The 72,089-nt window shown below is 35.0% G+C and overlaps 1 protein-coding gene across 2 annotated transcripts; it reads left to right on the forward strand.

Annotated features, from left to right (window-relative positions):
- Positions 1-6,114: 6,114 nt before the first annotated feature.
- Positions 6,115-32,793, forward strand: LOC124636932. Of its 2 annotated transcripts, XM_047173217.1 has the most exons (8): positions 6,115-6,271; positions 24,518-24,622; positions 26,898-27,068; positions 27,935-28,104; positions 29,300-29,513; positions 30,470-30,905; positions 30,987-31,090; positions 31,423-32,793. In XM_047173217.1, exons 2-8 carry the CDS (start codon positions 24,562-24,564, stop codon positions 31,536-31,538), a joined length of 1,272 nt encoding a protein of 423 aa, XP_047029173.1. In that variant the 5' UTR covers positions 6,115-6,271; positions 24,518-24,561; the 3' UTR covers positions 31,539-32,793. The 2 variants fall into 2 exon arrangements, with proteins under 2 accessions (XP_047029173.1, XP_047029174.1); XM_047173218.1 differs by lacking the exon at positions 26,898-27,068 and having other exon boundaries at positions 6,124-6,271.
- Positions 32,794-72,089: the final 39,296 nt, after the last annotated feature.

The following is a 72,089-nucleotide window of genomic DNA, read 5'->3' on the forward strand; positions in this document are numbered from 1 at the left end:
TAATCTGTCAATCTCGGACGACAACTTATATTTGCATAGACCGTCAACAATCTTCTCTGTTAAGATTTATTGCGGATATTGAAAATCGGTCTTATAAAAAGATTATTGTTAAGCAGTTTTTGCTACGACTATACATAGTTTGAAAAATATTTTCGTTTATTTTTGTAAGTGGTTAAATATGTCTGAATTACTTTTTCGTGATCGGTGACCTATTTGTTACGAGTTTAAAACTTATTTTGTTTTTTTATTTTTTTATGTTACTTTCATTTTAACTGTCCTACATAAGCGACGACTCTCTTCATCTTAACATTAATAGGTACATATACAACAAGTAACGTAATTAACGCACACCCTCAAACACCCCAATTAGAATATTATGTTATAATCATAATACACACACTAAATTTTTAATTTAACATGTATATGCATTGTTATTTACTAAATTGGTTATACCAATTCTTGAAGAACTTTTTGGTCATACTACTACGCACGCAAATATCGCGCCGCGCGCCGCTCGACTCGACACAACATAACGAAACTACGGAAAAAGCCGACAATACACGAAGTCTTATTACTTTGAGTTACGGTCGATTTGAATTTGTTTTGACTGTACAGGGTTAATATCACAATAATTTCCGTAGTTTTAATTATTTTTGGGATAAAAAATTACCTATATTAAAAATGATATAAATCGATTCAGTAAACGATTCTGAACAAACTAATTTCAGGATGTGCGTTAATTAAGTTACATGTTGTATATGTAGTTATCAGTTTACTATTTTTCTGTACAGAACACTTGTACCATATCGCATTATGTGTTATAGAACCACAAACGCTTGGGCTATTAATAATGCGTTTTGTGGTATTGCGGAAAGTAACAGCAGCTTTAAATAATATCGATGTTTCATATAAATATTATGAGTGCAAGTTCTTTTATTGAAATCGAATCTTTCATTGAGAATTGGGCATAAATTCATAACAGCCATGCCTTTGGATATTGTTATCACCTCAATTGTGAAAAATTGTAACAACGATAACAACAATACATAGTAGTTATTGTAGAAAGTCTAAGTTTCATTTTTTTTGTAAATTCCAAGAATAGAATCTATACAGTTGCAGTGATAAATATTATTAGTTTGTGCAATGGAGATTAAGTAATAGCGATAAGGTATTAATCAATTAATTTGAGTGGACACTAATTAGGTACTTAGTTTAATTGCTTGTTTGAATTCAGATCACCGAATCATCCATTACCTATAATTATTCTATTACACCTTTCCTTCTAATTATGAACAGTAGGACATCTGTTACCAAATAAATAATATTTTGGTGGTGTCATTACGTAGAAGAAAAGTACTTATTTCCACTGCAAAATAATAAAACTTTTATTTATATAAAAAAAACATATGTATTATCTTACATGAATAGTTCCTCTAAGCGTCAATTGAGCATAGTTCAGGTTGTATTTTGTTTTAGATCAAGCGCTTACAGTTAAGATATATGATAGTTTCACAAAGCTAAACATAACTTATTCCATCAGTTCAAATACAAAGAGTGCGACATAATTTTATACATAACACTTTCCATTACATATTTGAAACAAGCATAACTTATCCCTACACTAAAACAGCGCATGCATACACAAATAACCAAATAATGAAATGCTTAGCCATGAGTTGGGGCATTATTCTCGAAAATTCCACAATTCCTTTGAGGATCAGCTATGGTAGCAAACGCGAACTACGGAGCGATAACAATGGAGGTGTCCTCAGAAAAGTTAAGCTGTCTTCAAGCCGGGAAGTGAAAATGAAAAATGGGAAGCTTAGGCAAAGAATCTACCAAAGGAATGGGAATTGTAGGGAAGATGTGATGCTCACTACGCTTCCGTAGTTAAATATATTCCTTGTTGTTGGTACAGTTAATAGGAACTTCGACATTTTGATACACGAATTTAAAAAAAATACGAAAGAACTATGTAGCCGTTAATTAAGTACTAAAAGCCGACTTTTGCCAAAGAAACCATAAAATTTTATGTGAATACTTGTTCGTAAGTATATAACCACCAGTGCTTCAAAATTCTACCTTATAGCTAAACCAAAACACCTCCATAATGTCACGTTTCAAAGGGTATAGCTATTTACAACAAAATGTGAAGGTGTAAGTTTCCTATGTAAATGATATATCATTAAACACAGGATTCTAATACCTGGCAAACCAAAACTTCAGATTTATCAAAATCAAAGAATAATGAACAAAAGTTAAAATAAAAGATCCCATGTAAATTAACGGCTAAAACAATTGCTATAACAAATAAACACGAACCTTTTATCCATCCATCACTCACCAAACCCCTATACACTCGAGCCTCTGTCGGTACCTCCAAATAAATTCCCATACGAACCTTTTTCCCTTAAGACATATAGTTTCCCCTTGTTTTACACTGCACGGTTAGCATTCGCGTGAATCGCACTTATGGTCAGTTGTTCTGTAACAAAGACAAACGTTTATAGCTTTTTTATTGTTGCTAAACTGGTATTGTAGGGGACGGAAACTGCTCAGATTCTTAATTCTATTGCTTTTGATGCTTCTGATTAAAACAATGTGGATTTTTAAGTGATTTGCAATTTGAGGTTCGACTTCAAGTTACGTTTCCGTAGTTGAGATAACAATGCTACTCGTAACTATGGGTTATTTCAATTATATTATGGTTATAATTTTTGGTTCTTTTGACGAGTTAAAATAACAAAACTTTAATAGGTACTTTATTGGTATATTCGTATATTTCTTAGAAACAAGATTTACAAAGAGAATATAATTTCGATTCTAAGTTATGATTACCTCAATTAAAAGGCTTGTCTAATTAGAGGAACTTGTTAAAGTATTAAAGGAAATATTATTTCAATTTGTTTGCCATACCTATAATTAAGGACAAAATTATAAATTGGAGATTGAATTGTACACCACAAGCAATAGTAAATATTTTATGAAAGTCTCCACAGATAGCTATTTTTGTTTATTATTAGTCGTATGGTGCATAAAAACTGTTTGATTAGAAAAAGGTTGCTCTTATTTTATGTCTTCTCATTAAAATAAGTTGTGATTAAAAAGTCCCAGAAGGTGAGAGTTTAAAAGCGAGCGAGCGGGAAAATCAACGGTATATCCTTTAGGTCAGTGATGGGTCACGCAAAATTAATTTTACATGCTCAACTTAATCAAAATGGCCGATGCTTCAAGTATTACTAAAGTACCCTTCGTCCCATGTTTGCTTAAAAGCGTTCTCCAGACAATTGTTTTAATTACAGCCTGTCTAAGGGCGGTATAATTTGCTAACTTATGTTAACAATTATTTCATGAATAGACGTGTGTTTTATTAATGTTGTTATAATAATATGTCATGATAATAGTCTGCCTCAGAGTTGTTGTTTGGGACGTGAATTGACAACGTCGGTACTTAGGTTTCCTAATTTGCTAAATAAACATTTTATTGTATAATAGAACTTTGAAATATGGAGTGTTATTTTAATAAAAGTATTTTCTTGAAATTAATATTGTTTACATTTTGCATTACAAAAACATACACAGAGTTTTGTCTATTAAAACTCTCAAATGAAAACTTTGTAGATCAAAAGATAATTGCAAGAAAAATACGAAGACTTCAAAAGAAAATAATATCATTGACATGTCACTGCAGTATGTAAGTTGTGTCTATAAAACTGAATTTCATACACTGTAGAAGCTTTAGATAGCACTGAGCGTTAGTCATTTTAGACGCCTGAACAGACATAGAGGAGAGCTCACTAAATTGCTTTTACGATCATTACTGTTCCTTCAGTTGTCTGCACAAAGCGACCGTTTTTACTTACATGTAAACCACTAGCGTCTCTTTTATTGCTTTTGCACTTTGTTTGTGTCAAGGCAAAATAAAATTGTATAAAGGACAACGAAGAAAAAGGGTGAAAGAATTAAAATGTGTAATTTCCTGGTCTTCTTCATTCACTTGAATTTTTTTCGCTTCGGGCCTTTTTAATAATTCCGTCAAAGGGATTTTATTATAGAAATAAATGCAAAATTTTGTGCGAGGTTGTTTTTATAAAAGCGCGGAATAATTCAGTTATTTCTTAGATAGGTACGACTGACCCATAAAGTTTTCGAGATAGAAAATAATTCTGAGTCGAAAGTTGTGATTGGAAATATCGGACGTACCTCTTTGATTTACAGATTTTACGACCGCTTTGGAAGTAAGTTTAAACTACACACAAAGATTGTAACCGTGTGTATAAATCTGCTGACGATGAGATTTCATTTTAAAATAAAAACTCCATAACCGTATCTTTCTCGTTGTCTTCACTGCGAAAATATTGTTGGAATGCACAAGACCTAAATGGATTTAGAGAACAATAAAGTAATATAAACATAAATCTAAAACATAATGTTCACAGCCACAAGCTAGCAATTCTGCAGAGCTTACTTGCAGCATTGTCTTAATAAAACAAAATGCTGAAAGCAAAATTGTGACTGTTTTCACAAAAATACCTACCTACAGTTGTACTTTCCTCCCCGGCTTACCTAGCTACAAAGATAAGCGGCCACATACATAGAAATGTCTTTGTTCGCCGAAGCTCTTTCTTTTTAAGGAAAATTATCTCTGGTTAATTACATAAGAGGTAAATGTGACGAGCGAGTAAAAGGAAGGGAGCGTGACCTGTGCAAATATACTGAAGTTTATGCGGCCCAAACATTATGCTAAATTTAGTACATCACAGTTTTGAGGACTGATGTATATTACGCAATTTTGAGTACCTTCCTACTATTATTAGACATTTAAACCACAACGCTCTTAGCTGTAAATTAGCTTCAGAAAATCAGAGTAAGGAGGAACTGTGAGAAAATTTGTGGACGTTATCATGACTTACACAATCCACATACTTGATTTAATGTAAGTACATCAATAAAAATAAAAGGTCTGATGGGAAAATGTTATGAAAATATGTAAATTGTTTCAGAATTAAGACAATCATCTTTATCTTAAAATAGCCTGAATTTCTTCCCACTCATACAGTGCGGATATAAAAACAGAAAATCCTTCTTTCAGCCAACGTAGGAGGTAAATAGGTTGTCCATTTAATAATAAGTATTTTGTTTCTCGTTTCGGGAATAAGTAAAAATAGTTTTGGTGACGACTGAATTGGGTTACAAGGCCAAATCTAAAACGACGAAATAAGGATATTATTAGCTTAAAAATTGCTCTCTAAAATATTGCAATTTGTGTTACAAAATTAGTTTACCTACACAAGACGGTCGTAAAAGAAACCAACTGCAACCTATGGTGATACCCGTAGCATAGAAAAACATCAACCAGGAAACAAAAACACTTGTTTAAAAAAAATCATGCAAAATTAAACAGTTTCTAGTAAAACATCTTGCTAAAACTCTTGCCGAACCGACATAAAACATAAGCAATAAAGAACATTTTAATTTCAACAAAAAATACTCTTATCTAAGAATCTTCCATTGCGAATTCAAATGACGTCGCGGTCGTCACTAAAACGGCACATGCATTCAATTTTCGACAACGTTCATTGCGTTTCACACTCAAGATGGATACGCTGTACCCCATACTACAAACGCAATGTATGACCCATAGTATATCGCTTGTGAACTCCAAAGGATTATGTCTGGGCTTATAGCGCTCAACTTCACTTCACCAAAGACGATTATATAGTTACCTACCTGCTTGTTATTCATATCAGCATAAGTAAGGTGACGCCTTAGGTACAGAACCTTTAAAATATGTAATGATAACTATGTCTTATTTTATTTCAATGTCAGAAAATGTTCACGTCGTTAAAATATCTCACGCAGAAATTGAATATGTCGTCGTGTTTTCAATTTTCTATATTATCCTAATGATATTGAAATAATAATGACATCTCAAAAAGTCTAAGATCTATCAATACTCCGTTCAAAGCTTAAGGATTTTAGTAAGAGGCTTCTACTGTTACCAATTACAAGTTTTAGTTGTACGCAGTGTATGGCACCCGCGGACCAAAGTGACGTATACGTCAGTGCGCTCCCGTTCGGTCCTTATTCAGTACCACGCAGCCTCTCGGTGAGGTAACATCGTTTCGCGGTAGATACACACCCCCTATTATAATTCGCCTCGTTCGACCGAACATTGTCGTGTGGAGTGCAGTGAATATACGTGGTAGTGCTCTTCCAATGTTATGGTCGCCTGGTACCATGTCGGACTTAATGTTTTTAAATGAAAAATGTAAGTACTGATTTTTCATTTTAATGAGATAGAAAAATTGTGACGTTAAATAAATATTTTTTATGACAATAATTATGAGTATCGTAAAGAATAAACTTCTATAACAATCTTAAATTTTGCGAGCCAGTTATTAAAGTATTAAGGTATTCCTAATAGGCCTAATTACAGACGCCACTTATTTTAAAGAGCTATCGTTATTTCATTTACAGCAGCTCTTTTACCTACGGTAGAAAATTATATATTTTGCAATATAATCTTTCATTGCCTAATTATAATGTCGTCATATTTTAAGTGCTAATTGAATAATATTTTTTTGAAAGTTACGATCTGAAAACGCCCTGTCCACAAGTAATAAAACTATGATTAAAATAATTTAACCGTGGAAACCTCCAAAAAGCATTAAAATAGTCTACATACATATATCACTAGAAATTTAAAACACCCACTCGTGCTTGGAATAGTTTAGATACCATACATACTCTCTCTTTTACGCCCAAATATGAATCGTAGGAAAACTATGAAAAACTGAAAATCTGCTGATATGAGGTAATAGCTCATAACCATCAAAGTCATATAAAACGCGAGTACCAAAGTGAAATAGCGCTCTTTCTGCACGAAAATCATTTTTCCCCTTTCATGGAAAAGCTTTGGCCGTAAAAAGAATCTGTTGGCCAATACGAAATTGAAGCAGATTTGGAAATCGAATTCATTTCTTGAAGCAATTTTATGGTGAAATACATTTGAACCTAAATCATTTAGCTGCAGATAATTTTAGAAACGCGGACATACGAAATATTAAATGCGTCCAAGTTTATTCCTTCATTCTACAAGCATAAAAGATAAAAAAATCCAAAGTTCTTCAAAGTCATGTAAAATTCATGAATGCATACTTAATTTGTAATTATGTTAGAAATTAAGCAGTGCCGCGTGACCTTGACTAAACGTGGTAGGTACAAGAATAAAGTGATGTACAGTACATAAATATATTGACTAACGAATATCGTGTATTATTTATAAGTTATGCTTTATTATAACACAAATAATATTATAAATCATGATAATTCCGACAATAGGTCAAGTATTATTAGCATTTACAATGAAATTTTCACACCTATTAATGTTGAAATGCATATAACATGAAAAGTGTAATTATTAAATACCTAATTATTTTAACTTGGCTTATATTCATTTACCTGGAACATTGTACGAATTTAAAAAGCATATTCTTTTTAGAAAGAAAATAAAATTCGATGTTATGGTTTACAATACAATTGGCTTTGACATTTATCAGAGCTTTGGCATTTAATTAAGAATTTCACTAATGATATTATCTCTATTTTTAGATTTTCACGACAGTTTTAAGTCTCTGAAATATTGATAAATACCGCGATATGCCACGCTGTAACATACATTGTTCGGTTTCCAGGAAGGAAAAAAAAACATGTCTCAAAAAATAACAATAACGCGGAAAACCATCATTAGAAATGTCTTGCACGTGTTCACGAAACAAAAGCAATTTAAACCAAATACAAAACAGCGTAAAGAACAGATTCAAATTCGTACAAAAAAATATTGTAACAGTGTTGTTACCAACGCTTTTCCGGGAAGATCCGCTTTCACCAGCGCGGCAGACAGACAAGACTTCTGTGGATTTTAACTTGTTACAAAAACCGTTAACGCCCCTCAAGCCTTTTTTGTCACCTAAAATGTATATTTATTTTATGGAGCGACATTCACAAAACAAGTATTACAAAGATTTTTTTGAAGTTCGTGTTTGTATTTTATATACTCTCTTCCAAATAGAAGGGAAAGCTTTTATGTTTTACGGTAACACCTTTTGTTTCCAGCTTTTGTAAGGATGTTTTAAAAATATTAGTAGAAAGTTATTTATACTATCCAAGTATCTATTTTACTGTCACTTTATACATTTAGTTCTCTTTTAAAACAAGAACCTAACTAATCTAATTTGTCAAACATAGTAATAATTTTCTTTTTCACAAAGTTAACCTGGTGCTATATGTTAACGTTCAAAATGATCTTTGCCTGAGTTTTAGGCTCCTTGTTCGCCCTTATCATAGACTGTGTTTTCATAACCGAGAATCACTAACTATTTATGAGTATGTTAGTGTACCTATAAATAAATTAATAGTCACCCATGCAAGTGTTGACCCTGGAAAGCTGTATTTGAACTTGCAAATTAATTTATCAGCGCAGCTGTCATTAAGTATTAACCTATGCCATGGATGACCTTTTCGACTTTCTATGTATTCATATTTATAGTGATGTATAAAGGCACGACTTGAAGGTTTTTTTTCAACTTATAAGATAGATAGATAGATTTTTCCTACAAAACTAAAATCTAATACCAAAGTTTTCCTAAATAGTTTCGAAACTGTATTCGTCCATAAGTGTTCCCTTTTATTCAAGATCTACTTTCGCACTAGTTCCTACAACTTATGCGTCAGTGCCTACAGACTTTTGTACTTAACACTTGAGTTAATCCCTTATACTCCTGGTATTGAAGAGCTGCCACTGTTTCTGGCTTTGACATATTTCAAACAAATTGGCTATTATATAGCCAATTTGTTTGAAATATGTCAGATTTAGCTCTCTGATAATGTCGTTCTAGACTTCGATCGCAGTATTCTTAGTATCTATCGATTTATAAAGCTATATTCGCGTTGAAAATTGGGCATAGTGGCAGTTTTACATTTTGAGCATACCGACTTGTTATACTTATATTTCGGTTGGAAATTGAGACCATCATTATCGTTCAACCGTGATACAGATAGCAGTAATTACCTACAATTTATCGCATGATATATCCTATGTTGTAATACCGCACTCAAATTTAAACCTACTTAATTACTACTAGAAATCTCAACAGATAAACTGCCGGTTGAGAGCAGACTTTGGTATCTTATTCAACCGTCGGCCAACATCGTCGAGGTCGACTTAAAGTGTGTATCTTGATAGATCGTGACCACTGGTCAGTTTCTGGTTAAACAAAGCCCACATTAAGATTCTACGTCGTACTTTCAGACTTCTAGGGCAAGAATCTTTGACTGCGACTGAAAAAGTTTCTGTAATACTCACTACTCACTATTAATCAGTATCAGATGCTGTGTTGAGCTTCTATAAATATGTTAGTGTCCAAATATGGTTGAATTGTATAAGGTAATTGTAGAAGCACTGAGAAAGAAAAATCTGATAATGTTATTTTGGGAACCACAATATAGCGTTGAGATTGTGTTAAATAATATTACACAACCCTAATTTCAGGCCGCAAGGCCAGATTCCGTCTTCACATAGCAAATATTCCATTTCTACGTACAAAACAGTTTGCCTTATCATTCATTAGAGGACCGCTCGCAAAGGGAATTGGTTGCGGCTAGATTCTAGAATTATTTTCAAGGCGTGGTGAATAGGCATCTTTGAGATAAGCGCTAAGGCCTTATTTTTGCTACTTTTGCTTGTTTTTTTTTTTTCCATAAATTGTGCAGTTAATTTTGGCTTATACATTATATCAGACTACAACGAGTCATTGAACTGTAACATAGTCAGATACAGACAGAGGTTATTGCCATTTATTTAGAGAAATTGCCAATTTTGTCCCATGCTGCTGACGACAATTTCCTTAAGGAAAAGCTCTACAATAAAACTTCGCTCGGCAAGTTTCAGGAAGGCTTATCGCCTAACTGAAACGTTTATGACCATTTACACTAGACTACGCAAATTAACCTGCAAGTAAATATATTTTCTACCTTTACTTAAAACAATTTTGTAGGTACATTACCGCTATAATTTTCTTCAATAAAGGATTCTTCCAATATCAAGAAATGAGTTCTAAATATGACTGATTTCGTGGCCTAGTAATTTAATAACAATTTATATATCAAGTAGTATTGGACAATCGAATATAATAACGGAATCGATACAAACGGTCATGATTGACATAAGTGATGATAGTGATTGAATGGATTGAAGGGTCTATTAATCTAGAAATCCTATTTAGCTTCGTGTACCTTCAGATGTTTATTTATCAATCACGCCTGAATGCCCAAGTGAATTGGGATGATATTTCACATCTAAGAAAACCATGACTCGGATCGGGATATCGACTTTTTGATGCAGAAAATAATGTATAGGTACTGTTCCCAGGGGAATAAGGATGAAATTGCAAAGAGTAACCAGAAAAAACATAACTTTGATCCCATTGGGTATGAAAAATCAAACGTAAAAAATTAAGAATGAAAATTCTCTGTCATTCTGTGAAGCATACCTGAAGAAACTTTGTCGGACCATTCCGCGATTTATTTAACTTTTTATAACAGATTGTGCAGCTTTCTAGCACTTTTCCGCGGTTGTTCAGTCTGTTTGAAACCTCGAGTTTGGTAAAATAGCAGTCGAGGTTGTAGTACTTTTGTTCCCGAAAACATCGAAGTACTATCGAGTTAATAGGCCTTGACAGTTAAAGAGGCTTCATGCCCTGGACGCGTCATCATAGGATAGTTTTGACTTTTAACCTGAGATCTGTTGTGACGTGATTTTTTATTGTTTCAATGATAAACATTAAAGACGTGTTTAGCTTTGACTATAGCCTACATACGTCATTAAAATTATTATCACTAAGATTATAGGGAAGCGTGATAAAGTAATAAATAAAGACAGTTATACAAACAAAAACATCATTAAAACAAAAAATAATAATATTGCGTTTTCCTCACATAAAGTTCTTGCAGAATTTACATAAATAATTACATCACTATTTACGCTTCGGAAAACTTTTATTAATTTATAATAATCCAGTGAATTAAATACGGGCCGAAAACAAAGAGAAAAAGACTAAAATGGAGTACATTTGCTGCACAAACATATTTAACTCGACGTGAAGCCGCTCTCGCAAGTATTAATGTGTTTTAATCCTATTATATTTATACAGCCAGCGTGTTTTTAATTTCGAACGCAACAACCGCATCAAAGTAACGGATAAGCTAGCCGACCCAGTATTTTCTATACATTTTTGCCAAGTCTGGTGGCAGATAACCACGTCTTGCTTATTACGTAGCTTTAAGTAGATGTACTTTTTGTGAACTAGTTCCTGACCCACTTCAGCTTCCGTGACGTAAATCGAAAATGAAATTTTATTCACGATGCTGGGATGTTATGAAATTATGCTACAAACACCTATTTGATAGGCTGACGTTTATTGGGAACCTTTTCACTTTACTCTGAACAAAACACTAGTTGTTTCATCATCACATCGTTTTTGTTCCCGAAAATGTTTTGCCTATGTTCCCGAAATTACAACGTAACCTTTGCAAATTTTAGCTGTAGTATCAAAGATATCGGGTATATTAGGCGTGATCTACAAAACCCCCTATTATTTACATCTACATAACCGGAAAATTGTATAACTGATATGAAAATCTAGTAATAAACATTAAATATTCAGACCACAACCAGTGGCAATGTTCCAAAAATTACATACCTATTTGAGAGGATAGTCATTATTTCCAGCGAACAAATAAACTGATACGATTCATGCATGCAACGCGAGTTACGACAATAGCTATATTATTACGAATTGTACTGCATTTTACTATACTTTACTACGAATAATTTAGCATACTTATAACATAATATTACGAATGTTTTAACCCCAAAGTTAAGCTTAATTATCCACTTCAGATATTTTTTTTTCCATGTAATAAGGTGAAGCTTATGACGGACATAAATATGAACTTAGGTTAGGCTTAGATACCTTAATAATTCTGGGTCATTTCTTATTGGCCTCTGAATGCCTTAAGGCACTAAGGGACTTGCAAGCTCGTTACCAGTCTTTTAAATAAATCTACGCTCTTTTCTCAAAGGTTTATGTATATGTTGTATTGGTGCGGAAATACTGCAGAGGATATTGTACAAGGCAAAAAGTTTCTTGACAGGATGCGCTACTGTTAACTGCAAATTGTCTTTGAATGATGAACTGCTGTCGTATAGAGCGGTAGTAGTATGAACGAATATTGTACCAAGTTGAAAAAACATTACGCAGTAAAATACGTTTGAAATAAATTATTGGTCGTCCGTTACTTTTTTTTTCTACAAACCGTACCATTATCAGAGCTTCAAAAGTTCCAAGGGAGACTTTAAAAAATCGCCAGCATTAATCTCTATCAATCTTGTTAAAATCCTTTTGGTAATTGCCATTCATTGAATTTCCTAGCAGCTTTTCTAAACTTTTCTACGTAGGCAGGCCCGTTAAAGGTTGTTCTAGTTCAGTCCATTAGATTAATTAATTAGTAGATGTTTTATTCTTTTGTCTGGCGCGGTTAATTTTTAATTTATTTCGCACAATGCTTGAAACATTTTAGAAGTATTTATGGCTAGAAATGTTGAGTGTGCTCGTGTTGCTGGCTAGCTCATGTATAACTTATTTTTGAAACCATAATGGTTTGACTAAAGCGTTTTCTTTTTTTATTTTAATGTAACATTCACAAATGTAACAGTATTTAAGTCGACATTTTGTGATTTACGATGGTAACACGTGTTATGTTCACTTTTTTTTACTTACGCAAAAGTCAAAATTTAAGTCACAAAATCTATTCGAGCAAAATCCGAAATGTAAATATTTATAGCGTTTTAAATACCTAAGTAAATAAATAAACTTGTAACTGTTAAATTAAAATATATCTTTTACACATTTTTTATTGTGTGTCCAAATCAAAAATACCTCTCGTTGCCCTCTAGGGGGTGATTAGTTCCACTCCAGTACATTCGTACTCCCACAGATAATTTATTAGGAAAAACAAATTAGTATTAAAGGACCAGGCTTTAATCCTAATTTGTTTTTCCTGATAAATAACGTGAAAAAAGAAAAGTTCGCAGCGTTTTAGCTACGAAAACCGTAGCAAACATTTTTGATTGTATAAACTTTGTGAGAGAAAATTTGGGAAATTCTTTGTCCTGGTGTTTACCTGACTTATTTTATTTATACTGAAAATTCGGAACTCGTATTTAAGTGGATAATAAATGTGTTAACTTTCTGTATTTAAGTACATTATCATAATGATATAAATTACTTTATATCAAGCACAAATTATTAAACAGATGATACTCATACCAATTACAGTTTTTATCACTTCATTGAATTTTACGACTGCGAAAATAACGGACGGCTAAACTTATTTAACGTTCATTCCTTACAACGTAAACTTGAAAAAACTACTTTAGCGGTACCTATTCCAATAGCCATAAAACCTTAACTTCATTACCCCGACATCGTAAAACTTTAAGTACATAATTCTTGCTTACATACTGTTAACGTGAGACATGACAAGCTAGCAAGTCAAAGCTTTATCCAGACAAAATTGGATTGTCTATCTACAACAAAAATGGTAAATATTATTTTTTTTGTACCTACGTGTAGCTATCTGTACTAATATAATGAAGAGGAATTATTTTTTGTATTTTGTTTGTACCTTTAATACTCCGAGACTACTGGACCAATTTTAAAAATTCTTTCAGAAACCGACAATCTTTCCAATTAACATAGGCTATGTTTTATCCCGGTACGGGCAGTAGTACCCATTTGACGCGAGTTAAAACGCGAGAAATCGACTAGTTTAAAATATCCCACTACACTGAAGAAGTTTATGATCTTTTAAGCAAAAGTGAAAGTCTTCAGTGTATTATATTCTGGAATTTTCAGGCATGCTAACCAAAGTCATGGCCTCTTACAGGACGATGTATGAGGGCCAGTAAAAATGATATATTCTCCGTAATATAAAGTTTGTGAAGCAGTATAATGTAACCCTACGAAGGCTATGCTGTAAGTTTTGATCCATTAGGGGTTTTATTTGAGTGTACCTAGTATAAACTCATAATTCAGTTTTTTTTTCTACGTAGCAATGGGTTTTATAATGTAAGAAACATGTGTAAGAAGTGTGCTTGTAATTTTAAAGAATATTTTTAATACTTATACTAAAAGATTCACCTCATAATAGCCTTCCATTAATCACCATTGAATAGCATTCCAGAACCATCGATTCTACCTTGAATACTTGGCAAGTACACTTGGCAACTACTTTAAACGATGACATAATAAATCTCAGTACTTAAATATACATAATAGATGCCGTAAAAACCGAGGAGATTCCATACTTGTATGTAATATCGATGAATGTACATCTATCTGATGACAACATATCATTTATTTCATAAAGGCAGCGATTGATCGAAAATAATTCTATCGTCTAGTGATTTTCCTGACATAGACAAGTATTGCAACTCTTTTATCTTCGTCGAAGTGATCAATTGAAAGCTCGCTCCAATTTACATAAGTTATACAAAGAACGTCTGGCAATATAATAATAAATATTACAAAGTTTCATTGAAGTATCGTTCAGCAATTTCCCCTTCAGTTGAGTTCCACAGAAGTTAACGGCTTTTTATTTACTTAGTTTATTTCTGAACAAATATGTTTAACGAAATAGGTCGCGCCGATATTATTTGGAAATAAGTTCAAACAGTTTTTGGTCTCGAAGTTTCTCTCTCGAAACGAAAATTTATATTTAGACTATTTTTTGTCTGTCTGACATTTTCTCAATTACAGAAAAGTACCTTCAATTTTATTCAGACGAGTTCTCACCCAATAATAGAATTTTACGTGGAAAAAATGGTTGATCACATTATAATTTGGAAAGTTCAAGAGCTCTTTGGTATTATGGGTAGATACTGTCTTACTACAATAATATGCGTTGCAAAATATTAGAGGGTATATAGTTGCCTCAAATAATGAACAATGCGATCCGTAAGCGAGAATAGCTCGACAATTGCTGCTTCGAGTGGGTCAAGTACTCAGCTATTTTATATCAGCGAAAACTCAAGTTCCAATTCTTCATCCTTTATTCAGTAATAGATTTTACTGAATACAGAAAGATTTCGTTTGAAAATAAACTGAATACCCACTGGTATTTGCAAGTATCTCTATTGAATAATGCCGATATAGATATGTCGAGGTTTGGCTGAGGACAACAATAGGACAACTGAACAAAGACCGGTATTCCCAAAATACCTTCTTATTGTGGTCATCCAGCAATCTTTTATGATCTGAGATTTCAGCTCCAAATTGCGACGAAGCAAAGCACCGTTGAAGGAGCCTAAATATAATATCACAGGAATGTTGACTTTAAACGGAGATGAATCTCCTTTTGTAAGTGACAAGAGAATTAATAACAGTAATTGATCAATTGTCCCTGTTCCATCTCAATTTATTTTAATTTAATTACGGCCTTAAAAATACGTTTCGTGTTTGAATCATTATTTAGTCCAGTCTGTGCACTTAAACGTCAATCTTTTTAATTAAAAGAGAAAACAAATGTCAATCCGATTAGAATACATACATTTTTAATTTCTCGAATTGGGTAAGGCGGCGTAATGGTATTTTTACATTAAACAGTAGGGAAGTTGCTTTTTTGAATACTAATTAAAATAACCAGCTTTTTGAAATTACTTTAAAGAGGGAATCTCTAAATTTTTTATACTGCGTGGTTCTTTGTTCATAGCTTTTTAATTAATTGTACTGAACACACCTATAATATAATTGTAACCTATACTCCACAGAGAGAACTTTAGTAAGAATACCTTTTTTATTTTACGGTAAGAATTATTAATTTAGTCAATTAACATAAAAAAAAATAATAAGTACGAACCAAGACTTAAAACAAACTATTTCTGGCTTGTTAACTACAAACTGGTGCCAAGGTGTCACTTAATAAGATAAACACTACAAGTCATTGGAATTATACGGTTTTGGCAGAAAACTGCCGAGAAAATGGGGTAAACTGCCAGTAGTGGATTATGGATTAAGATTTGGAAATTTTTAAGTGTTAAAATATTTAAACTTGACACTTTGGGGCTATTGGTCTAGTAAAATGGGATTTTAGAATCTATTTGAAGTTATTTTTATTGCATTGCATTGCAACAAAATACATATGGTTCTTTTTCAAAATATAACAAGGTAATAGCCATAATTTACTTTAAATCTTAGGTATCATGATTGTAACCGAGAATAATAATGAGCAAAATTCGATTTCAAAAATTAACCGTCTCAAGTTACCGCGTACTAATTTGTAACTAGTTGGCTAAATGTAATTTTGAACGATACAGTCAACAAGTCAGCTTGTTGGCGTATAGAGAATTATCGGACAGTGAGCCCTTTGACTAAACATCAAAGAGCCAGCTGTTTGATTGAACGACTACTTCAAGCAGTTTTGATGGTGATAGGCACTATTACTCATTGATCTCGCTTCAGAAATTGTCTTTGTTGGGGATTGTATGTAGCCAATCAAACAAAGCATCGCTTCGGCTTTTGACTACTTAAATCTCTTTTGTGTAGAACATACCTGTAACTCTTCAACAATTCAAAGTGTGACGAACGCAAATTAAACCAATACTCCGATCCTGCAGATCCTAGTACTTACTATATCTTCCTAATTACTTTTAAAAACCACATTGAAAATACTACGTCTGTATTTTTTTTACCATCTCAATTATAATGATATTTTCAATACGTTTCAATACACTATGTATGTTGACGTTTCTTTTAATCACGGAAAATATGTCTTTAAATAGTTAGGTCAAGCTTTTACCGACTTAAAAAAGCCGTGCTTAAGTAAGAAATAGGTTCTCAATTAATCACCATGAAACATTAAATCAAGTTGTTAGCTTAGTTGTATTGATTTGACATCAATATAACAACGTATAAATAAGTAATGTCTACTCTATTCTATGTTACAAACGTTTATTTTAAACCCAAAGCAGACGACAAAATGAGGGTCAAATTATTTATACAAGAGTTTCTCTAAGTTGTTATTTTAATAGTTTATGTTGCTTTTAACGATTCGGTGTGAACACATAAAACATTAACGCTTAGTGCTCAAATGTTTATTTTGATTGTAATGGTAAACGAACTCTAGAGCTAGAAATAGTATATAACTGCTAAGACCTCGACTGGCCTAACAATTTTCAAGCTAGAATGTTGAATTTTATGGCAGTATAATTTGTTTGCACTACCCATTAAAATTTAATCGTTTTCAACTGTGAACAATAAAATTATCAACAGTAATATTTTGTACTGTTAAGTATTAAGTATTTGTGTTACATATTTTGCTCTTCTTTCTGAGTAACTGTACACTTTAGCAAGAGACAAAAGCTTTCAGTTATTTAATTTTCACAGCTACAAAAATATATTGCCAAGGGTTTTTTATTCAGTAGTTCTGATGATATTATTACAGAAAGGTCAAAGTAGTAGCTATTATTTCAAAGAAAATTCAGCTTGTGAACGTCAAATAAAATCAAATTACATATTCGGAAGGAGGCCACATGGTGCCCTTACCCCCATCTTACCCTTGTTCTAGTCTATGTCCACTGACATCTATGTCAATTTATAAGTGACTACAGAAATTGTACAAGGAGACACTTTTAATGATTACAAAATCAAGGAAGAATTACCATATAAAAATATATAATTTATATTAAATTTAATTTATGTTGCTTTATATTTCTCTAAGAAGATTATGTCAAGGTTGTCATATTAATCCTCAAAAATATCCACAATATTTCGATATCGCATACAATTTTCGATATCAGCAAAATATTATGAAATAACAGGAATTCGATTAAAATACTTCTTTGTCGTACTTTGGTTCAGAGAGTTTTTGTTCTGTATTACGTTTTTCGTGAATAAATAATGTTATTAAAGTGACCTTTTCGTCTTCAAGGACCGGAAAGGGGGAGGTTAATGTATCATACTTTACCACATCATAATGCGTAGTTACGGGGTTAAGTCGCTATTTTAGGAGCCGTGTGGTCCTTTCGACCCTTCAATGGGCTATGATGAACTGCGGGTTATTTTTTTAAGTTTTATGGTTATTTATTTAAGTTCATGGATGTTATTGTTTTCGTATCTACAAAATGTATGACGCATTTCTCCGAGCGAGTTTAGTGCTGATTGACAGATAGATATACATGTTTAAAATATATTTTTCTGCTGTCATAAAAATCGCAAATAAACGATCAAAAAAACAAAACAGACTAAAACCCACGCAAATGTCAATGCCACAATGTAACTACAGGTTTATTTTCACAACTCAACGTATAATTGACAAAGAAGCCATTTTATTGTATAAATGTTGATACCACTAAAACATTTACTTACGAGAGCACTCAAAGCTCTCCCTAATATACCTTTTGCCGACGGTAAGTTCTATAAGCCCACTTGAAAGGGATTTTAACGACACTCCCTAAAACCATTTTTGGAAGTGTACTCTTTATGATCAAAGATTCAACGGCACGCGTTATTTGATCTACAATTTTTTCTATCCCCTTTTCATATTTGTTCTCACCTCTGTCAACGAGACTTTTTTATTTACATTTAAGCCGCACTTATACGTGTAAAAGAAAAAATCAGGATAGCACCAAGTGAAACAAACAATCTTATTTTTTTGAGTAAATCTTATAATTTCCGAAAATCTCTGTTGTTCGTCTATGTCTCACGTTTCGTTGGAGAAAAATGAAAATGTACATATCTTATGAACTACTCGCATAACACATTCGTTACATTATTCTGTAGATATTCTTCAAATACTACTTCTATTACATCAAAAAGTTTTCCAGTAATATTTTAGCAGTTTGTCGGCACAGGTTTCGAGTGCATCAAATAATTTATCGATTTTAACACAGCGTTAGAATTATTGACAATTGCGATGGTTTAGAATTTACCATCACTTTACTACGCCGAGTTATTTGAACCTATTTTGAGTGTAAAACTAATTGAAAAGTAATTTCAGCAAATCTGTAAAAAAACTGTGTCTGTACATTGAATATATTAAAAAAATAGGTTTAGAAACAGCAATGGAGCACAAATCCAAAAAAAAATTATGTCTGTATGTCTGTATGTCTGTTTGTTTGTACACGCTAATCTTCCGAACTATTGAACGGATTTCAATGATTTTTTCTTTGTTGTGTCAGTATTAAGCCTGGTCAACATATAGGCTATAATTTATCTTCGAAACTTGAAGACCTGATGCAGAACACCAACAGACCAACAAAACTATAAGAGATACAAAAATGGTGTCATGGCAAAAATTGTTTCATGTGATGAGCATTTTCAGCTGAGATAATAAATTTGAAGATCTGGAACACCTGATGTGGAACCCCAAGAGCCCAGCTTCTCTGTACCATATACAAGTATGCCGTTTTAGCAAAAGTTGTTCAATTTGATAAGCACTTTCTATTGACTTATACAAATTGAAGATCTAAAACACCTGATGTGGAACTCCAGGGGCCCAGCTAGACTATAGCATATAGAGGTATGACGTTTTAGCAAAAGTGGTTCAATCTGATAAGCACTCTCTGTTTTGACGTATAAACATCGAAGATCTGGAACACCTGATGTGGAACTTCAAGAGCAATACTACACTTGAAATGTATAGAAATGAATGTTATGAAATAGGTATGGTGAATCAAAAAAAGTAATTAGTCCGTCTTTTAGATAACCCTAAAATAATGGACACGTATTTTTTCTTTTCTCCTTCTCACAAACAAATAATAACGAAGATATAACACGCTTGAATTTTGTGTTAAGTCACTGCTTAGTACAAATTTTACATACCTAGACGTGGCGTCACGAGCCTCCACTCTCCGAATTTTTTGCGTTATATATATCTCATTATTATTTTGTTTGTCTCTTCCAGACTTCGGGACTACAGAGTTCCGAATTTTTGGGAGGCAAACGTGAGGCCAAAGCCAACACGCTGAAGCTCTTTTGAGACAACTTTAATGAAATGGTAACACAAAACCGACAATTATCCCTTTATACACTATAGAAATGAACCCAAGGACAATCCCGGTGAACGTCGTTAAAAAAAGACAATCTGTGCTATACCATTGCTAACTGTGGATGAATACTACTTGGGCTATTGTGATGGGATGCTAATGGACTAGGAATGGGGAAACTATGGGAACTTTGGCACCTGCCGATGACAATGTATTAGATACATGTAAAAATGGCAGGTGGAGACTCGCCAGCTCACTTACTGGGCCCCCGGGAATCTGTCACTGAATAGCAACAAAAGGGCAACAGGGACATGAGCGGCTGAAGTGTGAGGATACCTCGGCGGATTTTAAACGCAGATTACGCGCTCCCTGTGGGTCACTTACCACGAGGCACCTATCCTCCGAGCAGGGCTACTAATCCTGCTCAAGCGACTCCACTCTGGATGGTCAAGCCAAGCCAGAGGCGTGAGACCTACCCCCGTCATGGTTCACTCCGACCGGCCGGAGGTGGGGGACAGTATACTCTCCCTGGAGAACTCAGTATATATGCCCCGCGGGGCCTCTACTCCCCGTCATCAGCCTCAGATGTCCTGCGATGCTTATATCTCATATTATTGTCGTTATTATCTCAAGAGCCTTTGTCCCAATTATGTTAGGGTCGACTTCCAGTCACGATGCAACTGAGTACCAGTGTTTTAAAAGGAGCGACTGCCTATTTGACCTCCACAACCCGGTTAACCGCTCAACCCAACACCCCTCGGTAAAACTGGTCAGACTTACTGGCTTCTGACTACCCATAACGACTGCCAAGAATGTTCAATGACAGCCGGAACCTACAGTTTAACATCCCCTCCAAATAACGGTCATTGGTATCCAAAGTATACGTAGAAAGTACATACGAACTTAGAAAAGTTGCATTGGCAGGTACTTGCCAGACCTGGAATCAAAGACGCACGCTCATACTTGAGAGATTGGTTCTCTACCCACTAAACCACCACGATTTCCACTAAGTCATCACGACTTTGTCATCTCAGTAACATTTTATGTTTTTTTACGTCATAATACGCGTAATATTTTTGCCACACACAACTTAAATGCGGATTAATTAGAATCACTACTTTTATCCCTATGGTCACGTCTATTGCGGTTCAGTTCTCAGCGTTTTGTTTAGTCTGCTGTGCTTTTGCCGTTAAAGTACAAAAATTAAATATATGGAACATTTCTAATGGCTATGCGTATTCCGTTGTTTTCAAGTCAACGGGCCCTTAAAATTCAATATCAGACGATTCAGATCTTTGATTTTGCTGACCCCGTAGTTGCTGGCATAAGGGACAGGATCCGTGTACGAAGTCGCGGGCAGAAGCTAGTTTAGAAAATAAAATTAAAAAATAAAAATTGTCATATCGCTTCAGGTCTGAGAGTAGGTTAACAATGTTTGTAAGTGAGTTTGTATGTTTGTAACACTTTCACGCTAAAGCGGTTTAACTGATTGAAAGAAATTTGGCATTGAGATAGGTGGTATGTTGGAGAAGGACATATTTTTTTATTGGTTCTGTAAAAGTAGATTTACTTTTTTTTCAATCAAATTAATGGTCTTTGCGAGTAAAACATCATTACAATTTCCTAGAACCTATTAGAATAAAATTAATAAAAACCTTTCTAGTAATCAAACAGAAAAGAACTGATACTATTCAATGAGTAACATTGGTTTCAGCTGTACGCGTAGAATCAATACAAATCTACTCAGCAAGTCAAATAGAATCTAATAATAACTTATTTTTCAGGGTTCCGTAGTTGTGTTAGGAATGCCTATCATTACATCCGAGCGTCCTTTACTTTACCATATTCTCATCTAATCCAGTCATAATAATCGGTTGCTCTTTAGAAACTAGGGTTAATCTATTACATATTACACAAATATCACCGTTGTTTTTCATGAATGAATATATTTCTAATTTGCTTTAGTCGTTGGAATCATTCGAACCCTAGTTAAGTTCTAGTAGATATCTAACTCGTACGAAGGTACCGATCTAAGAGACCATTAGCGTAACAACATTAGATAACACTGGTCAACAGCATTTTTGGTGCAAGGGTGAAATATATCATTTCTTATAGATAATTTGATACGTAATCGAAGTCCAGAACATAAAGTTGCACTTGCACGTAGGGATTTAGAGATATACCCCTCCTAAAGTACCAAAAACGCGTTTTTTAACGATATTTGACGATTTTTTTGAAGGACAGCAAAATTGTTTTTTAGTTTCTATCTATAGCATTATATAGTACTACTCTTCCCGATTGAAATTCATTTTTATTTCGAACGCTAAGAGTTTAAATTTTCATGAAATATGTATACAGCTACGATAGTTCGATCTTCCCTATATTTTATTTGGCCTGTTAGTATGAAAAAACTCCACTTTATATTTAAAATGGTATATATTGAGAAAGAAAACTTGCAAAAATATATACTAAAATGGGGTTAATGCGGGGAAAGTAGTACTATATAATGCTTTAGTTAGAAATTACTAGAAAATTCTGCTGTCCCCAAAAAATTACATCAAATATCATAAAAAAACGCGTTTTTGGTACTTTGGGAGGGGTATATCTCTAAATCCCTACGTGCAAGTGCAACTTTATGTTCTGGACTTCGATTACGTATCAAATTATCTATAAGAAATGATATATTTCACCTTTGCACCAAAAAAATAATAATAATTTGTTGACCAGTGTAATCTTACATAATTTCCAAGCTTTGTTTATCTGATTTGATATAGAAATGTGAGTTGTTTTAGGCCTGATAGGCGGTCGCCCATTTAATATGGACTTTACAAAAAATATGTATTTCAGTCTGTCATTTTTATTCATGACTTCAACTATTAAAAAATAGGTCTCTAATGAGATACAGATGGATCCCCAATTCAAACATGTCAAGAGTCTCTTCGCAGTCGTTTTTTTAACTCAAATTTATGAAACAGAATCTGAAATGAGGTATAAAAATTTCGCCTGATTTTTTAAGACTTCGATAACTCAATGTAAGTCTTAATGTTAGGGACTATCTTCAAGTTTGAGTTTGTAAAGTCTTGACTCGACTGATTGCTTTATAGACTCTATATGAGAATTGTAAATGAGTCTACCTCCTTATATCTGGGTTGTGTCATGCATACGTTATAAGTTTTATCTTTGTTATTTATTAGGTCAAGTGGTTTACTTACTTCTGTTGAATTCATGTAGGCATACCTAATAGGTATCATTTTTACGCTTGAATTATGTCTGTATATCTTTTCCACTTCAACGAAGTTATTTAGGTATCCATTCATAACCTTTGTTTCTTTATGAACAGTACCTGCTGCTAGATTTTGTTCGATAATATAAATAAATTATACTTCCATCAATATCACCTTCTGATCGAAACTGTGATACTAATAGGTTATTTGCAACACGTTTAGGTCACAACTAGCCACGAAACTCCATTACCCTTATATCGAAAGCGCTCCACCTCGCCATACCTAAACTATCTAAACATTAACCACTAGTTGTGGCTTCACCTCCTACGGCAACAGAGTGCCTACTTAATTTCTCATATACTTCGTAGAATCCCACATCGTGATATAAAATGAAAATTGCCCCGCTACAATTTTATAAGCTGACTCCTACCCGCTCTAAACCGCAACCTCGAAAGTTTAGCCGTAGCCAACGGAAGCATTTCTTATTCACAAACACGCACGAACCAATTACGTTGATTTAAATAATTCAGTAACATATCTAAGGCAATCTAAGTTTGTTAACTATTTTGCGAGATGTGTTTAGTTATGGACCACGTGGCCTCGGGCGTGAGGGTATTATATTGAGCGGAGGCTCGTAACACTTAAAGTGTGGCCCACAATGTGCTCACCAGTGTATAATGCGAATATAATGTTGGCGGCTCTGGGAAATGGGAATCTTCGAATCCGAAATCACTTTGACACTAACGGGCGCAGATACAACGAGAAGCGACTTCAAAGCCATTTCAAAGCAATTCCTAGAGCCTCAATAAGCAATAGCGCGGAATCTTACCAATAAATTGCGGGAACTCAATAACCTTAGCACATTTGGATAAGTTGGGTATTAAGATTCTGTGTGTGTCTTCAAAAAGTCCATTTAGATTAAATGGAACACTTGGAAATGGAAACCAGTACCTAATAAGATTACAAAATTTACGATACGTCGCGTCGCGCCGATTCTCTAGTCCTTATTTAATTTACAACTTACTATTACTATAACTATTTTTATATTCTTATGAAAAAAGCCGTCAACAACACACACTGCTAATTTGCTTTAGCAAAGTAATTAAGCAGCCATATGATGACAAAATGTATTAAAAGCGTTATTGATTAAAGTATTTGTTGCTATATATTTGTTGTTTACTTACAGGTAAACGGCGAGCGTAATGCGTCCACGCCTGTGATGTCTCTAATATGCAGTGCGACGGCCTCTACTTCGTGTTTCTAGCGTTATGCTGCATCCATACCGCATCTGGTAAGTACAAACAACATCTATCAACAACCTTGTCTGTCTAGCAGCACTATGCTTATCACTAAAAAAGAAAACTAAATAAAAACGTGTCTAACTAAATAAATAAATAAATGAAACCTTAGCAATTTTCTATATTAACAAATGGATTAAAGCTTGAATAATGTAAAGGAAGAATTTTTGCACCTAGCATCATAAAAGCAACCTTTAGATCTAATGAACAGCGAAACAAGCATTAAAACTTTAGAGCACTTGCTAGCATGCAATTGCACGATTGCCGAACAAAACAACACTACAGTTATGAAAACATACATTTTATCCCACTTTTATTAGTACAAATAAAAATTAAAAATACAGAATGAAATTCAGTCAATGAATGGTTGAAACGAAGTGAGTTTCGAGAATGCCTATTACATAACCGACCTCCATGCAGTATCAGATCCATAGTTTATTGATACAACGGTCAGCATAACCAATATCGGATTCCAGAATCGACTTTTGAATATTTGAAGCATTTGACGAGTGTTCATAAGCGCGCTTCACAATTTTGGGGGTGGTGAATTAAAAAAAATACATATCGTTATAGTTCGGCCATTCAGAGAATGCGTTCCTGACACGTCGCGATTGAACTGACGACGTAATAACATTCATTGATTATTGATATAATAATGTTGTTTTAATGCTCCTCAATTGTTAAAACGGTAAACAACCAGCAAAAATATTTTTATCGTAACTGCAACGCCATTGCAAAGTTACGTCGTCAGTTCAATCGCGACGTGTCAGGAACGCATTCTCTGAATGGCCGAACTATAAAAGCAAAGCACTTTAATAAAATTAATACTTATCTTTTTTTTTACTTCAAATTAACACTGAGGAAATGACAATTTATTATATTTTACCAGCATGAATTTTTATATGTATACGGCTAGGTGTGGTAATGATCAAATGATTTTAAATGTCCTATGATAATAATAAATCTTTTGAGAAAAATACACGAATTTTCATTTTTAATCAGCGTGTTATTCTGTGTATGCGTATTTACATTACAAAGGCTTTTCCGGTTATATTGACCGAAACACAGGGAATGCCGAATAAGATATTATTGAAATGTAAAAGCTAAGATAAAATAAAATATGCTCTTTAACAACAATTCATTCATGAAATTCGGTACATACTAAACTTGCCATCGAGGTCCATTACCAAAATCCCTTACCTGTAAACATACGTTCAAAAATAAAAAAGTACTTTCACATACTCGTAGAGTGCCGTCAAAATCAATAATTAACATTATAATCTAAAACTAATTAAGTAATTAAACACACAGGTATCCTAAACTGAGTTTTTACTATAGAAGTTAAATTATAACTTAAATATAAGTAATACTAGAAGTACATATTTTGATTTGATTGAAAATACTTTGAGTCAAAATTCTGACCATATAATTCCAAAATCCAAATAATTCATAAGAACAGAATTTTTTATAGGCCACTGTTTTGTAGGAAACGGACATTACCTTTAAGAAAAAATATAGATATAAATAAGATTCCTGCTTATAGTGGTCACAACTTACTAAGTCTAGGAATTGGGTCTCGGGCTTGGTCACTAGTATTGTTCAGAATTGTATTAAAAAAAAATTAAAATACCTATATAATGGTAACTCCATAACAACGTAATTTGAATATCATCTTGTGAATAGTAGTTTTCATAATGAATCGAATTTTGAATAAAGCATAGGTACTCTTTATTATATAGTGAATTTAAAGTAGAGTTTAAATGGATTTGCGTCAGATTATAATTTTATCAAAAATGATGAATTTACTTGAATTGAAAAGTAAATGTAGGTATTAAATCAATGAAATTCGAATATTTATACTAGGAAATGAAAATCCCCTTTTTACCTATATTAAATCCATTTTTTAAATATTCATAGAATTTCTACGAAATTTCCCATGTATTTTACAAGGGATATAAAACAAATCAGAAAGTCGTGATCGGAAATTCAATGAACCAGATTTTTGCCCATTGAAAGTTCCTTCTAAAAATAGCTATTCTCGTCCATGTTATTGTAACTACAATGAAGGTTTGGGTTAAGCTTATGCGAGTACGTATGTTGATATATCTGGTAACAATAGGGTAAGTTGTCAAGCGTCTCATTTTTTTCTACTACTCCAATTTCGAAACGTGTATAGGAGAAAAACTACACTGTAGCACCCGAAGACGTTGAGACGAAATTTAGTGACTTAAAGAAATGCTTTTTAAAGCAAGAACTGTATCTGTGCAGAACCGTTACGTTTTCCTGAAGATTATCGAACAAATGTTGTTCGGAGACGTCGAAGCGATGAGAAGGACAGTTTGGCGTTGTCCAGAGAGATATTCAAAAACATCACCAAGCAACTACGCGAAAATATTAAGCGCGAAGGAGCGACTGACAGGAACGATCAATTGTTACAGAGTGAGTATCGATTTTCGCGTCCGCAGTTAGTCTTGGACGCCCGTGGTCTTATTTTACATAAGAAATATGAAACTGCTTACTTTATTCAAGACGTTTAAGCGTAACAGTATCAGATTTTATACATTTCTCCTTTAACGATGCTGATAACTTTCTTATCGGAATTGAAATTCTGATAGCTACTTCCTGAATTAAATAAGACTGATTAACAAAATAACTTTTTGTTCGTCGTCTAGTTTAATTGAATTTTACTAAGCCTCCTTTAAATCAAGGGTTATATTAGTTGTTTAGTTTATCTTCAGTCTTCCGTTTAGTGTACTCTAAACATGTTGGCTACAAAATGTTATCTAGATAAATTACCTACGACTGATTTATCAATTGGAATTTCAATTAATTTCTGGGAGATAGTTGGTCGTACACCAGGATCATTTAATAATTAAATCAGCGATCCTTGTCAAAGTAAATTACATTCTTCCACTTTAAATTACTTTCAGTACTGCAATAAAACAATTTATTTCGAAACTTAAAACAGATAACAGTTGACTATCAACTCTCTGAAAGAGGTCGTTCCGTTTTGCATAATTATTTTTGCCACTAACAAAATTTTGTCTACATTATGCACTAGCTTTTTTGATAAACTAAAACATAATAAAATTAAATAGCCGTAGTTTTTAAATAAACGTTTTTTTCACGAGTACCTGTTTGTTTAGTTAATTGTTAATTAGTTTAATTATGACAACACACTGCACTATTTTTATTGCTTTTACAAGCACGACAACAACACAATTGTATTTTTAGAGCCACTTATTTATCCTTCTAACTCCGTAGTACATTTGATGACGTAAGCCTTTGGTTTCGTTTACCAACAGACAAGGTAGAAGAGTCACGCCCCTATGTGCCGTATCAGAGTTACCATGATCACCATCATGAACACCATTGGGGGCCATACTTCGAGGAAGAGAAGTACACTCAAGTGACGGCCCATGTGGGGGCCGAAGCCTTGCTGAACTGTAGAGTCGTCATGCTCAAGGACAAAACGGTAACTAACTTATACATTATTCTATTAATATTATAAGCGCGGAAGTTTGTCTGGATGGATGGATCTATGGGCGTTTGTACCTCTCTCAAGCAAAATCTTGCGAATGGATTTTATGATGAAAGTTGGCAGTTACATAGAATATAGATATCAGAATAATACATAGGCTACTTTTTATCAGGGTCCGTACAAACGCTGATAAAGAAGCTAGTTTTTCAATAATATAACAAAAAGTGTCTTTGAAATATACATCTTTGCCGTTAGTAGACCTGCAATTTCAAAGGAAGCCTCTTTCGCTCTCTATATACGAAAAGTGAGAAAATCACGTTTATGGACATCACATTATCTGTCTATTCAATTGTGTTTCAATTCAAAACGTTAGTGTACCTATTTTGAATCAAATGCATTTGAAAATCTGTTCCTAGAATGCTATCAAACTTACCAATTATATCAACTGTAATCATTTTCATTTGTAGGCTATATAAAGGTCTAAAAACCTACTATAAAAATAAGCCTGAGTGATAATGAGCTAAAAGTATTATATAGTATTTAGTTTCAACGCAACCATTAAAATAAAATATCAGTATTTTTGCTTTGGATTTCCGAGAAATCATTTTTTATTTTCCTCAATGATAAAAAAAAATGTTTACACCATTTTCGTTTAATTTTTTTATCTTTCATTTCATAGCAAGCCGTGAAACACTTTGTAATTTTAGTAGGCGTATTATTTCGGTTTCTAAAATTAGCTCTTTTATAAAATAAGTCAAAGGCTGTGAAGCATCTGTAATGAGTCAAAGAAATTGATCATGATTATTGCTGAATGGTTATTATGGTGGAAGTGAAACATATACCGTCTTACCACGAAAACTTTTAAACCTCAGTTTAAGACTTGTCTAAAAAAATGTCAGATTATGAAGTTAACATATGGTTCATTTTGCAGCCACAATTTTTTTTGACAAGTGTAAAACAGATGTTCAAGTTTTTATAGTAGTTGGTTCCCGTAGCCGAATGGTGACAAAAATATATCCTGTCCTTCCTTCCTATCCTGACCTTCTCCAGGGTTTAAGCTACCTCCCTTCTAATTTCAACTTAAATTGTTCAGCCATTGTTGAGTTATAAGTAGTGTAACTAACACGGCTTACTTATATACACAGATGTATTGTTTTATTGTTGTTTCTAATGTCTATCATTGACGCAGGTGATGTGGTTGAGAAACACCACGGAGTCAGCGCAACTCCTCACCGTCGGTCCAGCGTTATACGCCGGCGACAATAGGATAGCAGTTAAATTCCAATACCCAAACAACTGGAGGCTCAGTATGAACCCAGTGAAGTTCACCGATGCCGGTCACTATATGTGCCAAATCTCCACTCACCCACCAAGAACGATATTCACCAACCTCACCGTACTACGTAAGTAAACAAAACACTACCAAATACATAATGTATAAGTGGATCGAAAGAAAATAGTAATAAGTCCGTCTTTTAGATAACCCCAGAATGATGGACAAGTATTTTTTCTTTTCTGTCATAAACAATTAAAAACGAAGATTAAACACGATTGAATTTTGTATTACGTCACTTTTAAGTACAAATTTTACATAGACGTGACGTCACGAGCCCCACTCTCAATCTTTGTTGCGTTCTATCTGAGTAAATACTTAATGTTTGGCCAATCTGAAATGTGGACTAATTATAATCAAATTTTTAACGCTGTTGTCACGCCGTTTCTTCGCTTTCTGTTAATTAGCCGTCTTTTGTTCAATTCTTTTAATAAACCTGATCTATTGTGTGCTTTCTGAGATTAAGGCTACCTTTTTTATTTATTTCACATATCTTCTTTATCTCTAGTTCAGTTTGTGCTTTGGCACGCCATTTCATTTACTTAATCGCTTCTGATATTACCGTTTAAGGTATTTTTCCTTAAAAGAGCCTTAATCTCTATTTGCATGTAACAGCACTTAATGACGTCGTTTCTTGCCTTTTTTATGTGGTCTTAGACAAAAAGTATTTACTTGGATTTATAAGTATTGCCCCTTATAGCTATTTTCTTTCGTGTATGTTTGTCCACGGTAACGGAAAGGCAAGGCCTTAAAAAAGTAGTAAACTTTTTATTAGGCCTCGAAGCCCTGTTTGTGCCTTTTCTGACAAAATAACTCAAACATAATTATGTTTTGCGTCTCCGTGAAGGAAATAATTCAAAATTTTCCCGGAGACTGTGATAAACCTACAAATTATAAATGTGGCAGAAAATGTTAAATTATTTAATTTTCTTTGCGGCATAAAACGTGTTATTATTTTACATTGTACAATGTACTATTATTAAGGTCGTATATTTTCGCAATTTAAAAGGATATTTTTACTTTCAGCCCCTGTAATATCCATAAACGGTGATGAGACACATGATGTGAAAGACAGGTTTTATAAAGCGGGTAGCGCGATAAAATTATCCTGTATCATATCAGAACAATATGTGTCGTCTATATCTACGAAGGCGCCAGTAACAACGCCTTTGCCTACAACTACACCCTTACCCGTAACTACAACTACAGAATTAACTACAAAATTGAGTACAATATTCAATAGAATAGATTTAATGATGAATAAAAGTTGGAGTGTCGAAACTACGACGATTACCTCAACTGTTAGTGTAAGTACTACTACTAAGAGAGCACCAGAAAGGATGACGACTGAGTTGACTACAATCAAACCAACGACACCTCCAGTAGAAAATAATGTATATGGAATTGTTTGGAAGAAAAATGGAAAGGAATTTTCTGAAAATGTCACTTGGAGGAATATGAGGTGCGAAGTTATTTTAGTATTTTCTTCAGAGCAAATGTTTAATAATGTTGAAGAGTGTTAAATGTTTAATTTCCTTTTCAGTGCTACCATTAGTGTAGGGTCGGCATCACAGAACGACAGCGGAACGTACTCCTGTCACTTGCAGAATCATTCCCAAGTAACGATAAATGTTCATGTTTTGATCGGTAAGTGGTTTATTTTTATATTAAACCTTTCACAAAAACCTTGAAGTATTTAAATAAAATGATGATTTTTTTTTACTATCAAATTCAATATTGGCGAAGCATTAACAATCTTAGTTTTAACTATAGTGCTATTTTAAACTACCAAGATTTTCTTCTAAATGCTTTGTCATTCATAGTGAAGTTGAAACTATTTCACTACGAACAAAGATATGAATTAATAATTTACTGTCGCAGTATAACTTTGTCGTTGATAGTTTCGTACAATATAATAGAATAACTGAGACATATTGAAAACTTTGGAGAAACTTTAACAATTTCATTCTGTTTATCAGGCGAAAATCAGGCTGCAGTTCAGCACAACAGGGGAAACAAATGGACACTTTTCTGGCAACCACGTGATTTAGCTTTAATTTCTTTCACTATTATAGTTTTATTATTTGACCCCTGATGGAAAAAAAACTAAATTATGATATTAAAATATTTCACGCGACGAAACGTCTTAGTTTGCGTTACGACTAAAATTTATGAACGCCGGGAAATGAGAGTGTCATTCGAGACATAAAATGTGATGTTCGCTGATATTCCAGCAGATTATTTGAATTTAGAATAAATATATTTTTATAGATATGTTTCTAACCAGTTCTTTTTCTAAGAAATGTTGCTGCAATATGGTTGAATTTTCCTCAGAGTCTATTTCAGTTTGTAAAGCATTGGACCGGGATTGTGAAATAGGTATCTAATAAATAAATCCTTCGACATCGAGTGTAAATCCTGTTCGCTAGGATATCAAATTCAAGGAATCGAACTATCCTTATGTATTTTTGTTTTGCTTGAAACAGTAAATTTTATAAAATATCTATAAAAATATTTTTATTCTGTCATACAAATTTAGAGTACGATACATTCGACCATGAATTAGACTTAACTAAAGTTAAAACTATGCATATAAACCTAGTCTAGTAATTAAAAAAAGTCTTCAAAATCTGTTGTAAAATAAATTCAAATACTTCATTGGTTCATAGAGGATGTAATAATTATTTTTGACAAGATGCAAAGAAGCAGCTTTTATAAAAAATCCTTTGGTTTACAAAAGGCGTAATTCACAACAATGCATAAAATGCTCGTAAAAAGGTTTTAGTACTTTTTTAGTATGCAGTGAGTGATTACGTAAAGTGCTATCCGTGAACATGTAATTTTAAAATGTGTACATAATATAATTTGACTGTTGAAATATTTGAGCGTTCAGATTTATGATTTGTTGGATATAATTTAATTTTATACTTTATCGAAATTCGAAATGTTTACACAAAGTGTATTTAGTTTAAGACAACATTATTACTTAAAGTAAGGTTAAATGTAGACTGTACATAAATTCCATTTTGAGATCTATGATGACAAATGGTATGACTTTGAACCGTGTAATATCTGTAGTATAATAATATTATACTTAACATGTATTTCAATACAAAATGTACAGTTAATGCTACTAAACTCTTATTCTAAGGAATACAAACTTTCTCGTTTGTAATATAAACATAGGAATAATGCGAGGCGAAGCCAAAATAGTAACTTTATCTATAAGATATTTTATATGTTGTTGCACATTTTTGTTAATAATACACAAATCTCTCATCTGTAAACAAAAGAAAGACTATGTTAAATGACTGTAAACTATAAAATAAACTTAACATTATACTAAAGTCTTTCGGTGGTTTTATTGAAGTTTCTTTAAGCATCCTATCGAGTAAAATGATAATGACTATCTCTTAACTAACTATAACTTTAATTGAGCAGTATTTAAAATTATTAGACTAAAATCCAAATCTATCAACATGAATGTTACTGACTTAACCTACAAAGTAGCGCCTATGTTTCCCTGCAGTGGTACTGACACTGGGTTAAGCACATACTACATAATTGGACCTAAAGCTATTCTCATTCGCGTGAATGAAACAATAGAAACTTCCACATGAGTTTGCGTAGCTTTTAACCAAATTGAACCATCCTATATAAACCTATCCAATTGCTTAGTTTGTTGTCTTTCCGCCTTTTATTGAACGGACCAATTCTGGTCTTCGGCACAAAATTGTGTAACCCAAGCCTTGGGGTCGAAGTTTTATCAGCAAAAACACTCGCTTTGAATGAACCCTTTGAAAAGCACCTTATGAAATGCAATATAGTGAGATTTGTATTACATACAAAGCTGTGAAGCGGGCGATATCTTCACCTTTCAGGGAGAAAATGGGAAAGGGAGGCGACGATGCAGAAAATCAATTCAATAGTTGCCTATACAGTGTATTGACTAATAAAGAAGGTGACCTTTGATGTTTCTATCAACGATTCATCGCTTGATGCATCCAACGGTCCCTTTTTATAGCCATTGTATGGTAATTGGTTTGAGAAGTAGCGAAATTTCAATAGAGACGATTTATTTTTACCCCTCCTCGAAAAAAGACGTATTTATACAGCAAAAGTACATATAAGAATTCGTGAATCGAATACAGAATAAAAAATTGTTAATCGGTAAATCAACTCCCAGTAGTAATTTTCACTCACATTTTTGTATCTAATCCGTTAGGAAGCTAACTGAAAATACTCGTCAACTAACACAAGCCCTCATTGTGACGTCATTGTCTCCCCACACATCAAAGCGTACCCTCTTTCATTCACTTTTACGATACTCGGAAAGATAAGAAGCCCGCACGTTGTAATTTGACACATTCAGCTACGGATTAATTTTCAAATAAGGCTATAAAAAGACTTTTATGTTGCGAATGTTCAAATTAAACTGTTTTCGCGAAATATCATTTCCCATTGTTTTTAGAACAACTAAAATTGCAAAAAAATCTAGTAAAGTTTTAGGTTCCGAGTAGCTCGAAACAATGCCGCCAGCTTTTGGCTGAAAGTCAAAGTAATTTTTTATCCAGTAATTAGGTCGTTACAGACACTTTTAGAAGTCCTTTTTTAATCTACCCGCATTTCAGCTTTGACGACTTTTGTGAAGAAAGGATGAATTAAATTTTGGGTTGAATTTTCTTGAAAAAAGGTTTCACGTTCTTGAGTTATAGATTTATTAACAAAATAAATGGTAATGGTGATAAGCTTAGAACAGTTCACCGGGACGAATCCAAAATCTTGTTTTCAAATACTTACCTATTTATTTGTTTAATAGTGAAGAACCTTTAAAACATACCCATATTAAAAAGGCAAATAATAGACGTCAACAGGTTATGAGAACTTATAAAATAAAATGTAAAATAATAAGATTATATTTAAAGTCATAGCTGTCCTATTTAAATAACGTAAGCTCCATATAATATCTTTGTTTCACACACAATGTTTTATTATCCTGAAACACAATTCCTAGAATTCATTTAATTAATGCTCAACCGAGATTATTTTATTTAACAATATTATCGAGATACCAGGAAATTCTAATTCCCTGTGTAATATTTACAGATATAAAATGTTAACAAATAATACAAATACAAATACAAATGGTTTATTGCTTCAAAAAGTTTACATTCTTAATTTTTGTGTTTGGAGCTCCCCTGTAAGCAAGTAATGCCTGTGTTGGGGAGCTCCGCTCTTCCATAGCTAAGTAATACAAAATCTAAACTAATTACAACTACGATTTCCTTATCTTATTTGTGTATGTGTGGGTGAGGGTGTGTGTGAGTGTGAGTGTGTGTGTGTGTGTGTGTGTGTGTGTGAGGGTGTGTGTGTGGGTGTGTGTATGTGTGTGTGTGTGTGTGTGTGTGTGAGTATTAGTATGTTGTGCATATGCTGTTTATAGATATAGGTGTGAATTATTTGTGTGATTGTTACAACCTGATTAGCATAAAAATTTTACTTAATGTGTTCCAAGAGTGCCTCGGTGTCGTCATAATTTAGTAATTTTATCCAATTTGTTAAAGATTTTTTACATTCGCAGTATTTTTTTGGGTACACGTTGATTTTATTATTAATTTTATTATAAAGTAAAGCTGATCGCTTCAGGTATTGTCTCCCGGCAAATACAGTTTTTGTATGGGGAATTTGAACAATTAAATCTTTCCTTCTCCGAGTTGTTTTGATTGAGTCATATTTTAGGGTTTTGTGCATTTTTAGAATTATATGTATAATGTATAATTTACGTACTGATAGTAAATCACTTATCTGATACAGGGTCTCAGTAGGGTATCTCAATCTTTTAAAATACATTATTTTGATTAGGGCCCGTTGGGCGCGTTCAATATTGATGAATTTGGTTTTTGCAGCGCCACCCCACACTGGGATGCAATATGTCAAAACAGACTGGACTAGAGCTACGTAAATCTCATTCAATATGTTTCTAGACGGGATTCGATTACTGTTCGTATTTATTTGTTTAGGTGCGATATGTCTGAGAGTCTTAAAAATCCAGCTTAATCTCCTAATTCTATTTGTGACTTGATCAAGGTGGGCGTACCAGGATAAACGTTGGTCGAGTATCACGCCTAAATACTTTGTTTGTGTAACCTGGTTAATAACCGAACAGTTACAATGTATATTATTGGTATCACCGCATACATGAACTTTTATGTAAAAATCTTCACTAGGAAGTGTATTTTTGCTTATACTAAAACATATGTAGTTTGTTTTAGATGTGTTAAGTGTGAGTAAGTTGTTGATAAGCCAGTTAGCTACACGGGCCATGCCCACCTCAGCTTTTTGTTTCACATCTTGCCAGGAGTTACCAGAGAAAACTATCGCAGTATCATCGGCGTATGAGAAGACCTTTGCGTTATTGATGTTCATGTTACAGAGGTCATTAACGTACACCAGGAAGAGTGTTGGGCCTAGTACGCTTCCCTGTGGAACGCCGAAAGATACATCCGCTTGATCACTGATAACCTCTCCTATCCTAACTTTTTGTTTTCTCTGTGAGAGATAGTCTTTTAATAAGTTGAGCGCATTTTCCCTTATTCCAGCCTTTTCCAGTTTTTTCACTAGGACAGGAATAGAGACGGTGTCAAATGCTTTCTTGAGGTCCAAGAATACAGTCAAGCATTTATTCCCAGAGTCAAGATGCCTAGTTACTAAGGAGCTTAATCCAGTAACTGCATCCTCTGTAGATATTTTTTGTCTGAAACCGAATTGCGAATGTGATAATATGTTGAATTTGGTTAGATATTGTATTAATCTGAGGTTTATTAATTTTTCGATGATTTTAGATATACATGGTAAAATAGATATAGGTCGGTAGTTATTGACATCGTCTCTATCCCCCCCCTTGTGTACTGGGATGATAATGGATTGCTTTAGTAACTCCGGAAAAATACCTTTTTGGAAACAAAGATTAGTCAGGTGAGTTATGATAGGAACAATTTCAGATTTAGCAAATTTTATAAATTTTGTGGGGATATTGTCCCAACCTGGGGCACTGTCAGACTTAAGACTCATCAATGTTTTATCAACTTCATCAAGATCAGTGTCTAGAAGAACGAAGGTGTTTTTTTGGGATGGTAAGTTATTCAGTTGATTATTAGGATTAGATATATTAAGCTGGACTGCTTGAGCTAACTGTTGACCTACATTTGCAAAATGGTTGTTAATAAAATTTATTGAGTCATGCGGTGATACTTTTATATTAAGCATTTCAGAGTTATAATTTTTACTTTTATTAGTATAGGATAGATGTTTAATATTTTTCCAGAGCAATTTACTATTCGAAATCGAATTAGTGAGTAAATCTCTTTCATATTTACGCTTCAATTTTTTAATTAAATAATTACAATAATTTCTGTATCTAGTATAGGTTATTTTTAATATGTTATTGTGTGGGTCTAGTCTAGATTTTTTTTGTAGTTTATTACGGTTTCTTATGCACCGTAGAATTCCTGTGGTAATCCAAGGCTTTATTATACGCTTATTATTAGGTATCGTTCGGATAGTGGTATTATTTTTTATGGTGTTGATTAGTTTATTAATGAGAAGAGAAGTTAATAAATTGGGATCATTACAGAAGAGCAATTCATTTAAGTGTTGTTGTTGTAGATCTTTCAAGGCCTGTTCATAATCCAGTTTAGTGGTAGTTTTGTTTGGGATATGAGCGTTTTTTAATTTAGTTAATGCAAGAAAGGTGGTATAATGGTCGGTAATTGTGGTATGTAATATAGCAATAAACGGTGAGAACTTTTTCCTATGCACTTTTATCATGAAATGATCAAGGCAGTTCCTTTCTCTAGTAGGTAGCACATGTCCAGGTAGGATACCATACAGTGCCAACATATTGAGATAGTTATTTCTATTGATAAGGTCACTGTTCGTCTCCGATTCTTTTGGTTTGATATTGATATTTATGTCTCCCGCTACGATAATGTTACTGTCCGATCTTAATGTTTCCAGATGAGCACTAAGCGAGCTCACGAAGTTATCAGTGTTAGTATTTGAAGGAGAACGGTAAATACACAGTACGATATTGTTAAGGACGTCCAGCTGAAGACAGGACGCTTGAGATAACTCGATTTCTTTTACTTTGGGTTTTAATCCTTGTTTAATATACACAACAACTCCATCGTTTTGATTTAATTGACGTGACGTGAAATAGGGCTGATATTTATGTAATTGGGGAATTGGTTTGCAAGAGTTAAGTCTACATTCCGTTAGTATTATTATGTCAGTTTCAAATTTAAGTGCCGATAGATTAAGCATAAAGTCGTCGAAGTTGCAGTAAATGCTCCTTATATTTTGGGAAATAATAGTTAGGTCATTTTTGTTTATGTGTACATGTTTTTTTAGATCTGTAATATCACACTCGACGGTACGGGTGATCTCAATGTTATCTATCTCATTTAAAGTTAATAAAGTGTCACCCATTTAGCGAATAAAAGTTTAGAAGTTTACATTGAGAATATTAAGAAACGCAAACTAACAAAGCTTCATTTACTTCCTTTCATTTATTATCATCATGTATTAATAGCTGTAGTCGGGGTGGGTTATCGTGAGAGATAGTCATTGTTACAGGGCAGTCGCTTCTTGTAAAGCACTGGTACTTAGCTGAATCTGGTTAGACTGGAAGCCGACCCCAACATAGTTGGGAAAAAGGCTCGAAGGATGAGTACTGTTACACGGCATAAACTTTAATAAAACTCAAAACATTTACACAAGCCACAATATTACAAACGTTCAAATGTCCGCCATTACTGTCAACTCCTAGACTAAAAACTAATATCGTAAGGCCAATCAGTGGCCGGCCTGGCCATGTGACCAAACGTGTAAAAAGATGCGTTCGGAAATATCGATACGTTCAGAGATCTCATAAAAGGAAACTTTTTTATCCATATTTTCACTATAAGATCTAAGAGCTGGTTTGTATATAAATTAACAAAAATCTTATACAGGATTGAATTTTATCCAGTTCGCAAACTTTGTGAACTTATAGTTAAATAAGTTTATAGATACGTATATTTTTATTTTGTAGTGTGTTTTAGTAAAAAAAAAGAAAAGTTATTGATATCGAAAGATGTTTATTTTGTAACCGATAGTACGGTCACAAGTCACAGTCGTCATAGTATGCACGGCGGCAACGCGAAACCGGTTTACTGACGCGAGCTCCACTCGGCGCACGTAAGAATAGTTGGTATCCATATTTTGCTGATTTTAGGGCGGACAAAAGAATGAAAAAAAAATGTTTACTGATGATGCAGATATGTTCTGTTAACGATTCTGGACCACCAGTTTTTTTTGCGCACTGCTTAAAATTCATTCTTGTATATAAACTGTCTAAAAATCTAAATATAAGTATAGATAAAGTATGAAAGGCATTTACAGGCAATAGGGTTACTAGGTTATACAATTTTGAAGGATGAGAACATTTATAGTGGCACGCTACACGTAGCTTTGAGCGTTGTTATAAATTCAAAATTATGCGAATGCGCTTAAACAGAAGTGTCTGCCTGATGCATAGCGATGCTCACTTAGCTGTTCAACGACTGTAACTATTCACACATGATGAAGAACAGTGCATACACGTACTGTGTAAAAGTAAGGTAGAATAAGTTCCTTAGTTTAAATTTTTCTTTTTAAAATTAAGATTAGGATAACTGTGGTCAGTTTTCCTAATCTTAATTTTTAGTTAATTGAATTTTAAGTTGATTTAACAGTTAATTTGAAAAAGCGGTTATGTGGGGTAAACAGTAGGAAACAAACAATACTTAGATCGTATTGGAAGGAAAAAAAATAAATATCATTAAGTTAAAGAGTATTTTATTTATTCCTTTGACAAATAAATGTACGATTAGCTTCGTTCTGTTATCTAAAGTATATAAGGATCTCAAAAATCACTTGAGTTTGGAATTACTTTCTTTTGTATGATATACCTACTCCATTTTATATAAATTACACAACCCATCTTTTAGAGCGTAATGCACATTGGACATAGCTACTACAATCACCAGTAGCCCAAATAGGTACTCATTCGTACTCATTAAATGCAATGGAAATTAGCTAATCTGCAATCAGGGTGAACACGATTACCGATTAATAATCGAAACTAGCCGTAAAACTATCGAATCGCAAACGGGATAGGAATACACTGCGCTTTGAACTACGTAATGATAGCAATTAATACGACTCAATGATACAAACACTGGGCACATAAAATCAACTCGTATAGGACTAAGCAAAATTGAAATTATTCAATTTATACTGTAGCTACCTGGATGATTTATCTCACAAAATCGGGTGAGTTATGCTTGTTTGTCTAACAGCCAGTTTCTTCATCAAAAGTAAAATAATGTCATAAAGTAAAAGTAACGGTCAAATTCGTTTCTTCAAGGCTAAAGTAACAGCAAAACTAATAGATAAAACGAATTTGACCGTTACTTTTACTTTATGACATTACTTTGGCTTTTACTTTTGATGAAGAAATTGGCTGTAAGTGTAGATGCTCATTATCTTTGTATGCGTAGGCTCAGCAGCCCTCGGTAGTGGTCAAGTCGCTGAGTCATACAAAGACCATGAGCATTTACACGCAACGCACACAACAATAGGGTTGTTTCCAATTTTCGGGAATCTATTTAGATAGCTTCTAAATAATTTTAAGATCACCTTCTCTTTCATTTTTCGTCTCAAATCTTTTTATTTTTTATGTATTACATGTTTTTCTATTTGTCTTAAAATATTGCTCAGAAAACGCTAGATCACGTGACTGTGACGTCAACGTTCTCTGTTCATTCCTTTACATTTTAAAGCACATCTAACGAGAAAAAACGAACATACCAACTAATGGATTTCTTAATTTTAATAATGTATTTTTATAAAATAGCTACAAAAACTATAATATTTTATACATATATAGATTATTTTTATACATTTGCACAAAAATAAAATACCTCAAATGTTTTGAGTTGTGTACGCGGAAAAATGAAATGGTGCAAAGAAACGTAAAGTTTGTGTTTATTTATATTGAGGTTATTTTTGTGTCCGCGTTCGAAAAGATTTGATGCTTTTTCAAAAAACTTAAATTAAATGAATGTCTACAAGGTTTGTGTTGTGCGAGACTGTGGAAATACGACCATTAGTGCTCTAAATAAACTGTTCATCCACGTACCGCTGAATAAAAATCTTGGTTATTGGCAAAGAATTGAGCGACCATAAAAGAGTCTACTCTTGGCAGATTCTAACTATCAGCTTTCATAAATCTTTTCTCCATAATTCTTTAGCAGTTGTATCACTTAAATGCAATTAACACACAGAACTTCACAGAAGCAAATAAACAAAACATTAATTCTGAGGTTATTTCGATATATCTGTCACTGTCAAATACTTGTCATTGTCAAATATAGAAAGGATGACGTCATCGGTCTCTTCTCGTCGTTTTTAATGGCGTGACGTCACAGGCTCTAAATTAAAATTTCATAAATTAATTAAAAAATATATGGTCAGTTATAAATAATATAATATAGTTTATCGTGTTTCTAGTTTTGTGAACTTTCGGTGCATTTATTTAATTTTAACTAAATGAATACTAGGAAACAACCCTATTTCCCATTCTCTCGAGATAAAACATAACCACAGGGTAATTCTTGTTTATAGAAGATCTTTAGCACCTACACATAAGTAGATTTCAAACTGTTTGTGTGCTTTAAAAAAGTAGGAGAGCTTAGGAGCCTAGGTTTCACCTATAATAATTATAAAGGTAGTTGTAAAGTGTGATGAAATCCAGTTTCGAACATAGGTACAAAAGAGACGAAACCAAATCGCTGCACCGTATATCTTACTTGGTTACATTTGATTCCAAGTATTGGTGCCTCACTCCGCTTATAATATCACTTAAATCTTCACTTACGTAAGCACACATCACTACAGACATCAACTAACCCCAGCTTCGTCGAGATTTCATATTAAGCATATGTTATTTTGACTAAACGAACCGCACTGATTGAGAACTCCAATTTTGTATTGACAGCGAGACGCAAGGAAGAGGAAATATCGATGATATTTTGAGGGCATTCCATTGACTGAAAGCCGAAGTCGATTTAGCAAAGTGGATCCCACTGTTCGTATATATAAACGATTGCTATGCCATTACAAATGTTGGGTTATTTTGTGTAATGTTGGATATTACATAGCTGCACCTTACTATGTTATCTTTTTATGGATATTCTTGGGCTTATTTTGATGAAAATAATTTTGCTTGTACAGAATATGTATGTATGTATGTTCAATGTTCTGTTTGCAGACAATTTTATGTGAACAGATCTAATAATTCCGATGCTTTTCTTTGAAAATTTTCGAAATTTCAAATGTATCAAAAGAGCAGCTCTTATCGATACATGAAATGCCATGGGTATATACATACAGGGTGGCCCATCCATAGGCGTCCAAAAGAAAAATTTAGAAGCTCCATGCTATGGGGTATCCGAATCACCCCCATGTATGTTTTGCGATTTTTTGTAATTTAGGAGCTAGAATTGTTTTTATTCGCGTGGGCTGTTATACATTAAACGGGACTTAAAGAGAACATTGTTTTGGTTTAGAAATTTGAAAAATATAGGCCATTTCAGCTGTGTTCATAAATTGACAACAAAAAAGAAGTTAAGTACATAACAAAAATATTTTGTAGTTTCATAGTTGCTATGCAGCGTGACTTTTTAGTCGTCTTACAAAGGTGGTCCACTCAATCTATCCGACATAAAATACCACTAGACACGATTATTAATTTTGTAGAATTACTTAATTAAGATAATAGGTGCAAAGAAAAATAGTTGAGTCGTGGTGGCCTAGTGGGTAAAGGACCAACCTCTCAAGTATGAGGGCGCGGGTTCGATCCCAGGTCAGGCAAGTACCAATGCAACTTTTCTAAGTTTGTATGTACTTTCTAAGTATATCTTAGACACCATTGACTGTGTTTCGGATGGCACGTTAAACTGTAGGTCCCGGCTGTCATTGAACATCCTTGGCAGTCGTTACAGTAAGTCTGACACCAGTCTAACCAAGGGGTATCGGGTTGCCCGGGTAACTGGGTTGAGGAGGTCAGATAGGCAGTCGCTTCTTGTAAAGCACTGGTACTCAGCTGAATCCGGTTAGACTGGAAGCCGACCCCAACATGATTGGGAAAAGGCTCGGAGGATGAGGTGCAAAGAAAAATACTGAAAAAAAAATGTTTACGTATCAAACGGCAGAAAGTAGGTACCTTCCCAACGCGCCGCGCTCCATTGATACAAGATTCGGGCAGCGCTCATTACAGGGTGTTCTTATAATCTACGTCATGCATCATAATAATGAATTAATTTTTATTTTTAAATTATTCAAATCTCATATTTTTTTTTATTTTTTTTATATATGAACGTTTATTGGATAAAGCTCACCAAACCACGTGAAACAGCCAAACTAAAAATAAGTGTATCTAGTTTTAATATCTAATTTCCAATTCACATAAAATCTTACGCACCAACATTGGTTAAAGTATCAACGCCTTATCTTCGCCTTTAATGAAGCGTAATCATCATAGCTTAGACTAGGGACCTATTCAGACATTTCGGAACGATAAGATGGGCGAATTGAACGAAGGTACCGTTATAAACGGCTAAGAATAGCGTTATATCTAGATAATACACTATTAGTATGGCTAAGTTTCGTCAAGTTTGTGATCTATGAAGATTATTTAATAAATGGTGTTAAGTTGGATAGGAATATTTTTTGCTGATCAAACTTACACGCACATCTTCAAATTGAGGAAGGTTCTATTTTATTACTTTCAGGCAAAATAAAATTGAAAGATTTAATTTCATGCCAAAATTATTCAATAACTGCAATAAAAGAGAAAGGTAACCCTTTTCGGTAGGGTAAAAAATACAATAAAACTTTATCAGTAATTTAACCTTGCAAATTATTTCTAAGAATCAGGTCAACAGGTCTATCGCCGTATTTACCTTTTTGATAATAACATTAAACTTTCCCTTTTATCTTCTTTCTATTGATATCATCAATTTTGTTAATAGGAACGAACCAAGAAAGGATGTTCCGTCTTAATAAACACATCTATTGAAAATACTTTAAAATGTTCGCTTCATTTCTCAATAAAGGACAACTTAATAAAAATAATTAAAGGCCGTAAAGTATCCAAACATTATCATTTTATCTTCTCTCGATATTAGAAAGCTCGTTTAGAAGTTTCTCTTTGCTACAGTTTCTTTTTAACTTTGAAAAAGTTTTTTCTTACCTGCTGGATCGCCAACTAATCAACCTGCTTGGTTGACGGAACTCTTTCAAATGATGTCCCTTTGATGTAGAGGTACAAAACTCGATAACATAATATTACTTCTTGTAGGCGACTTAAACTGAACGATCGTCTTTTTTTAGTTCAAAGAATTTATTTTTTCTTATTTGAAACTGTCTGTAAAGTTTTAGTAGGTCTTCTTACAAAACAACGAATAATTTGTTATGTACGAGTACATACTGCTGAAACAATGTAGTGTTTTTTTCAAACAAATTCAAAAAATTATACATTACTAACTGTCTCCTGCTAGGGGAACATCTTCCCGAATCGGGAAAAAATATAGCGGTAAAGGTGTAGCTTTAAAAAGAAAGATCTTTTTTATCGGTACAGTAGTTTCGGAGCCATAAAATAAATACTTCTTTTTTAATACAAATTAAATATAATTTAAATACAAATTTTTTATAATAAAAAATGTATAAGGATTATGTAAGTATAGACTAAAAACCATAAGCAAATTACCCGTGTAAACGTAATTAACAAACGGGCACTATTAGCCTTTTTTTAACAGAGTAAGAATGTCAGGGGTCGTCGCACCCATTCTATATCTATTGTTCCTGGTATTTATATCAAAATGGGCTTGTCCTATTTATATAAGTGATTGTTAAGCAAATCTAAAAATATGTTATGTACAAAACATAAATGGTAGACCACGCTGATTAAAATTTGGGCTGCCTGGTATAAAAGGTTTATATGCCTGTAATTTATATGAATGACCAAGTAGGACAACAGAGGGTGTTAACCATTCGTGTTGAAGCTTTAAAAATTATATTTTTATTTATAATTACTACCTATTACTCGATTTACTTTAAGACTTCGTGTCTATGAGGACATATTATAAAGATTTGTACATGAAATCATTTAATTTAACACACACATAAAACATACACATACACACAAACAAAGCCTACGACGGAACACGACGGTTTTTAGTCGGTAAAAGTCTGACACTCCCTCACCGCTGCCAACCCACAGCGGGAGGGGTCATTTAATGGTTTTTGACGTCGTTAAAAAAATACAGTATTTAGATATTTATATTGCCGTCTTTAAAGTTTTTACTAAAATACCAAAGAACAAACCCAGAACCACAAAAACTGCTACAACTATCATCCTTTTCTATATATTTTGTTAAATAAACCGAAAACGTAAGGTCGTTATCGTGGAGCCCTCTCTATGTACGTGATATGAAACTAAATAAGGATAGTTCCCCTTCAATTTAGTTTGCACAGCTTTTATAGGCTGTGTTTAGACCTCTTTTCTAACATTTTGGGCTTTCCAGGCAAAAAGTTTGACGGAATCATCGTAAAATATTATAGTTCACTTTCAAAAATGATATTCACATTTTTGTTTTCATCATCCTCCGAGCCTTTTTCCCAATAATGTTGGGGTCGGCTTCCAGTCTAACCGGATTCAGCTGAGTACCAGTGCTTTACAAGAAGCGACTGCCTATCTGACCTCCTCAACCCAGTTACCCAGGCAACCCGATACCCCTTGGTTAGACTGGTGTCAGACTTACTGGCTTCTGACTACCCGTAACGACTGCCAAGGATGTTCAATGACAGCCGGGACCTACAGTTTAACGTGCCATCCGAAACACAGTCATTGGTGTCTAAGAAATACTTAGAAAGTACATACAAACTTAGAAAAGACACACATTTCACATTTTTGTTTTATTAATCCATTTATTGAAGGCATACGCCCATATACATATAATGCTATACTTACCTACACGATAATTGGTTTTGTGTGAATTACCAACTTTTAAAATGTATTGTATTTTATTTGAGCGAGGTAAACTAACGTAGGTATATTCCACGTAAATACTCAATCATAAATACCACGAACGATAATGAATGAGGTTCTTTGACTATGACCTATAGGCTTTATTATCTATCCAACAATTGAAAATTATAAATTACTAGCTGTTGCCCGCGACTTCGTCTGCGTGGGCAATTTGGAATTGTCAAAATACTACTTATGCCGTAGCGTAGGTGTATTCTTTTACATAACAATATAATTAGGATTACCACTTAGCAGCAGCACGGGTTGATCAATCAAGGTGGTGTCGACGGTGTGTGACTATTTATCTAAACAAAAGAAGTAAAGTTTGTGACGTTGAGGAAATCTCTGGATCTAGTCAACCGATTTGGAAAATTATTACGTAATTCTCACATAAAACAAAGGTCTGACAAAGTTGTCATTTGTACATTTTCTGCAGCAGCTGCGACAAATCAGGAGCCAGAAAGTCTGTCAAACAGTTTTACTTACCACGGATAACGCGGTGTCTAGTTCACTGGGTTGAAGAGATCAGATAGGCACTCCAAGTAAACATTGGTACTCAAAAAGATTCGGTTTGACTGGAAGCCAACACCCACACAATTGAGGAATAGCTGGGTGGTTGATGACTGAGTCATCAGGCAAGCGCATAGTTTCACTACTTGTATTTTGGGGATTTTCTGTGCACTCACTCACTATGTTATGTTGGAATTCCACCGAAATGTTTGCATTAGTTCACGATCAGGTAAAGTATACGTCCGAGAGAGTAAGTCCAATTCGTGTGTTGGCACTTGAAGCTTGCAGTTCTTCCAAGATTTTCAAAATGTACGCTCGCAATTTGTCATTTCTTGGTGGAGCCAGCAGATCAGAAGAAACATAAGTGCTGTGTATACTGTGCGTCACTACTGCACAACGGTAAAATTTCGTCTTTATAAATAGCACAAACGTTCGCTCTCTTGCGGAGGACGTTTAAATACCATATTATGTGTCACACGTAGGTAAACAGGACAACAGTATATTATCATCGAACCGCTTTCAAAGATCTGATGAGCGAACAGACCAGAACCAGAAGAAAAAAAAAGACACATATATTTGCAAACAAATTGAAAAAACTTCTCCTAAGCAAATGCTACTATAGCGTCAAAGAATACCTTGACGATAAAAAGATAGTCGAATGAATAACTTGTGTTTTCCTAATCTACTATTGCATCTACTACTGTAATTAGACTTTCTAGCCTTCTTTTGCTGTACCCTAACAGGGTCCATAATATGTACCTAGCTTTAAGCCCCTTGTAACATCTTTATAACTTTATGGTATGCAAATAAATATGAATATGAATATGAATATGAACTGACTTGATCGCCTCGAGAAAATCAGAGCTCTATGAAGCGATCATTCGCTTTGATTCCTACTGCTATTGTGGTTTCTGAAAATGTATTCAATTAACCAACGATGAATATAATTCTTAGCCAGCCGACTCTTTTGACTTTTCGAAAATCATAACGATGGTTTTTGTGCAATGCACAAACGGAAATTCGATATACTACACATTCGATATTCACACTTCTACAGAATTGATATTAAAAGGTTTGACAACGGGCTATAGTAGCGTAGTTAAACTAACTGAAACAATTTTAGTGATCCTTCAATAAAGTTAGAGAAGCGGGTGTGCATGATGAACATTAAGAGTTGGTAAATACGTGATGATGATGACCTAATTCATTACTATTCTAATTTGTTCATGTACCACAAAACTCAAGTTAAGGTGGAGAAAAGGATTACCAAGCTCCCAAAGGCCTGGGCATTTGAAACACGTTGCATGGCATCCTGGAAAGTTACGTAATTCTCAGCCATCAGTTTGAGCAGTGTGAGGGAGTGTCAGGCTTTGGCCCTAGTGGGCCTCACAGGGGTTTGCTGAATCTCCTCGAGGGGCGCGTGAAATAACGGGTCTCCCAGAAGCCGGAAGGTCGATGACCCACTCAAAACTAATCGCTCACGCCTACGGTGGCCGGGAGTCGTCTCTCGACATCCGGCTTTCGTGGTGTCTTACCGCAGTGGCTGGAATGAGAGTTGGGAATTTTCAGTCGCTCCGCCGCCTCATTCTTTGTCATCCCATTTCTTCTCGCTCCAGATCATAGTTTAAACCGGGGCCGGGTGCGATAGGTCGCACTGTCCGCACAGTGGTGAGATCCGGGCGCCACCTCCATGAGATCAGAGTTGGGAATGTATGTTTGCAAAAACTAATAGAACATTTAGCAAAAACACGTTTGATAGTAATTCTGTCTTAGTAACTGAATAATATAAATGATATAAACGTAGCTATATAAAAGATGTTTTTTTAGACTCAGTCCGTGGGTCTGACTGTGACTGTTCGTAATTGTAAACGGTGTATTTGTGATATAATTCTTAGCTCGATGATTTGTGATCAGAAGTTGAAAGCAAGTATGTCTCTGGCCTGCGACGCGTAATTTGTACGTTTTCAGAACGAACGAACTCTTGTCTTTTTTTTTTTTTTTTTTTTTATCGACGTAAAATCATCAAATGACCCCTCCCGCTGTGGGTTAGCAGCGGTGAGGGAGTGTCAGACTCTTACTGACTAAAATCGTCGTGTTCCGTCATAGGCCTTTTATGTACCAGGGCCGCGGTATCTCTTTCGAACAACCCGCAGCCCCGGCAGGCCTTGGCCCTGCTGGGCCCCGCTGGGGTTGCTGACGTCTCTTTGAGGAGCGCGTGGAACAACGCGCGCCGTCGACACGGGTCTGTCGTCTAGGAAGACAGAGGGACGATGAGCCACCCGAACTCACCGCCCACAGACCCACGCCTACGGTGGCCGGGAGTCATCTCGCGACACCCGGCGCCCATGGTGTCTACCTGGTCCAGCGCGGCGGCCGGGATGAGAGGTGCGGACTCTCTGGCGTTCCGCCTCCTCCTTCTCGAGCATGACCGCTTCGCAGAAGGAGGCGACGGCATCCCATTCCCTCTCGCCCCGGACCATGGCCTGAACCAGGGCCGGACGCGAGAGGTCGCCGCCGTCCAAAGCCTCGACGAGGACCCGGCGGTGCCCTTCCCATGCGGGGCACACCTGGACTGTGTGGTCCACCGTGTCCTCGGGGCTGTCCGCACAATGGTGACACCCGGGCGCCTCCTCACGACCGATGCGGTGCAGGTACCTCCCGAAACAACCGTGTCCGGTGAGGACCTGCGTCATGCGGTACGTGAGGGCGCCGTGACTCCTCCCGAGCCACTCCTCAAAGAGGGGACTTACCGCCACGATGGTGGCGTGCCCTGCACTGGGTTGCGATAGTCGCTCCCTCCAGGCCACCATGAGATCGCGCCGGAGCTCCGCCCGCTGCGCGACAACTTGCCGCGGCAACGGGGTTTCTCCCCGGCGCTGAGCCTCCTCGCGCCAGTCGTACAGGCGCAAGAAGACCCTCGCCTCCAGATCCCACGGTGGCAGTCCAGCGAGTAGGCCAGCTGCTTCGCGGGAGATCGTGCGGTACCCCCGGATTAGCCTAATGGCTATCACCCTTTGGGGCACGTTCAGGTAGTGCACAGCCCGCGGCCGTGCCGAACGTGCCCATACCGGGGCCCCGTAAAGGGCCATGGACCGCATGACCCCCGCGTAGAGTTTACGGCAGGGGGCGTTCGGGCCTCCCAGGTTGGGCAGGAGCCGCTTGAATGCAGCACCTGCCTTCTCCAGTTTGGGGCCCAAACGTCGGAAGTGCTCGACGAAGCTCCACCGGCCGTCGAGGACGAGTCCCAGGTACTTCATCGCCCTCTCGACGCCGATGGTAGCCCCCCCCACCGTGACTTGGGAGCCTGAAGGTGGCGCGTTCCGAAGCCCATGAAAGCACATGGCCTCGGATTTGTGCAAGGCCACCTCCAGTCCCAGCAGCTGGATCCTCTCGATGACTATCGCAACCCCGCGCGTCATTATGTCGGCCGCCTCCTGGTGCGACCTCCCTTGTGCCAGAACCAGCGTGTCGTCAGCGTAGCAGACCACGCTGACGCCGCTAGGGAGGTCGGCGCGCAGCACCCAGTCGTAGCCGATGTTCCACAAGAGCGGCCCCAGTACCGACCCCTGCGGAACACCGCACGACATCTCTCGCCGGTTCCATTCCCCGTTGTGACCAGGGTAAATGATGGACCTATCCGACAGATAGGCCTCGACCACGCGACGAAGGTAGGTCGGCACCCGGTGATACCGGAGTGCCTCCCTGATGCAACTCCAGGGAAGGGTGTTGAAGGCGTTGGCGATGTCAAGAGACACCGCCAAGACGACCCCCCCCCGGGACACAGCATCCCCCGTCGTGAGAGCTCTCACGCGCATGATGGCGTCCACCGTTGAGCGCCCCTTGCGGAAACCGAACTGGTGGTCCGCAAGGTCCGGCCCTATCCCCCCAAGGTGCGCGACGAGGCGGTGTGCGACAACTCGCTCAAAGAGCTTGCCCACCTCGTCGAGCAACACGATAGGCCGGTATGCGGACGGAGAGTCCGCAGGGCGCCCCGGCTTCCGTATGAGGACCAGTTTCCCTGTCTTCCAACGAAGTGGGAACTGGCCCCTCTCCAAACATGCGCTGAGAAGCCCCCTAAGTCGAGGCCCGAGAGCCTCAAGGGCCAGGACCCAGGCCTTGCCAGGCAGGCCATCAGGCCCTGGGGCGGTGTTTTTGGCTTTCAGCCTAGCCACCGCCACTCTCAGGTCCACCCCAGTCACCTCGGGGACATCGTCGTCGTCGGAAGTGTGGTCCGTACTTGACACCGCGGGTTGCAGAGACATGGGCGGGGGAGAGTGTTCCCCGCGCGAAGGGAACAGAGCGCTCACCACCTCCTCCACCAGCTGAGGCCGAAGGCTCTGGGTCAGCGGGGGGGCCCATGGGCGGAGCTTGCCCCGCACCATTTTGTACGGGCGCCCCCACGGGTCCCTGTCCAGAGACCCCAGCAGCTCCGCATTGGCCACCTCCTTGGCCTGGACGATGGCCAATTGGAGGGCGGTCTTCGCAGCTCTGTAACCCTCGTACAGCTCTGCTTCCCTGGCTTCTGCATCCGGAGGGCGGATGCGCAGCCTGCGGTGTCTGGTGTACAGGTGCCTCGCAGCGACGCACGCCTCTCGAAGGGCGGCGATCTCGCAAGACCACCAGTACACCTGGCGTCGGGCGCGTCCTGGCGGGGCTCGGGGCATGGCCACGTCACAGATCTCGGACATGGTCTCCCGGAACCACTCCGCCTCGTCGTTGATGTCGGCGGGCCTGTCCGGTGATGACACCCAGGCCTGCACGACTGAGGCTTCCAGGAGAAGCTCCCGGTCCAGGTACGAACTCTTGTCTTCTGTTGACATCTTGTTGACGTATTGTGACAGGTAGTTATTCCCATTGATGTTAATTTTAGAAGTGACACAATGTTTTCGGTCGTATTTTGCCTACATTCTTTATTACTCAAAAAGTATATTAATAAGGACCTTCTATTTATATGTAAGTGAATTCAAAATAATGTAATATATTAAAACCAGGAACTTATTTTTAAGGATGTTTGAATATTAATTACAATGTTTTTTTTTTATAATAATAAAATCTTAGACTCGCAATGCACTTTCAGTGTGATGCATGTTTGTTATTGGATGAAATGAATGGATATTCATGTTTATGAGAGGTATAGCTTATATTATGTCAGAACAACATATGTAGACTTTTTAAGAATGTGGGGAAGTTCATAATTTCTTCGGGACGTGGGTACCGCTTCCCATGGGAACTACTGCCCGCACCGGGATAAAATATACCCTATGTTACTCGCAGATAATGTAGCTTTCTAATGGTGAAAGAATTATAAAAATGTCCCTGATGATGCGCTGATATTTCTTGTAGTGTTTTTATAGTAGCAAAATACACAAGTAGTCATATATTTTTTTCTTGAAAGTAAGAACATACCATGACAAAGTGAAGTCTGTTTTCATTGATATTTTACCTACTACCAGTTTTATGGCACATCTGTTTCTGCATGATTTTCTTCATCTATAATTTTAGGATATCATTTCTTTAAATTCAGTTTTTTGCTCAAGTTACTTATAAAAGCGTTATTTTCTATGTAAAGATAGATAATAGGCCGATAAACTTACAAAGTTCAACATTCAAATATGTGTCATTATTGCACCCGCTGTTGCAGAAACGTTAACAGAAATTATCGTTCATTGCTCATCCCCCGTAGGTGATAGCGTGATAATATATATCCTATATGTTGAACAGGCTCCCAGGTAATATTCATGCAAAATTTGATTTAAATCTATGCAGTACTTTTCGAGTTCAGTGAGACCAAACATACAGACAAACAGACAAACAGACAAAAATTCTAAAAACTATATATTTAGGTTCAGAATCGATAATAGATCACCCCCCAAGTATTCTTTTTAAAAAATATTCAATGTGCAGTTTTGACTTTCCTATCATTTTATTATATGTATAGATTGTAATAATGACAACCCTAAAATAATATGACTATACACAAAACATTCGTAAAATGCAATAAATATTTGAAAAATTCCCCGAAAATTTTCATGGTAACATAAACTCCTCAAAAAAACCCCCGACCCAAAAAAAGTACGCAATTGGTATGACAAAAGGTTAAAAACGCTAAACCCTATAAAAAGCAAAAAATAACTTTTAACACTACGTAAGTACCAACTAAAGCATGTCAGACTAAACTAAATTTTGTCGTGTCGGGGGACCGCTCTAATTTATTAGCCTAACGTTAGAAGTAATTAAGTATATACTACTTATAACTGTGTATATAATTTTGTTTTATACGAATGTTGTAATTAGGTAGATATCATTTGATTTATGTATGTGTTTTTGAAGGTAAAAAGCGGTCCCCCGACACGTCAAAATTTAGTTTAGTCTGACATGCTTTAGTTGGTACTTACGTAGTGTTAAAAGTTATTTTTTGCTTTTTATAGGGTTTAGCGTTTTTAACCTTTTGTCATACCAATTGCGTACTTTTTTTGGGTCGGGGGTTTTTTTAAATTTATAATTTAATTTTATTTCATGCTTTTTGAAGGAGCTCCTTAATTTTTTCTTCTTTCAGTTAATTTCTTTTATTTTAAGATGGGGTCGCTCTATGCGATCTCAGACAAAGGATGCTGTTTAACAATCCTCATAACATACTGGCTCTGGGAGAATTGCACAGATTGAGGAAACATAAACCTTTGGTCATTCTAGATTTTCAGCGAAGATATAAATCGGTTTATCCGTTTCATTCCGGCATTCCAGGGTTTCATCCGCCACATCCCATTTCCAGTATCAGGTTCTCGTCAATTGAAGAGAACTAGTCAAGACAAATTCAACGAGCCCAAACTCGATGGGTTTACTAAAAGGCAGTTCAGGGTTACGTCTCCTACCTTCGTGCCCTAACAGCAGACCAGCTCGGTGGTTCCAGAAGACATTAGTGTTTCAAATTTCAGATCCCACACATTCTTGCAAGTAAACTGAGCGTGTAACATTCTTCTCACACCTAACAAACGAGCTGATGACCTTGAAGACCTGAACCGATTTCCACCAAACATAGCTAAGAACACTCCCGAATGACACTCCTTTTAAACAAAAAAAACCGCATTACAATCGGATCATCCGTTTGGGAGTTACGATGCCACATACACACACACACACACACACACACACACACACACACACACACACACACACACACGTCAAACTTATAACACCCCGTCGTTTTTGCGTCGGGGGTTAAAAAACACAATAAAACATTGAGCAAATAAAAATATTCTCTTTGATGAATTCTGTTGAGTGAACGACCTGTTTCAGTTACATGGGCCCGTATGTTCTTGGACCTCTAATAATTATTCATTCCGTTTTCATTGACAAGATTCTAGTTACATTTAAGCCGGTGTATTATTGCAAGGATTTAGTTGAATAATGAATATTTATCAACTGATGTCACTCATCTTATGAATAGTCATGAGCTATTGTAAGCGTTCACCTAACTGTGAATGCACCGGTTTTACATATATTATCGCAATATTATATTTAACATCATTTTAATCTCTTGTATTAATTTAAACGATAGGTATCTATATCTATACATATAGTAAATCTGTAGAAAAGTAATTTTTGTACATTGAAGAAATTGACAAAAAAAATAGCCAGCATGTTAAAGGATAACTAACAGAACCCATTTCCATCATTTTTGTCATTTTTGTCTGTTTGTCTGTTTGTCTGTTTATCTGTTTGTTTGTTCGCGATTCACGTAAAATCTACGAATTAAATGCAGACAATGCTTATATACAAAAACTCTACGTAACTTGGGGTATTACTTAGTTTTTGTTTCATCGAAATCGATTCACTCTATCAAAAGATATGATTAATTTCGTGAATTCAAGATGTAAAATATTACGACACGCAATCTATTTGTCAAAACTGTACATTTGAATGTTGTACTTATATTAGTTGATCGGCCTATTATTAATCTTTACACAGAAAATCACACCTTTATAAGTAACTTCGGAAGAAAAAAAAATATGAAAATTTTGTTTAGCCAAGGTTAAAGTAGCTCCATCTGTGGTAAATAAAATACATCATCAATTTGTCAAAGGAGCGAGGTGGTAAGTGACAATATTACCATACATTCTTTATAGAGGATTATTATTTCAACAGATGGAGTTGTGTATTTTCCGTAATTCACCATATTTTAACACGAAGTGTAATTTTTCGATAGACATTTCAATAGTGTTTGTCAGTTTGCCGTGCCACATCAAAATCCAACTATAATTATTACCTTGATGAAAGGAAAATTAATAGTTCTCGGCCAAATTTAAAACGGTGCCATCTAAATTATTTTTTGAACATTATGTCAAAAATGATGACTTTAGTGGAACAATTAATTATCATTTAAAGTTACAGATGGAGTTCATATCAGGATTTTTTCATAAACATAGTTAAGCTTATTTTCCACTAATGTGGTGGCCTTAAAACAAATTACTTTGAGTGAGTAGTATTAAGTAGACCTTAATTATTTTTTCTGATGCAAAATATGTAAACTTAATCCTAGAAGAAATGAGGATCTATCTCTCGCAAGCGCTGCTAAGCGTGAGGTAGGTAATGTAGGATTCTGTAGCTTTAAAAACAAGCCCAGATACAAAGTGCAGATAAGAAATGGGAGCTTTCTCGATTTAATACCATACACACGTAAAATGCTTTATGCGTCTGAAAACATACAAATTACGCGCCGCATACCAGAGACATGTTTACTTTCAACTTCTGATCGCAAATACACTGTTCACGATTACGAACAGTCTCAGTAAGACCCGAGCCAAGTCTAAAAAAACACCTTTTATATAAAACTACGTTTGATGTCATTTAATCACAAAGACAGAATTGTTCTCTGTTGCAAATCCTATCCACCTATATCCTATCCTAATCCAGAATGCATTGAAGGTGTGCATTGCACAAAAACCAATGGTATCCTATTCGAGAAGTCAAAAGACTTGACCTGCTAACGTCAGCTTCTGCGCTAAGCAAGTGTTCTTAATAGTACCATCAGAATTACATTCATCGTTGAATGAGGTGAATAAATTTTCAGAAACCACAATAACAGTAGGAGCCAAAGCGTATGATCGCTTCATAGAGCTCTGATTGGCCCCAGGTGACCAAGTCAGGTCTGATTTGTTTGTTTATCAGATCTTTGAAAGTGTTTCGGTGGATACTTACTGTCGTCCTGTTTACGTGTGACACAAAATATGGTATATAAACGTCCTCCGCAATAGCGGAATTTTCCCGGTGTGCGGTAGTGATGCACAGTATACAATACTTATGTTTCTTTTGATTTGCTGGCACCACCAAGAAATGGCAAATTGCGAGCGTACATTTTGAAAATCTTGGCAAAACTGCAGGTTTCAAGTACGAACACATGAAGTGGACTCGCACAGATACGTACATTTTGCCTATTCGTGAACTAATGCAAACATTTCGGTGGAGTCCCGGCTTAGGCCACCACATTAGGCGTGCGCGATCCTCGGGCGTGTGAGTAGCGCGGGCGCCGCGCATGCGTCGCGAGCGCGTTGCGTGAGCGTCGCGTTTTGCTGCCCTGCGGCATTTGCAGCGCGCTCGCGGCGCGCACGCTCCCCTCTCCTTGACGTTTAACTGCTAAGGCGTTTAGCGGGCGGCGGGGATAGCGGGCGAAGGGGTAAGAACGCAACTCGAGCGCCGCGTGCTCGCCGCGAGCGCGTCGCTTGCACTCTTCACACATGCCGCAGGGCAGCAAAACGCGACGTTGCGACGTTGAAAGTTGCGGGCAACAGCTAGTTTTATAATAATTTAACAAAAGTACATCGAAGAGGATTGACAATTTTAGCAGTAATTCAGTATCTTATTATACACAGTGAAAATTAGACACTGTATATCTTCCACATTTGTACATTTTGACCACAGTTCCATTAAAAAACTTCCCGAAAATAAAACATAATGCAGCTAATAGTACAATATACCACACACTGGAGATGGGTTTACCAAAATGTAATCTATTTTTTTCTCCGTAGACGGTATTAGTTGGTATCTCTCGAAGGGCTCAACAATCTACATAAAATTGTTTATGGGCTACTGTTACTCATTTTTATGCCCATGTGTAACTTTTTATGGTTACCTATCTACACTTATTCTCATTTATTTTTATTCAGAAACCTCGAGATTTGTTCTAAATGGAAAAGCTTAATAGAATGAATTATGTTTCATGGAATTTGTGTGGGAGTCAATAAATATACATATTTTGTCGTGAGTATTGGTCTTGAGTGTAATTATTTAATTTTCCAATTAGATTAGAATGTTCTTTGAAGTATTCATGAAAATTATTGGGTAATTAATTCATTTTCATGTTTGTAATTTTTGGTGTGGGAGTAGGATTAATGTTTTATTACCTAACAGAAATAAAAACAAGGCCTAACTTACTGTGTTTATATTGGCATAAACACGAGTCCTCAATCACGCAAACATGTTTAGACCCTACAAATCCCGCACAAACTTTTAGCACCGCTAAAACTCCCAAACCGTTGTTTATGCAGACAACATAATCCATCTCTGGTTCACAAAACCAGGTGAAAATTTTAACACGAGCATACGAAATATTGGATCGTTTACAACGAAATTCAGTCTTCAAAACTTGCCTTAGATAAGGTGAGTAATAAAAGCTGGATCCCAGTACCTGACGTGAGTTATGAAGGTCGGTAGTTCTTTCTGTAGCGGTCTCATGTCTTGAAATGTGAAGTGAAGTTAAAAGGGGTCAGTAAAAAGTAATGGTTGGAACTCTCATCGCGGAACATACGGCTACGTAATGGATGGCTAGTTTTTGTGAATATAAGAAAGATTTTAAGTTGTAGGTATTGTTTTGTTGAAAGATTTGCTTGTAAGTTCATGATTAGTTGTCAGATTTTTATTTATTGATTGGCATTGATTTACTGTTTCAGCAGCCGTCTTTTAAAATTTTAAAACTAAATCAGTTAGTTTGAAGCTCTTACTTTGAGCCAGAATGATTATACTCTTTTTTGATGCTATACAGGTAACATATTTCCGATCTTGAACACTGATGGAATCATAAAATAGAAAATGAAGACTGAATAAGTAATATAAGTCTTAAAATAAATGCTAGCTTGTAATTAGAACAAAAAGTTTTGAATATAGGTCCTCAAGAATATAGGTACTCTATTCGGCAATATAAATATTATCATCATAAATCATAAGTGATAAACCAGGCTTCCTCGCCCCGTCCATTATAAGACAATGCGAATATTTTCCGTATTTACTTTGTGGACGAATGAATAAGGATAATAATTGAGGGGCAGTCTCGGCTCCAATTGGCTTGGGGAGAACTCTTAGAAGTATCTCTTTGTGAAAGGTTACGGAATAATGTGAGCAGTCTGAACAAGTGCTTAAGAGGATCGAGAATTAGTAACACTTAATACTCATTTATAAATTATTATCCTGTACGGCTTTATGATTCTGTGAATCATATATTTTTTAAAATTTCGAAAATAGACTTAACAGAATTTCAGTTTAATTGTAGAATTGAACAGAGATCAAATAGGTACATCTAATAGTCTAGTCACGAAGACGATTTTTGTAAATGGAGAAATAGAACTTATTTTAGGCTTAAGATAATTTACAATACCGACGACAAAAAGATAATAATCAGAGTTAAAATGGCCGACAAAGTAATTAAATTTTGTCGATTCCACCCAAATAAATTGGGGGATGACGACGCGGCGACGGCGACGTGGCGTGAATATTGAGATCAATTGTCAACGGTATTATATTTTAAAGATCTTTCCCTTCTTTAACAGGAAAATAATATAATGTACCGCTGAGAGCACGATTTATTTGCAAGAGACATTTTATTCATTCTTAATTATCGCTCCGTTATTTAATTGCTCAGAGCTGCAATTATTGCGTTCACGATAATTTGTAAAAAAAACTTTCATTATTTTGCAAAATGAATGTATGTCATACCTGCAGTCCTTGGCACTTAAATCAATACTTGGAATACTGGTTACCACAATGTATAATACAATTTTGGGACACAATTTTTAAGATATAAATTATTCAGACACAAACGATGCCCACATCAGACATGTCACAGCAAATATTTACTATGTGTAAATAAACTCAAATTTCTAAATATATTCAGAGAAGAATTTCCTACTTTATCACGTCTCAAAAGAAGTTTCTTTCATCTCACACCCGAAACTTTACTTCATTTGACATTCATGAAGCATGAGGATCTAAATAGTTCCAGTGAAATATGCGCCGGTATGAGAAGGTTTTGTTAACAAATGTTGCTTGAAACCAGTTATTTTAATAATGTCTTTGATAAATATCTAAAGTTTTTGTTTGTATATGCGTTGAAAAGTTTGATCACAATTTTGGCAGAAGGTGGATGAATATTTTGCACGACATGTGTGAAACTTACTTGATAGCAGAGAAGCCATAACATTTGACGAGAAGTAAAAATAAAACAGTAGGTATTCATCTCCATTTCTCAGATTTAGAGCCTAAACTTAAAATTTCTTCACACACTTTACCTTCATTTTATTCTAAACCTCACGTGTAAACAAAGTTATGAAATATGAGTACCATTCTCTATTTTCCTAAGAAAAAAACCAATGTGGTATTCCATTCTTGTTCTTTACTACTTAATCAAAACAGTCAAATTATTTTTAACTTTTACAGCTAAACAGAATGTATTTGAAAGGTCAAGATTGGGACAAAAAGTCGATGTTAATTGCCGTTTATTTATATTAGCAAAAGGGTTTTATTATTTTTAAACGATCCGAAGCAGGCTTATCAAATAGCTAATGTTAAATACCCAGCTAACGAAGTTTGTGAAACATGTGTGTTTTACTTATTGTAAAACTAAAGTCGTTAATGTTTATTTTTGTGTTTCGTTTCAGTCGTTTATATTTGGTTGGCGCTTAATGCTAGCACACTAACTAGGGGCGGATTAATTGGGAGCAATTATGTGAATGAAGGTGAAATTCGTTGTAATGAGGCCGTCATTATGAGGAATAAGTTAAAAAGTATGTAGGTTTGGCTTACTCTTGATCAGTGTTTTAATTCCCATAACAACCCATGCAGATTCTTCAACTTTTCAGAGTAAAACGTGGCCGTCTTGACCTAAGTTGGGCAATTTGTATCTGACCTCCCATGAGCACAACAAATTTCGAAAATTCCGTCGGATCTCTTGGGATAGTGGGCCGTGCATAACAAAATTTGCTTTCAAAGTTTTAAATTATTTAATAAAATACATCGGCCTTATAAAAAAAATACTGTGATGGGATGGAGGTAAACGACCTCACATTAAGTAGAAAACTTTTTATAATGATTTGTTTCTCTGTGTGTGTAAAATTTTACAATAAACAGAAGGTTAACAGAAAGAGATTTTACTGACGCCAAAAGATTTGCAGATTTTATCATATTGTTTTTTTTTTACTTTATCCTACAAATCCATTGCCATGTCAATCTTTTATGTGGGTCACAGTTCACATTTTATGTCATTCGTGACATTTCACACAAGCTGAAAGAGTGTTACGTGTTTCGACTTTATTCCTGAAAGCTTCTGTCCCTGAAAACTCCCGATATAACCTACATTTCAATTGTTTAAAAATACTTTTTATTAAAACGTAGTTATTCAGTTATTATTGCGTTTTTCCAGAATTCCATGAAAGAACAACATTTTTTTTTCTGGATTTTAAAACGAAAAGACCATAATGTATTACATCTGCATATTTTAAGCAATTCGAATTCATCATACAGATTTAAATTACGAATTCAATACAATTTCGTTTTTATTGAAGCCAATAAATCAATTATTTGTTTATTACTTATTCCGAAGTACAATTTTACTTTAGCCAATATTGAAGACCATATTTCTGAAAGTATTTCTGTTACTCATCATGCTTTTAATTGAAAACTGACCGATGTATGTGCCAAGAGCGATAACAGTAATACATTTTAATTCTGTATTTTTTAACGAAATGGTTTCAAAATTTGGAGTCGTTTTTAAAGTTTAAATAGCAGTCATTAGTAAACGATCATGAACCGGTATGAAACAGAAAACGGTATATATTATGAAGATAGTACTAGTTGATTTAGTTATACAATTTTATATTTTCTAGGTTCGTTTCATTTTCCTACTCCTGTTTTATTACTCTGCGTTCGCAAAGAATATCCTGAAAACAAGCAACCAAGCTTTGATGAAATGAATAATGATATTTATTTCTGTGAAAGTTAAAAGATACAAGTCAACATTTGTGCCTTTAAACCAAATGGCGCTTTATATTTATGTTAGCATTTCAGTACTCAGGTTTCAATGGAAAAAGAGCTTCTTGGAATATTAATACTGAACAAATGTTTATTTAGCGAACATTATTTATTTATTTAGACTTAAGTGTATAAAATACATTGCTATTTTAGTAATATGACATAGTTATTCTTTTGGAAGGCACACTGCAAACTTTTAGTCGGCTGATAGTTTGTTTGGGCAGATATATCAGTAAGAAGATGTACTTCTATGGTAGTACGCTCACTACAGAGATCCTGCTCTCTTCTTCAGCCGGTATCAGATCGATTGAAAACTTTGATTGGCATCAAGATAATCTTTAACATTTTTTTGACAACAATGTTTAGTTTGAGGTAATAAAAAATATTTTTATTGCAAACGGTTTAAAAATAATGTAATTGTTTGTAATTGTAAAAGTAGAGCTGAAATAAATTAACGAGTCAAGTGTTTAAAGTTTACGCCAGCAAATTCTATAACTCCTATGAGAAGGGTAGGTACCTCATTGTAGGAAATCCTCTAAACTTCATATTAATAGAGTTGTGACAGCTGCACTAATACGATCGTGCCCCACAATATCCACAACCTGCAGCTAGTCTATTGACGTTTATTTAACACTTGATTGATGCAGTAACAATATTCAGCGAATAGGATCGTGATATGTTTGCCATTACAATAGGATTGAGTGAATCCTATTGGTTTGATCTACATCTCAATCGTTGTCACTCAACAATAATTATGATCGAGATAATTCGGATGGGAATAGGTTTGATTTCTTGCACAGTGTTCGTTCTTTTTTCTTATATTAGGTGGATATTTATAAAATGAGATCTGCCAGAATTTTACTGACTGTATAATATGATTACATCTAAGTTTCTTTTGGAGTCCTGGATGCATGTCCCAAAGCCGAGTTACCGGTTTTGAGAAAGCTTAATCTTACAGCCCCAATTCTCATTTGCGTACGTGTTAAAAGTCCTGCGTTAAATCTTTAATAATTGTTTCATTCGAGAACGAACCTTATTTAAAATACAAGACTGGAAATGCCGTCCACCAAATAATAATTAATAAACTCTCATTACATGAATCTGTGTTTTCTATCTAGCAAATTACATTTTAATATGAGAGGCGGGCAACAAATCCTACTGGAATATTGAAGTTAATCTGGGTTAAATAAGTTTTAAAAGCTGTTTAATCCATACAGCAGTTTGCTGCGGCCAACTAAGAAGTTAACTCTGCTTCAGCGCTTATTAAATTCATTATATGCTGTAAGAAAAAAGTGCAATTAGCTACAAGAGAAGCTTGAGGTAGTGTTGTACCCTAACTAGTTCAGAACGCTTTTTTCCACGATATTTTGGTTCTTGTACGCTGGTGAACTGGTTGAAGTCTGATAACTTTGAAGCTGAAGTGTTCAATGAGTGGTTATTAAAAGTGTAATGAGTACTTCATTTTCCTAAAATGTGTTATGAAAGGTTGTGCATAAGGTTGAAAAAATATGGTGTAATATTTATAGACTGCTAATGGATGGTAAGAACCTACTTGTACTTGTAAAGCGAATTCAGATCGAGGAATAAGGAAGAAGAAGATATGCTGCACCAACTCAGAATAAAAATGGTGTACAGACAATAGGATAAAAATGATGTGACACTGTTTACATACATATCATGTAAGATCATCTCACCTATTGATAAATCTCTAACAAAATGTTGGAATAATTATTATATTGTCACACTAAAACACTTCATTAAAACGAGATATTATTGCATTGCTGTACTATGGCTTCTACTGTTGACATCATTATTTCTAGTCAGTAGGCGGGCAATGTGTGTCCAGTTAGCCAAATGTATTGACATGCAGTTGGATTCAGTCATACATTATACAATGCAGCACTTACGAATGGTCGAGACAACAGGGCTGTGCCTGACGCGGTGGCTGTTTCAACTATGCAAATTAATTGCTTTACCACATACACTATGCCAAGTACCACAGACCTCATTTCTGGATTATAAAGTAAGGACTAATTTTATAAAGCCACCGTAACCAGAGTTTGAATATTTTACCCAGTTTATAGGTGTTTTACGTAGAATATTTGTAAAATGCAAATTAGTTAAAATTTGTCTTTGCAAGTTCGTGGCAGCCCGCTTTTGTGCAACACAGATCGTAGATAGTGGAACGTTTAGCTTGGCTTTTGTTAAAAATAAGAGATTATTCTGTTAACTACTTAGCTTAGCTTTTTTTAGGATAGCCATTTCCCCAGTTTGATCCACTGTAGAGTAACTTCATATAGTTTTAACATCTTTACAATTTAGCTTACTGAAAGCTTGTTTTGTGGCGGAATTTTTGTTCTATGCTATAGAATCTATGTATAAACATATTAAAACCCAATACAATTTGAAATACATGTTTCGGGAATCCGAAATGACAAAAATTATATCACAGTACATATACCTATTATATAATATTTTCGAAAATATAAACCAATTTCAACGAAACCAACGCAGTGAAAGACGTAACCGTCCGAGTGCCGAAATGAAACCGGCGATTTTTTGTTTGTTTGAAGATCGTAAATTTACAACTCGACGCTCCTACCTCCAGTCTTCCGTTTTGCAGTGCAGAGCCGTGTTTATTAATTATTCTACATGCATTTAAAGCAAACATGCAAACTTTGCAACCGGGGCAGCGAATTCTAAAATGTGAGAAATTTGGTAACAGTCACATTGTAATTCCGGTTGCGGAATTTTGGATTCGTTGATTGATTTTTTTTGCGACTTTTTTTTACTTTTGATATGAAATCGATGAAAACGATCTCTACACGGACTTGAGTTTGAAAACGACGAGACAGTGAAAACACGGACATTGCCAGTTCAACCTAGAAGTTCTGCAACTAAAACAACCTCAAACTGACCACATATATTAGCTCTCTCTTAGCTATGAGAAATTCGCCGAGAACTTAACAATTACAAGAAATGTATGGACGAGTTACGACTAACCTATGCATCTATTTTCCATTTATCATTCCTTTTATTATTCATTTTAAACTTAATATTTCCCAATTGTTAAAAAATAGTAGTAAAAAAAACGTATATTCAACTAGAAAGACCAAAAATTTGCTCTTGTAAAAAATGTACACGCGCTACAAAGATTTGTACTGCAGCGCAGTAGAAACATGAAACGTATAATATACGTTTATATATGTGTATAGAACGTAACTGTTTGCCACGCTGTGCAAGTTAGCTCACTATGCTTGCTAATTAAAACCACGTAAAATCATATTCCGTATTCAGAGTGCCATAATATTGTATGGAACAAATATAGGCGACGTTCATAAAACCGAATGTGAGTAGCGAACAAAATGAAGGCTCACTTATTGTTACGACGCATAGTACATAGTGATATTGTTCAACAGCCTATTGTTCATACTGAAACCTGTATAGTAAGTATATTGGCTAATATTAATTTTGTTGTGCCTATTTCTTTTTTATTTAAGTGGATCTGGACATGAAGACATCTGACCGAGTGTCATTTCCTAACAGCCCTTTCACACTGGCTTATATTCTACGTGACACCGGTCGGTTCGTAAGACCAGTGACGAGCGTCAATTGTTTTCTGCACCACCGCAACGATTGCCTGGATCGTTGAAGGTTCAAAAGTACTTTTGATACTGAGTCCATTTCATTCCCCTATTACATTAACTGGTTTAGTAAATCAAAATTCATTGCATGTAATAAGTCATCTCCAAATAGGAAGAGAATCTACGGTTACCAAATAAAGTTATTTTACGTTATGTTGTTTACCGCAAGATGATTTAGACGCGATCTACATACTACATCTTGGCGCTCTGTCCACAAATAAACACAACGAATCATGATAAAATATGGCGTCCGTTTAGATGTTTATGCAAATTGTCGTTTGTAAGAAAAACGAAACAGTTTCCGAAGTCTCAATATACAAACAAAAAGAATACGATAGAGATCAAAGTTCGCAGTTATGCCACAAAAGTATGGGTTATCGAATTTTCTCGAGCAATTCTCGTCTGCCAGTGCCAAGAAATTCGAATTTTAAACTCAAGCCATATTAATGCAAAATACTTTTGCCGCACCAGCTGCTCGTGCGCTGGGTAATTTACAAAGATTGTAAAGTTAGAGGAGTCGCTTCGATTGGATTGATTATGATGCAGCAGCTTGACGGTATTTTTCACGATTCCGATGTCATTACCTTATGATTGCGTTGAGCGGCTAAGCGAAAATAATATTGTCACGATTCTTCTGCACAATTTCTATTATTGTATTGTCTTAGTTCAATTTTATTAGATTTTTCCTGCTTCAAAGTAAGTAAGCATAAGTAACGAATGGAGTGTCACAAATACTGGTGTTTCTCTTGGGAAATTAGCATCGTATGGGGCTTGGAGCGGCTTCACGGAATCCCAAGTTGCAGCGTCACCAGGAACAAAAGAATCTCATTGCAGTTGTGGCAAATTAATGAGAATAAGGATTCTACTATGTTTACTTTCACTTTTTTGCCTTTGAAAAATAAAAGTTTGCTTTTGTTCCAAGGAAATGCTACGTACTTTTCTTAATCAAGTGCGTTTATAAAAATAAATGGTCAATTTGTATGTATTTATATCACATACATACAAACAAGGCCATTTCAATATAAAAGATAAAAAAAATATTGACAAAATATATAATTTGTTTTGAAAAAAAAAACTATTTCAGTCTTAAAGGTAAGTAAAAACACCGTAGCATGAATTTCTTTCCTTCATGGCACAGTTATAAAAAAGTAAAAAAAAAATATGCTCAGAAAAATATCTGCCACGACATAAACGAATGGTAAAAGCAGATATAAAATAAAAAAAGAGGACAGAAAAAACAACATTTTTTTAATGTTCACTTGGCAGACTTGTGATTAAAATCCCGAACACGTCTTTGTGCTCCGCCGGAGACGTGTTATTCTAAGTTATTAACTTGAATGAGCGTCGACGGTTTAATTGAAGTTCTGGCTGGCTAGAAAATTTGTAGACGTACATAGATTTATACTGCAAATGAGCCTTCGGGAAGTTTATTCAGAAACTGCATGAGCTAGGTAATAGAACGTTGCTTGAAACTTTAATTAGAACTCTGACACTGCTAATGAGGTAGGTATGTTGGCCGTCGTATCAGCGCTTTTGTTCATTACATAATCAGAGTCCAACAAGAAATTATCATATTTTTAATTATTCATATAGGTAGGAGATACACATACTGTTTGTTGAATTTTTTGATAAAAAAAAAATGTCCCTGAGGTAGACCTGTGTTCTGCCTCGGACAATATCTTTGCATTCAAAAATGGAATTTATTCCACTTACCTACTGCTTTCCTTTGTTTTCCGCTGATTATTTTCTTCAAGCCTCCGCGTCGAAGATAACGAGCCCTCTTTCAAGGTGCCTCATTTCCCAGAAGGTTTGTTATTTTTAATTTTAGCCCACCCACTTTATTCCGAACGGCGCTTAAGGAGTTACCTCAGATTGAATTTTGTATTTGTTTATTAAAGGTTAAGTTTAATTTTGCACTACAGCGGACTTATTATTAACCTAGTACGTTAATAATTACGACGTCGTAAAACCACCTTTGGTAGGTACTTACACTTAAACCGACGGTTTGTCCAACATTTTATTAGCCTATAAAATTTTGGTAAGTAACTGTACTAAATAATGATAATTTCAATTATGAAGTTTATAGACTGAAATACAAAGGGAACAACTTAAATTAATAAATGGGAGTGATATTTATGTCTGAGAGCTTTGAAACAATTCGTATAAAAGGCCTTTGGAAAACTGAAACTAAAATATGAATCATCTGTTTGAGTTACGGTGAAGGCTGGCTTTTTTGTCAGGACAAAAGAAAGGTAAAGACATGATCTACTTATCAAAGTTACAGTTTTCGAGACGACTGAGATTGATACTCTTCGCAAGCATGCGTGAGATTAAGAATACGTGACTCCTTACATTTCCTGTTTCGCCCTTTTGTAAGGGATATTGCAAGACCATCACAAATTATTTCATAAAAATATATATCTTAACTACTTCATCTCTCCGTGAAGATGAGGCTAAGACATAACTATTACAATACCACTTTAATATTTAAACTCAAAAATAATCAGCTACGTACCATAATAAAATTCAAATTATAATATATTGTTTAATATACCATTTGTAATACAAGTATGATATAAGTAACCCAAAAATTACAAAGACAGTAAATTATCTGCGCGCCCATATCAAATCCGTTCCACATAGCATATCTGAACGTACTGGAATCTATATACTCCATCGTCTCCAGTATCAAAACTTTAAGGCTTTTGTCTGCAAAAAATAAACATTTAAGCATACCTGTATGAAATATTCAACTAACTTCGTGTTTATGTAATTATACATGTGTTTTTTTTGGAACCGGAAAAATTTAGTAAAAGCTTCTTTGAAAATGGACAAAAATATCGGTAAATATAAATAGGATTATATTTTTGTTGTTAATAAAGATGAATTAGCAACTGCTAAACTAAACTGAAATAAGAAGATGGTCACCCCTCAACGGACCGACCACGCCAAGCGTTATTATCAATCGACTCCTGTAACTGTAAACGTAACTACAAGCTCTGAATAATTGCTAAGAATAACAATTATGTTCATACCTTCATAGACCAAGAGTTGTTCAGAAAGAGTCCTTTTCACGTCTTCAAGGTCATTTAGAATAATTGCATTACATATTCCAGAAACAGTTGTAGTTAATGTGTGAAACATTATTTCCAAATACCAAGGTAGATTCTCAAAAAAAGACTGAAAATATAATCAACTACTTTAAGTTCTTTGGTGATCTAAAAGACATTTGAGGGATTGTTCGAAAGAGATACCGCGGCCCTGGTACATAAAAGGCCTACGACGGAACACGACGGTTTTAGTCAGTAAAAGTCTGACACTCCCTCACCGCTGCTAACCCACAGCGGGAGGGGTCATTTGATGATTTTTGACGTCGTTAAAAAAAGGTAATTTGGAAAGATTGGCCCCATTTTTATCTTAGTAAAAGAAATATCTGATTTGCTTTTCACAGGCGTTCAAGGGAATATACTTAAAATATACAGGCAATATACTTAAAATATACTGGCTTAAAATATACAGGTGGTTACAAAAAACCGTTTTAGCTGAAATGGGGTTAACTGATCCTTTTGCAAAGTCCATTAATATTTATAAAATTCGAAACACATAGGACCACTTTAAGTAAAAGATTTTTACACCTTGTTGTTATGCAGATTAATGAGAAATGGTATATTCCATACTAGAAGTGCCTTACGTGACGTATGTGCTCATTGATTTATTAAAAATATCTTATTATAATTAACAAACACAGAACACTTACCGAATTTTTTGAGGACAGTGTCATGTACAAAACGGTCATTAATTTTAAAAAATCACATATTAAAGCGAAGGCAATCTGAAATACAAGTGAAAAAGTTTTCTTTTTTTGTATAAAACATTATTTTCTGCAAATCAACGTACTTTCTAAATAATAAAAATAACGAAGCTATCCTTCTTATACCTACTTTTTCCCAGTCTATGTTGGGGTCGGCTTCCAAGCTAACTAGATAAGCTGGGTATCAGTATTTTACGTGGAGTAAGTGCCTATCTGACTGACCTTCTCAACCCAGTTACCAGTGCAATACGATATCCCTTGGTAAGACTGGCTTTCAGACATTCTGGCTTGTGAATATTCGATACGATTGTCAAATACATTCAAATGAGAACCCATCAATTTAATGTCCTTTCCGAAATACGGTAGAGCTCGTCATGATATAGATGGTCACTCATCCTCGAACCGACCACGCCAAGCACCTTATGATCAGTCTCTCGCCTCTACATTTTTTTTTAAGAACAGTCCATCCTAATAACTGAAAAAAGTGATTCAAAATCTTACCTTGAACCTCGTAATATTGATATCTATGGACATATTATGTCCCAATTTCATCATGCTTTTTAGAAAGATTTTTATTTCCGTGATTTTCTCTTCATCAGTAACATTTCTTCTCATGATGTTACGTATTAATGTTCCACTAAGAGACTTGTGAGCTTGTCTCAACATGTCCATTACACATACAGTAGTCATGCGACTATTATAAATTGTCTTATGTACACACAAATAAACCCACCCAATAAATGTCGGGATCGGTAAAAATAAGCACTCTAAAATCACTTTGATTGAATGGCATATTATTAAATTTAAGGGTACATTAAAAGAGTAAAAATCAGATTCTGGTAAAGAAGAAAGAAACTTCTTAAAATATAATTCCCCAGAAAATAAGGATAACAAAATGTTTATCACTGTTTCTATCAATATAACCGAACCGTAGAATTCGAATGTAAAATTATTGTTATCAGTTGTGTTATATATTTTTACAAAAATAAGATAAAGGCTTAAATATAAAATACAATAGATTTTTGCAAATAACCTAATAATAATTGACTCACTTAACTTGTAATATAAGCCAAATAGTAGTCTGAGGAATAAAATTGAGTTTAAACTATAACATGATCGGATTTTGTTTTTGATTTTTAAAATAATTTGTTGAAACATTATTTATATGTTTATATTATATGAAATAACAACACTTCACTTGTAAATAAGCCTTATAATGATAGCACAACTCAGAACAAGGTATATTAATACAACTTACATTATACCTAGACCGTAGACGGTATTATCCTACTGATTTTATCACTACATGCTAACCTAATATTAATACTAAAATTAAAACATAGATGCTCATTTGTCTATGTATGTGTTTTCTATAAATATTCTTGCATTTAAAATAGCCACAGCCTTCAAACACGGGGTTTTATATTGAGTACCATTTCCGTTAGGTATAACGCGTTTCCAAGAGAATTCTTCAAAAGTCGGGGATAAAAATTATCCTTTGTTCTTTCTCAAGGTCAACTCTATCTCTGTACCAAATTTTATTAAAATCAGTTGTGTTTTATTAAAATGAGTGTTATAGATGTGAAAGTGTAACAAACAGACAGACAGACAGAGTTACTTTCGCATTTATAATATTAATAGGGATTCGGTTTCAAGTTATTTTTTTTTTCGTATGATATCTGATATGACCTATAATATAGAATATTTTCGTTCCTTTTGTTGACCTTGACTATCTTTGACAAAGTTTACCTGCTATAAGAAGTATAATATTCCATGATAAACATTGATTTATGGCAACCTCAAACAGTTATTAGCGTCATAACCCAGGATATTAATTTATAAACAATAATCGGATCGATGACATACAATAGTTTACGACCCCAAAATCTGGGACGAATCTCAAAGCGAGGACTTCATCACAAAAAAAATTGATGAAAGTTCTCAATTTACCAAAAAAAATTCTAACTGATTATAATAAGGCAGTGTCGCGAAAATCAAGCAAAAAAAGTTAAGTAAAATAAAACAATAATACATGTTAAGAGTTTATTAAAAGGAAAACTGTTACATATCCAAGTTCAATGATATTATAACTCCAGACTAAATAAATCTACATAGTTATTTATATACCTAAATCATGAAATTCATGTTTTCCATATTAATAACACAGATACAGATTAATTAGTTTATAAACGTGTTCCACAAATTACAGCCTCCAACTTTAAGGTCAGAATTTAATTTAGTAATGTTATGAAACATTTTCCCTGATAGGCATATTTTCAGAGTAACTCGAACTGTAAGTAATTACAAGCTATATCAGATATAAATATCTACCTATATTACGATGATATTTTGTATAACATTATTTCTATTTTTTATTGCTGCTGTCACATAGACTTAATGATTAATTTGCTTGATAAATAGCGTTATATGCTATATCTAACAGATAACACACACATAAGTAAGTGAAGTTTTCAAAAAAAATACCTTGTATAATTTTAAGGGACATTCAAAACACAAATTGTAATACAATAATAATATAAGCAACGACAAAATTAAATATACCCAGCACCATGTTTATGCCCATTGGATATCCGTGCCAAACAGAAAATTTTGAAGCAGTTGTGTCAATATATTCCAGCGTTTGGTACAACTTTGTCCTCAAATCATCATCTAAAAGCACAAACAAACTGTACATCTTGGGGGACCACCATCATCATCCTCCGAGCCTTTTTCACAACTATGTTGGGGTCGACTTCTACATTTTAGGGACCATGGTAAAAAATATAAACTACCAATTGCATCTTCTTCTACCACCATTCAAATTGCAACTAGCCAATTTCCAGTGGTTTCACACGCGTCAAGTAGGAACTACAGCCCATAATGGAATAAAATTTAGCTTGTGTGATTGGAAAGAGAGTAGCTTTCCAAGAGTGAAAGATTTTTTCAAATCAGTTAAGTAGTTCTGAGCCTTTAAGGAACAAACAAACAAAATAATGATCTATTAATTAACTATCAAAATAAAGAAAAATCAACTTTGGCAAAAGAAAGTGGTTTACTAGTTAAAAATTAAATAACTGTACCTTCGTAGCTCAAAAGTTCATCCGAAATGATAACCTTAATCTCATACAGCTCATTCCAAGCAAATTCCATTGATATCAAAGGGCTACATGTAGTTAAAAGTTGTAAGAATAATTCAAAATACCAGACGGATACGGCCTAAAAAATATAAGTTTAAAATACACAATAAAGAAATTATCAAATAAATCCACCCACTTCAAGGCACAGTAGAACCTCTTCTACTGTGCCTTGAAGTGGGTGGATTTATTTTTAGTCTTCGTGACTAAAAATAACTTGTTCCTTCAGTGCATACGCCTTTACATCTCTTCCTTATCTATTATTACTGATTTGTTAAACTTTACTTATTATTATTACTAGCATATAGTGTCCCACTGCTGGGCAAGGGCCTCCCCATCTCGCTTCCACACTTCCCGATCTTTCGGTGTCACCAGTCTCGACAATAGACGAATAAATATAATAACACAAAATAGCACTTGCCTGATATGTATACACTAATCCATGGTATAATGTAACGAATATTTTGCAAAAGTCAACTATCAATGCAATGGCAATCTGAAACAGAACATAGAAAACATAAAAGAAATATCCGAAGCAGGTAAAAGAATAATGTCACAAATTGTACGAAAACTTACCTTGAACCTGATAATTTTAAAGACTTTGTCAATAATTGTTAAAAGTTTCATATAAGCATTCAAAAATTTATTTACTTGAAACAGTTTTTGGTCGCTGGTTAAATTCTTGTTCTTAAAATGATTACTGAGGGACAACCTCAAAGATCGCACAGCATCTTTAAACGTGTTCAGAACATAAAATGATATAATGCGATTATTATAAGCCGAAATATTAACAAAACCCACTGCATACGCATATATTGAATAATAACGTTTTAAATAACTTGATATCACTATTACCAGATGAAATATTTGTAGATAAAAGTATATGTTCCTATCATTGAGACCCGATTCCAACAAAACCATAGAAGAAAATTCTATAACATATTTTTCTTCAGTGATAAATGAAAACAATATATTTGCTGCCGCATCGACTGTCATGACTATTAAAAAGAAAGCCAGAGAGATTTTAGAATTTACAGTCCAAATAAAATAAATGACAAACCAGTTAGCTATGATAACAAAAATA

Source organism: Helicoverpa zea, chromosome 15 (assembly GCF_022581195.2).
Source record: "Helicoverpa zea isolate HzStark_Cry1AcR chromosome 15, ilHelZeax1.1, whole genome shotgun sequence".
In the NCBI taxonomy this organism is placed as follows: Eukaryota; Metazoa; Arthropoda; class Insecta; order Lepidoptera; family Noctuidae; genus Helicoverpa; species Helicoverpa zea.

What these genes read in the sequence shown, in the direction of transcription:
- LOC124636932 (XM_047173217.1), top strand. Translation starts at nt 24,562, where the DNA reads ATGCAGTGCGACGGCCTCTACTTCGTGTTTCTAGCGTTATGCTGCATC. An exon ending in CACCAACCTCACCGTACTAC is followed by an intron (nt 29,514 to 30,469) that starts GTAAGTAAACAA and finishes TTTTACTTTCAG; the next exon opens with CCCCTGTAATATCCATAAAC. An exon ending in GTCACTTGGAGGAATATGAG is followed by an intron (nt 30,906 to 30,986) that starts GTGCGAAGTTAT and finishes TTTCCTTTTCAG; the next exon opens with TGCTACCATTAGTGTAGGGT.